Genomic DNA, 72,089 nt, shown 5'->3' with positions numbered 1-72,089 from the left:
GTGAATGTCTGCAGGAGAAATGAAGCCTATTTCATAAAGCCTTATTATATATTTTAATGCACACAAGGTAAACATGAAAATGTCTCTTGGACATTTTTTAGTTTCAGTTTTTTAATTTCATTGTGCTCTTTGGTTACTTATGAAAAGTCTTCAGGAAAACAAAGCAAAACAATTTTGTGGTGCTTATTTTAGCTCCACCAGGGCTCTGTATCAGACTTTGAGTTTCACAGGGGTGTCTAAGTGACTTGGGTGAGTCTGATTAATTGCTGGAAGTGTAACAAGTCCCCAGGAGTCAAGTAACACGGTTTGGGAAACAGCTCCCACCTGCAGCAGCTGCTCATCCACCCCAAAACTGAAGTTTATTGTACTGTTTCCTCGCTTCATATGAGCTCCAGCATCAAATGAGGGCTTCACTTCTATGTTCTAATTGATGTCACAAAGCTGTGTGTGCCTTAACATCACCAGCCATCCCAGACCACATCACCAGCCATCCCAGATCCCATCACCAGCCATCCCAGACCACATCACCAATCTCCCCAGATATATTAACCCGTCATCCCAGACCCCATCATCAATCTCCCCAGATATATTAGCCCCTGCTACTCTGCACTGCCTGACCCCACTGGTGCCATGAAATGTCTGCCTGAGATGGGAGATCTGTTCCCAAAGCCCTGTTAGGGACTTCCACACCAGCTACAAACTGGTCAACAGGGTACAAATATTCTTTCACTGGGATGAGACACTTCTGGGCCAGCTGTTTCACATTGCTCCCTTCACCTCTCTGTAGCTTTTTCCTGAGTTCTGCACAGCATGATTAGAACAAAGGTCAGTGCAGAGAAAAAGTCTGTCTTCAAGGAAACAGTGATGGGTCTGTTGTGGACCTGTGCTCTGTAGCTCATGGATCACTTCTGGGCTACAAAAAGAGAGAATTTCAATTTCTTCCAGGATTGGACAATGACATAAAGAATAAAACCCAACTGTATTTGCTTGGGACAAGCAGCCTTGAGCAGGATCTGTGTCACACTGAGCCAGGGGGTCAGGCTGGCCCTGGTGTGCCCATGGACCAGCACAGATCTTACATCTGAAATGTGCAGTGCACAGAGAAAATCCTAGAGCAGAGATTTATGTCTCAGGGAGCCACATTTTCCTTCACAAAATGCAGAGAAAAATTCTGATTCTCCAGAGAGATGCAGAAACAAAATGCAAATTCCTCTAGCACCAGGACTGGGATATTAGAGCAAGGGAAATGTCTTAGGGTTGCTATTGTCAGGGCCCTAACAGGCTCTAATTGTCCTGCTGAGCTTCTCCTGGGCCTCCAGCCCGTGCCTGGGGGCTGCATTTAAACTCAGACTGTTAATGTCTCCTTCCCTGGGCAGGGCTCTGTATGTGCTAAGCCTGGCCTTGCTCCTTGCTGTGTTTGCCCAGCTTTGACCCTTCCTCCACTCGTGTGGGCTCTCCTGGGATGTCTGCTGGCCCTGCTTGTCTCTCCCTGCTCCTGTGGCTCCCTTCAGCCTCTTGTGCAGGGCAGCCTGTCCTTCCAGCACCCCCAGGCATCTCCTCTGCTGTTTCCTGCTCCTCCTTTTGAGTCCCAGAATGGTTTGGGTTGCAGGCAAATTAAAGATGCTCCTGTTCCAAATCCCCTGCCGTGGCAGGGACACTTCCCACTATCCCAGATTGCTCCAAACCTCATCCAGCCTGGCCTTGGGCACTGCCAGGGGTCCAGGGGCAGCCCCAGCTGCTCTGGGTATGCTGTACCAGTGTTTCCCCGGACAGAAAGCTGTGGAGCTGTTACAGGAGGATGTGCAGAACTGAGAAGGTTCAAATGCCAGGTAGGAAAACATCCCCAGACTGTTTCCTGTCCACACACGGGGCAGGATGCTCCCCTGGGTGAGGATCTCCACAAAGGCAGCAGAGAAAGCAGGCATGAGCTGTAACTACTCTCCGAACTCCAGCCGAGAAAGTGGCATTCCAGCTGAGATCTGACTGGGATGTTAACACATTTCTGGCACTGAGCTGAGCACTGGGTGACACTTCTGTGTCTCGGCACTGGTGAAGGCTGGTGACCTTTTAACAAGTTCCCTATTTAGCATTGCATAGACAGGTCTTAAATGCAAACTGTTACCTTTCCCTTTGAGGTGCAGAGTTACAGTTCCAGAGCTCTGACAAACATCTGCTTCACTTTGCATTTTCAATTCTGGCTCAGATGATGGGAGCTCTTGTAAAAGAAAGAGAAAAACAGCAAGAGTCCCCATTATTTACCAGTGGAGAGGTATAAATCGCAGAGCCAGAGCCCTGCTCCTGTGATTTCACTTTTATGGGTCATTACTGTAACTGGCTTGTGCTGCTCTTCTTTTAGCATACAAATGGCACCACTTTATTTCCTGGGGGTGGGATTGATTCCCCTCCCAAGGGGTCCCCATTGAACCCAGCATTATTTACACTGAGCATGGAAAGAGGTGTTATTTCTTCCGTCATGGAAACCCTTTTTTTTTTAAGGCTTAGCTCTGTTTTCTCTGTTGCTGAGCCCCCTCACAGACTGATAACTATTGTGGCACTGTAAGTTCCAGCAGGAGCTTAAAGGTTTGTGGAGGTAAGGGAGTTAAAGATCACTGTGCATATGTCTGCTTATTTATATCAAAGTGGTACTAAGAGTTTTGTAAGAGTGTTTCAAAGTATGTTGTCAATACAAAGAGCTGTTATAAAAGGAAAGGTATCTTTCAGCCACTGTAAAAAAAATCTGAGCAAATTCAAGTCCTGCAACTTGAACTCTTTGTCTTTGCAAGAGATTGGGAACCTCTGGGTCTGCTTCTGCTGCCAGGGAGAGGCTGTGCCATGGAATTTTGGGGATGGAGCTTCTCTGATCAGCAGGTCCTGGGGTGTTTTCAGATGCAGCTTAGGGTTTTGTGTGTTCTTGCTGGGACTAGACCTGGATGTGCCAGCCCAGATATTCAGGGGGAAGGTGCTGTGACAGCTTTGCGGAGATCTTTCCTTGGGATTTTTAAAATTTTGCTCCTTCAGCTTGGCACAGTGCTGCACACTTGGGGTTCTTGAGTTTATTGGGGGCATGCACTCACCTCCAGCTACCTGAAACCATCCATACATGGCATCATATTCCTAAAGTGATTGGTTACCCAACAGATCTGTGCAGGTGTTCAGCATATGGAGCTCTCCTCCCTGTTTCCAGAAAGAGTAGATTGAGCAGCTCCTAAAGTCCTGTATTGCAAATTTTGTGTATGACTTTTACAAGTCAGATCTAAAGAGCAGAACTTTGTTGGTAGTGCTTTGCACTGTACAGCCCAGCTGAAGATGGCTTAAGGTCTTCCCAGATTGTTTTTTTCTACACTGGCAGATAAGAGAAATAAGAAGATAAGTTACAGGAGGAGTGAGAGGGTGGGAGGGAGGCTGCAGGAGAGGAAAGAGGGATGGCTTGGTCTGCAGCTGCATCAGTTCTGACACAACTTTTATCCTTTTTCACCACTCCACAAGTGGCATGCCAAGTGCTGCAAATACAAATATTCATTTTTCTTCCTGTAATAAAACTGTCACTGAAGAAAACATCAGGCAAAAGCTCTGCTGCTTTCCAGACGGAGAAGCAGCTCCATGGTGTGAGCCTTGTCCTGAGAATAAAGTGCTAATGATGAGGTTTGGAGGTTTGCTGTGTGGGTTTTTTGGTTTGTGGGGTTTGTTTTTGCTCTGGAGGCAGCAATACTCTGCCCATACACAGAGCGAAAGGACAGCAATGTGATGCTGGCTGAAAGTGGGTGAAGCTGCAGAAGCTGCTGCTCCAGCCAGCAGATAGCAAAACAAACTGAGGATGTTGGGGGCATAAAGTTGTCAAATAATTGCCATGTTGGAATGTTGCATAGAAACAATAAAGATCCTCTGTGTTTTTATAGTCAGAGTGGGCATAATATACCAGCCTGGTCTGCGGTCCCATCAGAAAAGAATTGAATCCAAACCCCTGAAGCCACTGAGTACAATAGAGCCAAACATTTAATGTTGTTTACTTGCTGTGGTCTTCTGTGTTTGCTGTCAATGATTCCAACTGATCCTGCTTAAAAGCCTATCCTTGATAAAGGTGTTAAATTAAAACAGTTCTCTATAACTGATGGATTCTTTTGACCTTCTTTGGCAAGGAACTGAGTCTTCCTCCACATCCCTTCCTGGCTCAGAACAGCACTTTATTAATACATTTTATTTCTGAGGTGCAGGTTCACATGGCCATGACAGCACCTTCTTCACCCCCACTTTTCATTTGGATTTCCCCCTGCCTTTGCCAGTGACTCTCTGGGGAAATCTCTCCTCCTTCTGCCTGGTCAGGTCTACAAGAGCAGCAGTTAGAAATAATGTTAATTGCTATACTGCTTAAATCAAAAGCAGCAGTGGAACAGGTCCCATACTGCTCTCACCCTCCTGCACCACAAGCTCCCTGTCCCATGTTTGTCACAGCAAATATTGACTATTTTGATTGTTATTTAACCACATGGCTGTGCTTTGGCATGAGGTGTCTTGCATCCTGCTGGGTACCTGCAAACTGCATGGGCTCAAAGGCATTTTCTGTGGCCTTTTTCTCCATTGCAATTAAAGGGTCAAGGTCAGACAATCACACAACAGAATTGATCTCTGCTTCTTTGCTGTGATCTTTTTCTCCCTCAGCTGGAGATGGCTTTCATGTGACCTGGAACTACTCCAGAGCTCAAAAAAAAAAAAAAAAAAAAGACAACTACAGAAAATCCAACTTACAATCATCAACACACACACAGAGCTTTAAAGGTATTGCACATTATTTTGTTGGACATGGACTTCTACCCCCTGTTGTGAAGGTCAAAAATAAAAGCTGTTTTCTTCTCTCCAAGTGTCACTCCTGCAAAAGTGAACGCTGGCAGCTTATCTGGCCCAGGTAATGTCAGTTTGGGCTTTCTCAGGTGTGCACACCTTGGCTGAGAGCCTGCCTGTGCTTCCCCTGGCAATCAGCAATCCCATTGGGAGCACATCCCTCATTCCTGCTGCAGCTCTGGCTGCCAACATCAGCCCCAGCTCACGCCAGGCTTTGAGCTCTGCACACACCTGCCCTCCAAGGGCTCTTTGGAGACCTCCCTCAGCTGCTTTTATGAGCCCACACATTGATTTGGATTCACAAGCAGCTCAGATGGACTCGTGGCTTTCGGTCCAAAAGCTGGAATTTCTACAACCTGCTGCAAATCTTTTTTGTGTTGGACCAGGTGGAGTTAATGACACCCTAGACAAAACCATCTAGGCTCTTTTTATTCTTCCTTCCCCAAGCTGAAGGATGTTCAAATACTTCATTCCTTTTACTGCTGGAATCCTTCTAATTTCCAGCCTAAACTTACTCTCCCCCAAGGCATCATTTCTCATTTGTTCTTCTGTCATGGTTATATTTTATATCTGCAGCAAGGACAAATTGCAGATTTAAATAGCAGGGATGCTGCAAAGTTTTGCCTAAGTACAGATGGAACAACTTTCTTGCAATAATTACATAGTAGTTACTGTTCTCATCTGATTAGCTGGAAATATACTGATTTTTCTCCTCCTGTACTTCCCATAAAAGTTCCTTTTCATCAACAGTTTATACAAATGTTACTCTGTAGGGGGTTGCTGCAGTTGCTGTAGATTTGAAAAACCATAATATCTTGTTTTTAAATAGGTCTGATCATTTGTGCTACTATTACTCCCTTTATGACATCCTGGAAAGGAAAAAGCACAGAAGGACATGGAGATCCATAAAGCTATAGGAGGGAGCGTGGATTGACATTGATTTCTTACTATTTCCCCCCATTCCATGAATGCCTGGAAATTAATATGAGGGTTTCTAAGTATACAGAATTTGTCTCCAGTTCAGCTGGAGGCAGTCTGGAGCTGGGAAGGGAAGGTGTCACACAAGTTTTCCCAGTTGTCTCTGCCCTGGGCACACCCCAGGTGAGTTATGTCACCTCTGGGGAGCTTGGGCAGAAGCACAGCAGGGCTGCAGTGGACTTTGTGACCCTAGTCCACAAGAGCCTCAATAAAATTGACGCAGTTCATTCCCCCTCCAAATGTTCAATGAGCATCTGTGCTTTATTGCATTAATATATCTTAGCTCTCACTTATTCCTGCCCGTAGCTTGCCTGAAAGGGAGGCAAACCCCTGATTTTAAGGAACGTTGTAAAACCAGAAGACTTACAGAGGCAGATGAGGAAATGTTTAAATGCTCTGAAGCATCTCCATTGATTTCAGTAGCAGTCAGCTTTGTAAAAGTACCCAATTTAAAGATGTAAATAAATAATTTCCACAGTGTGAGTCACTGCTGTTATATGTATTGAAATTCCAACTAGAGTAACTTCTTCTTCTCTCTAACCACTTAAAAGCATTTAAAAGTACCAGAGAGCTATTGTTTGTGCCATCATAGGAAAAAACCTGAAGAAAATGGAGTTTGCTGAACCCACTCCAAGGTTAAATCTTCCCAGCAGCGTGCAATTATTCCAACCTTGTTTCCGAATACTCTTGATTTGAAAATGTCAGGAAATCACTTTTCTCCCCAGTACAAGTCTGTTCCAGGTATCTGCTGTCAAGCAGAGCCCTGTGAAAATGCCATCCCTCCTATCCCACCTTTGACGTCAGCACGTCACTGCTGGATGTGTTTCCTCACTGCCTGATGTTACCTTGAATTTGAGCAGAAAGCCCACAAGAATAAAAGGAGAGAAGTGTTAATGCTCAGCCAAACATATGGAGAGACATGGAAGTGACTCTCCTAAGTACATCTGTTCAGTTTGGTGCTCAGGAAAGGAAAAAAGGATGGTGAAGCAAGGGTTTATGTATTGAAGGGTTTTGTTTTTGGGCTTTCTCATTGTTTCTTTAGCCAAGTCTTCATCTCTGTAGCAGTGAGAAAGGAAGGTGACTCAGCCTTCTACTCTCTCTGGGTAAAATAAGATAAAATAATGTTTTCTCTGTGAAGGCAGCTGTGTTCCAGGAGAGTCTTGCTGGTTTCTAGAAGCTCCTTGCTTTTGCTGGATGAAAATGAGCTCAGTCCCAGGTCTGGTTTGTAAATGGAAAGTCCAGCTTTGACACAGGTGGGGTAGGAAAGTCTGTGCTTGTGAGACTCTCTGCTGCTCCACAGACACCTGGGGAGGTCCAGGGAGTGGTTCAAAGCACAGCCTTGGACAACTGGGAGCTGTGTGAGTAAAGGCTGCCAGTAGAAAATATGTTGGGGGGGTTTTTAATAAAGAATTGCCAGACTGGGGCAAAGGATAGAGCAGTGTAGTTAACACATAAATGCTGCTGAGTGAGCCAGTGTAAAAAAGCTGAGCGTGGCTTGACAAAGGTGAGTGAAAAAATGGACTTGTCCACTCTGCACTGGCCTGTCTCTGGCCAGGTAATGTCAATTAATAGAAAATGGAGAGTCTAACTCTGGAAGCTGTTGTACAGGTTCCTTTCTCATTGAAAGAATGGAGAATAATTTCAGGAAAATTCCTTTGGGAATCTAGAGCTGGTATTTTTGGGTAATTTTGACTTTTCAGCCAGTATCCATGGCAGATTTGTGATACAGAAAAAAAAAAAAAAAGAAAAAAAAAAAAAAAGTGATAACGTGGTGTAGCAGGAAGGGTTTTCTCTGGGAAGTTTATGGATTCAGTTTAGAGGTATTGATCTGCTCAGTAAATGCTGAAATCTCTGAGTTTCTTCCTGCAGTCAGGAGATCTGGTATCTAAAATAGCACTTTTTCCCCTGATATTTGCAGTATATTTTTTGGCTCACAGAACCATTTGCATGTTAAGGAGTTCTTCCCTGAGCCCAGATATTGGCCAGCTTGATTATGTACCAGAGCCACAGTGGACAATTTGCTGGCCCAGCACTCCTCATTAAAAGACTCTTTTGTCCTCTTTTAAACAAACAGCTTAAGCTGAAATTTTCTGTGCTGGGTACCTCTCAGTCTGTCTCTTTTCTGAAGGACTCAGCAAAAGTGTCTGAGCTGTTTCTGTGAATAGGGCTATGGAAAAAGGATTTTAGGAGTGCTAAGGTTGTCTTCTGTTGTTGGACGAAGGATGAGAGGTGGTACACTGGAATGAGGTCTTGAAGTTTCAGAAGGTCTTCCACAGCACACACCTGGTAAGAGGCACTGGGAATGGGGCATGTGGCAAGGGGACACCTCGGGGCAGAGCTCCACAGTGATGGAAGTTTTCATGTGGGGAAAAGGACAATAGGAACAAGGTTTATTTTTAGCACTTCTGTTGGGTTGAATCCAGCAAGCCAGATGATGCTGCTTGTGATAAGCAAATGTGTTTTAACTGGCTTCAGCAAACCCATATGTACAGCTGAGGAGTTACATTCCTCTTAAGTAAATTGTCCTGATGTGAACTTCCAGTCTGAAAAAATGGTTTAACTGCAGGACCTTCTTACTGAGCACATCTGCTCCGCAATTTTGTGCAGCAGCACATCTGCCACTGAATTTAGCACAACCTGCAGAGCTCTGGGAGATAGGAAGAAAGAGGATGGGTCAACTTCTGGCTTGGAGAACAAACTCAGGACAAGTTGTGACTTGAAGCTCCCTAAAAGACCAGCACTTTTGACATTATGCAGCTGGCAGGTTTGGCTGAGCAGCACTTTGTAGGGAGAGAGCTGAGCCAGGATCTGAGCTTAGGGACACTGCTGGAGGAAGAACCTGGAGCTTTGGGGCAAAGGAGCAGTCTGCTTTGATCTGGCCCCATTTCTCAAGTGCTGCTGTTGGCTTTCTGTAAGAAAATTTTTAAAGAAATAAAACCAACACAAAACCAATAAATCTCAATTAAGAAACCTCCTTGTGTTGCTACCACAACTACTACCAGCTTTCAAATTTTGCCTCTTCCTGCCAACTCCTTGCTCATTTGTTGCTTCTAACCTCAGTCCTGCTCTGGGTTGTTAATGTGTTTACTTTCAATATTCTTCATTATTTTGTTTCTTGTGGCAGCAGTTGCTGCTGTGCCAAGGCCAGAGCATTATCAGCACGTAGTGAGATTGTGCCTAGCAGCAGGGCCCTCACTTTGAGCAGGTCACTGACATCCCAAACTCACAACAATGCCCATCCTGGTAGTTTTTATTTGTGTTTTAGTTGTGGTTTTGCTCTTTCTATTCTGTAGATCTTCCAATTCCATGGTTAGTCACTTTGTGCTTCATTCCTACACCTCCCATTTCCATTGTCCCTTCTGGCCAGCTGTTGGTTGGACCACCTTCTCCATCCTTATTGCAGCTTGCCTGCCCCGTTGTCTCTCTCCGTTTCTCTGTGGTGTCACCCCCCTGTGCCAGTGTCCTGTGTCTGCTGTCACACTGCAACGAGAGCCTGTGCTACAGCTTTATGGCCATGCCCTCAACTTCCTTTTGCCATGGTTTCTGGTCCCACAGCCTGGGGCAGCACACACCTGGAGATGAAGTGCTCCAGGTCTGTATACAGTGTTCTGTGTGCTCCAGAAAGTACAGGAATGACCTGCAGGACTTACCCCTGTTTGTTTGGCCAGCTTGTGACCATTCTCCACTGTTCTGAGATGCTGCAGTACATGCTCCCTCACTGGACCACAGCAGATGTAAATGTGAGGCCCTGTTTTGGCTGTCCAGCTCTCTCCAGTGTCCCTGGGCTGCTCCCTACACTCCCCTTACTCTCTAACCTCTTCTACAGCACAGTTGTTGGAATTAGAGGAAGAGGGAGATGGAAGGTGCCGTTAGACACAGAAGGAGCAAGATGAGAGCTGCAGGGGGGTCCTTGGGACAGAGCTGGTGGCACTGGGGCCAGCAGTGGGATCTGTTTGTGCAGAGCTCTCAGCAGGTTTCTTGTGGAGCTGTTCCCTCTGCTGTCCTTTCCCAGCTGTGCACACAACTCCTTGCAAGTGCCCCCGTGTCATTGTTTACTGCTTAGCCAGTGATCAGGAAGTATTTCTCTCCTCCTTGGCTAGAGTCAGCCCTCAGTGACATAATGACCAGCCAGTGTGAAACTGTTAAAATTACCTCATAAATAACTCCTAATGCCCAGAGAACCAGGAGCTGCTGTTGCTCATAGATAAATTATTCACTGCCATTATGGAACATTAAACCATGGCTCACATGGAGGTCTCCATAGGGGTTTCATTAAACACCAGAGGTTTCCTATAGATTTAACCATCAGGGAGCTGCACATCTCTTGCTGGTTGTCAGCCCTCCTGTGTTAGAGGTAATGCACTTCTGCACGGAGTATGGGGATGTTAATGGCCAGGAAAATGTCTCCTAATGGGAGGAAAAAAAAAATGAAATTCTCAGTGCTGTTAACATGAAGTGGCAGAATGCTGTTTGTAGCAAGGGTTTTGATCTTTACACTTTGGGAGTTGTTTTTTTTTTTTTTTTCACATGAAGACATTAAGTGTAAATGGAAATTGTCCTCTTCCAGTCAGGAACCAGCAAAAGGACAACACTCCAGACTTGTCTGCCCTGCCAGCAGTGGATCTTTCCAAATCTCTGCAGTTAGCTTGGCTGGGACAGAGGTGCTGCAGCACGTTGTGCTGGTTAATGGTTGGACTCCATGATCTTGGAGGTGTTTTCCAACCTCAGTGCTTCTATAATGGAAGGGCTGTGTGTTGCCTGTGATGGAGGCACCATAGACCTGTCTGCCTGTGCTACTGCCCCAGCCCCACACTGCCTGGACAGGCACCCTCATCCTCATCCTCATCCTCATCCTCATCCTCATCCCCATCCTCATTGCTGTGTGACCACAGCCATCACTTAAGCCACAGGAGCACCCAAACTCCCCGAGATGACCTGGCTGAGCCCATGCATGGTTTAAATCACCTTTTGCAGACCCTCCATCCATTGTGGGCTCCATGAAACAGTGGGGCTGGGATGGTGGAAAAGGAAACCCAACAGAGAGCATTGCTGGGTGTGATTTCCTATTCACACCTCTAATTAATGCTCCATGGCAAGCATGATCTTTGCACCACAGGGGTGTGGAGCACCCTCAGGCCCCCAGGCCACGGCAGAGTCTTGCAGCTTCCACCAGGAGTGGTTCATGTACATTTGTTCTCCCAAGACTCTCTTGCAGCCAAGGGCAGAAAAGCAGGTGGTGCCTTCCAGAGGTTTTGGAAGGCCTAATGACCACCATGGAAATATTTATAGCTTCCTCTTCCAGGAAACTGTTGGTAAGTAATTACCGCAAGCATTGCACTAATTATTCCTACAGTGTGTTTCCCCATTTTTTTTGTAATCTTGACTATTGCTACTGCAATACAATATATTTTAATATTGAAATATTTAAATCACAATTTATTTCTTAATACATTCAGCTTTGTGTTATGTCCAAGACCTGTCCTTTTTGCCAGTCTGGTGAAATTGTACTTATTCTCAAAGCTGTTTCAGCTGTCATTCACATGTAATTAATGTGACTATACCACTGATGACTCCGCTGACATTAATTAGAGGTGTGAATAGGAAATCACACGCAGCAATGCTGCCTGTTGGGTTTCCTGTTCCACCATCCCAGCCCCACTGTTTCAGCTGGGCAGTGGGTGGACAACTGTGAAGTAGCCATGTCAAAGTGGACTCGCTGTGGCTCAGGGAACGCTGCATCCATGGCAAAACTCTTCTGTGCAGTGGGACTTGCACTGTTTTTTTGACCAAATCAGTGGTCTGATGGCTCTTCAGGGCTTCTCTGCCATGGCTCCAGCCGCTGCTCACCTCAATTGAGCTGAAAGGGCCCACGTGTCAGGGTGGGAGTGCTCAGTGATGCACTCATCCCTGTCTGCTGCCTGGCCTGAGCAGCATCTGGCTGAAAGGTGCCCCAGCTCCCTTCTGGAAAGCAGAAAGGGAGATGAACCAGGAGGAAAAGAAGCAAAAATTTGAACAGGACAAGGATGGGCAGCCTTATAAGTTTTGTGTTTGGAGCACAGCTTGAGTCTCCTTCTGGAATCATCACTTAGTTTCACTGATTATACAGAGAAATGCAGTCTCTGACATTAGGAGACTAAATTAGGTAAGGTGATTACTCCTTTAAACTCAAATCAGGTACTAATCCTTCAGGCACCCTGATCTTTCTGGCTTCTCTTCCATTCCATCCTCAAAGTACAAATTAAAAAGGTGAACTATTACAACTTAAATGTTTTTCAGAACTGTGATTATTTTTCTGACCCCCATTTCTCCCTCAGCAGGATAGAAATGATGCTCACTGAGGCTGCAGCACAGCCAACCCTTTACCATGATTAAAAAAAAAAATAAAATAAAAAGAGATCTGAAGGGAGAAGATACAAAACCACCCCTTTACCAAGTTTAAAAAAAAAAAAAAAAAAGAAAAAAAAAAGAGATCTGAAGGGAGAAGATAGAGGGGTAAATAATTAACTGTGCTACTGAATGATCAAGAATTTTAATCCTTTACCTGCAGCGGGGCTGTGTTTTGCTGATACGGGGAGGAGAACAAGATTCAGTTTAGGCAGTCCCTGAGCCTCCCAAATGCCCTGCCAAGTCCTGCCTGAGTTTTGTCCTCCAGGGTTTGGCCTGGTCAGATCCTTCTAGGATGAAAAAATGACCCTTCTAGGTAAATTTTTTTTCCTGGTGTGACATACTTATGAATGAAACAGAGAATGTGTGGAAATACTGAAAGTCTTCAAAAATATTTTATTCTGGTATCTGCATAACTCCAAGTTTTTGTGGTAAGGTTATTGCTGTGAATATCTGATGAAACAGCATTCAGTGGCCAGGTATTTTAAAGTGGCCCTGATCTTGTTTGGTTGTGATAAAGGGAATAAATAGATAAATGCACATATTCACGTTCACATAAAAGCCAAAATCACATGTGACAGAGATAGAAACAATAAAACCTGAGACTGAAGAATGAAAGGCAACGATAAAGCCTTGTGGTTTAATAGAAAGGGAAATATATGAGAGAATCTTTCATCTCTGCCCATGTTTGCTGCAAAGTAATAAGATACATTGGCTCTGAATGGAGAAGATAAGACACTGGGATAAAAATCCAGTTTTGGTACAACAGCCATGGGAGGTAAATTATTGCCTTGTTTTTATTGCTACAGGCACAGAAATATAGTGGAAAGATGTAGCTACAGGGGAAAATTCAACAAACCCACAGGATGGGCTGCAAATACTTGGGGTTTGCTTTAAAGGGTTGAATGCTTGATACACTTTCCTTTTGTGAAAGTGTCAGAATAACAGTGCTTGAACGCCTTCAGACTGTGGTTATAGCTCCCAGAACTGAAGCTGTTGGGAGGCAAAGTAACAGCACCAGGCAATTTGTGGCAGACCTGAAGTGGTGTAAATTCACAGCCTGAAGAGGGCTCACAGGTGACCACCTCCTCTGCCACCACAGAGCCCAGTGCCCCACACCCCCACTCAGACCAATATTGGGAATTTCAAGGTTTCTTTATCCCCATTTTAAAGCTATCAAAATAGAAATCAACCCAGAGTGGCTTTTTGCAGAGTGCATTGCTGAGTTTCTAAATTTCCATGAGGTTTCTTAAACAAGCAGGCTGATTTTACAGCATGCTGAGCAGCTGCTGAAGCCAAGAACAAGTTCATCTGGAGACACAGCTGGGTCACTACTGTGGAAAGGGCTTGGGATGAAAAGCTCTGTGTGAAGCAGTCTGTTGTGAAGTTGCCTTGACTCCACAGACTCCCAGAGGCTTAAGCAAGTCTAAAGATGCAGGTATTAGGCAGCACAAGTGGGCTTTTTGGAGATCATACACTGCAAAACAGAACTCTGAAAGAAGCCCAGACTTCCTCATAGTTTTTTGTTTTAGATGACCTTTGCTCCCTGGGCATGAGTTTCTATTTGTCTGTTTCTTATTTGGCTTCTGAAGAAGAGGTGGGGACATGCAGATGACGTTCTGCCTCCTGGCCACCCTCTGGGCTGCTTTTTGCTTGCTGTGACTGAGAGGACATCACACAGAAATGCCCAGTCCAGCTCTTGAAGCACCAGGAAGGTTCAGACTTGCAGCTGAACATTTTGGCTTTGATCCTTTTTTTGGTAGCAGGTCAGAACAAACTTGGGTCAAGATTTCCATGCTCACTGCAGCCCAGTTTGGGGGATGTCTGGATCCTGGGGAAATGTCCATCTATGCTGTTAATTCAAGTGGGCAGAAAAAGGGTTTAGGAAGGAATTCTTCCCTGTGAGGGTGCTGAGGCCCTGGCACAGGGTGCCCAGAGCAGCTGGGGCTGTCCCTGGATTCCTGGAAGTGTCCAAGGCCAGGCTGGACAGGGCTTGGAGCGCCCTGGGATAGTGGAGGTGTCCCTGCCATGGCAGGGGTGGCACTGGATGAGCTTTAAGGTCCCTTCCAGCTCAAGCCTTTCCATGATCCTATGATTAATTCACACCCCACGTTGCCAGGTCCCTCACCTGTGCTGCCCACCACACCTAGATGTGCTCAGAGGTACCTGGATGTAGAGTTTTCTGTTTGTCTCCCTGGACAGTGGCTCTTTGCAGCCCAAAGCAGATGTGTTTTGGGATGCATTTTATACTGCATTCCCATAGTGAAATATTATGCTGTATTTCTTTTTATATATTATATCTATCTAAGACCATAATGCTTTATGTAGCAGTGACAGCAGCTTCACAGGTTCTTTATTAAAGGAGGAATCCCAGTGTTACAGGGAAAATACAACATATTTTGTCAAAAATAGAGGGTTTTTCTAAAGAGAAAATCTCTCTAGAGCCTGTTTCTCCCAATTTTCACTAGAGCTCTTAATGATTTGGCCTCTCCATCGGCCTTGAGTGGGATTATCCACTTGCCTGTAAGCAGTCTTAGTTTGGACCAAATTAAAACCATAAAATCAGAATCACAGAATGGTTTGGGTTGGAAGGGGTCTTGAGATCATCTCATTCCAACCCCCTGCCATGGCCAGGGACATCTTCCACTACCCTAGGGTGCTTCAAACCCCATCCAAACTGGCCTTGAAAATCAATAACATGGATTGAAACAATATTTGTGCTGTAGTTTGAGGAAAAGCATTCAAAGGACCTGCTGAGATAAAAACAGTGTTTCTGGGCTTGAATGCAGCACTAATTCCTAGAAATTACCCTCACAGGACCTAGGTATAATTTTGTGATAGGAAAGGTAGGTGGGACTCTGGTAGAAGACATCAGGATGTTTCAGCAGACAAATGCCCATACCACCCATCACCTCAGCAAAGGCCACTGCTAACCCTGGGTCTGGTGGGAGAAGGGACTTGGAGAAAGATGAGGCAGCTGTGACCTGCACAAGGGATGGAAAGGTAAGGGCTGTTAGTTTAGAAGTTGAGTTAATCTTGGACATGATAAAAAGTGGGTCTGCATCACACCGATGTCATGGTGGTAAGGAATTGCCAATGTCCTGTTGAGGAGCAGGACCAGGAAGTCAACAAACAACAACCTATTTCCTCATTTATTCAGTGTCAAAATTTCCAGCATTTAAATTCCAAAGCAGTAAAGCTGGAAGTATTTTTTCCATGTGAAGTGATTGTTTCCATGGCATCAAAATATTTTATTCTAATTTCTGGGTTTTTTTCAAAACCTTTTATTTCAAAAGTTGGTTCTTTTGAAGTTCCAGTTCAAGAAAAAAGCTCTGCCTATCACTCCAATCTTATCAGATTGCTGCTTTTGTAAAACAAAGTTTTGTGGGGTTGACAAACATGTTTGAATTTAACAGCTTCCTTTGGTTTGAGATTTCTTTAGTGAAAATTATTCCCATGGATTCTATTTGAGACCTGCTGTTACATGACTCAAAAAATAAAAAAATCCAGCAAAAAATGTCATGAAGCAGAATGTGTTTTATTCACCCTGAGATAAATTGCAAGTGTAACAATGCCTGTGAGAAACAGGGAACTGGAGAGAAATTTTCAAGCACTTCAGTGTGCCAAGAAAGTCATACACTCATCAGATATTTCTGCCACAGCCCAAGCTTTTATGAAGTTGAGATATTTAAAGAGTTCTCAATAAAATCCACAACCAAAAAAAATCACGTTTTCATTCTGGATATGAGGTGAAGACCAGGTTTCTTGAGAGTTTAACAGAAATTTCTGATCTGGGTCTGCCTTGGGGAGTATATATGAGCCAGCCCAGCTTTCGTGTGATTTTTGCAGTGAAGGCCTCAAAAAGGACTTTTAAATCCCTTAAAGTACTATTTCTTGCTGATATATTTAGAAAGAAAAAAAAATTAATGTAAAAAATGGTCTAGTGAAAGATCCCTGCTCATGGCTAGGGGCTGGAACAAGATGATTGTAAGGTCCCTTCTGACCTTACATTCATTACAATACAAAGCATTCCCTGATTCTATGATTAAGGAGGTAGAACTGGTGCTTGAAATTTTACATCTGGCACTCGGAGTCAGAGCAGGGGGACACAAGTTGTGGAAATTCTGTGTGGTACATCATCAGGGGATACTGCAGATCCTGGTTTTCAGAGGGTAATTATTAAATGTGTGAGAATCTGCCTGCCAGCAAACTTGGATTGGGAGCATCAATGTTATACACATGCTCACACAATCATACATCAGATTCTCCTTCTATCTTGGCAGTACACAAAAAATCCAAAATGTGTGGAAATACACATCTGTATTACGTACACTTAAATATATGCTTTTGGATAGCATGGAAAGCTGATAGTTATGTAAAAAAATTAAATATATGTTAATTTAATAGTTTTTCAAAGAATTTTGTGAATTTAGGAAACATCTTTTTCACATGAGGAAGATTGGATACCATCTTAACCAGGCTGGAGATCCCATAGTCTCCTGTCTCACCTGTAAGCAGAAATAAATAACTGGCTTCTCATTCCTTCCCACTCTCTTTGTCTTCAAAAAAGACTTTTTATTTTTACAAATAACTCTGCCAAAAGTTTCATCAGGGAAGCAGGAAAGTGCAGCTGTTTGGGTTTTTGTTTGCATGGAGAATTGCAGAGGGAAGGAGAAAGGGAGTTGAGGAGGAGGCACCATGAGATGCATCACTGGAAAAAGCTCTGGCTGAGCCTGCAGTGAATTTAATGCCAGCTCTGGATGCAAGGAGCTGGGACTTGCTGCTGTTGGTTTGAGTTCATTGGTTTTCATATCTAAACAGGTTTCTAAGGGAGGTTCACCTGGGCTACAGCTACTCCCAGAGGAATGGGTGAACATCAATGGTAAATTGAGATTATTTTAGCCAAATTCTGGAGTCCTGATATACCTCAGTTTTCACTTTCTCAGCACATTTTATTCAATTTTATTAGGTCATTTAGCAAATAATTTTAATTTTCTGCTTAGATCTGAATTTCTGAAAGTAATGTACTGTTGTACAGTTAATGAGTCTGCTAATAAGCTCCAAGAAAATGTGATTTGCGAATCATTCCAGGACATAACTGTCACTCAGACCCTATGCCAATTAGCATAACCATTAGCAACTATCCCTAAGAGGTCCTTGAAATTTAAATTAGCTTTCCTAAGATCCTTTTTACCAGGGAGGTTGCAGCCTCTGCCTCACTAGGAAAGTGCAGCCTGGTGAAAAGCAATAATTCATTAAAGGCAAAGCAGATCTTTAGAGGCAAATGCCCACCTGGGTTCTGAGCAGCAGCAGTGTCTCTGCAAGACCCTCACGGTGATGTTGAGAGGTGCCATGGCTGAGTGACCACTTGAGCACCAAAGAGAGGATACAGCAGCAAAATGGGCAGATTTTTACTGCAAAAACATGTCAGCTTGAGGGAGTGTTTGGGGAACAATATTTCACTAACAAGCTCTCCACCTCCTTCTGAGTTTACTGACTTGGTGGATTTAGCTTTGTTGGGGAAAACCAAAAAGCTGCATGGAGGCTGTGGAGGTTTTGGGCAGTCTTGCAATGCTCTTGGGTGCTGCAGGGAACAGGGCTCCTCTGATAAAGCAGATTTCATGTGTCCTGAATGCTTCTCTTCACAGGCCCCCCGACCCAAAAGAAAGCACTTCCCTCAAAACTTGGCTTTTATTTTACTCTTTCCCTCTCTCAGCTCATTGTTCTTTGTGCTCCCAGGACCGATTCCATCATGTGGTTTAGGGAGACATAAATCTTCAAGAATTTCTTTGGGACAAGAGCCTCACAGAGATCTTGCCATGCCATTAAAGAGATGTCTTCCCACAGGTGAAGGTTGAGTCAGGATATCCACCAGGCAGACACAGCACTTCAGTTCAAATACAAGAGCTTCAGACTCAGGAGGAGCCTGCTGTGCCTTGGGGCTATAAAACAACAAAAAAGCAGGTTGTATTGGGCAACTTTAAATACCTAGCAGAGGTTTTGGTTTAATCTCTCTCCTTTTAATCCTGCCTTATCTCATTTACAAAAGGAGAAATGCCTGCACTTGCAGCTGATTTCTGCCAGTTACAGTGGGGTGGTCCATCAGGGCCCTCCATAGCCAGAGACAGCTCTTGGGTGATGTCCTTGTCCCTTTCCTCCCTGCAGCCTCCCACAGTGCAGGGAAGAGCTTTTGGTGCAGGATTTGGAGCCCAAAGCTGCACCTTTTCCCCTGTGCCTGAATGCACGTGTAGACCTGTGAATCACTGCTGCATCATGTGAAACTGCTTTGATGGTTTGACAAATGTGGGTTTGAAACCTCATGAACACAGCACAGGAAGGTGCTGGAGGACAGAGCCTGGCAATGAGGTCGAAGGAGTTCCTCCTCCTGAACTCCAAAGCATTAGACTGACTCTATCCCTCTTTTAACTGAGCTAGTGAACATGAAACACAGGATTAAATAAAGCAATAAAGTTGTTAAAGATCTGAAGCTGATGTGAGTCATCCAGGAGAGATTAAAGCAGTCACACAAATGAACAAAGCAGGTAACACGCTAAGGTAAAAGAGGGGATCAAGTTTGTCAGGATCAAGGAGCTTTCTCAGAAAGTGGTGCAATGAATTAATGGCGCAGTAAAAGTGAGCCCTGGGCTGAGCAGACTCCTTGGGCAGCCTGTGAAGGGCTGTTTTCTCCAGAGGGATTCCCCAGCCTCACTCACTCCTCCAGCTGGAGCAGTGTTTGCCCATCACCACCCTCAGCAGCAGCCAGGGGCTGATTTCCCCAAACCCCACCTGCTAATGACTTGCACAGTCACTTGTTTTCCTATTTTCTCTGTTTTAAGGCAACATTGGGGACTTCAAGGACTGAGAGAAGGAGGAATGCAGAGGCAATGTCATGCAAAACCACCTGATTAGGATGATTGTTAATAGTAGCAGCAAGCAGCAGCTGGGACCTGACTGATTGGAGATGACTGTGAGGTCCAGAGGGCCCCAGAGCACTTTCCAAGCTCTGTTTGTGCCTTTCTGATGGAGCCTGACCAGGTTTGCACAGCTGGGTCCTGTGAGCCCATGCCATGTCCAGCCAAGGCTCTGCTGGGCAGGATCCTTTCTGAGCCCTCAGAAGCAGCTGTGTCTCAAAGAATGTGACAGCTGAGGCCTGGCTAAACTCATTAAAAACCAGGGCTCCTTATTTAATATGGAGACACAACAGAAATTTGTGTTTTCACTGGCAAGCCTAGGAAAGGTTGGGTCTCAAGCCACTCCCAGCTCAGGTTTAATACAAAACTGGAGTTTCCTTGGCTGTGCTCACTGTTGATGGATGATCATTTGCCATATTTTTTTCTCCTGATAGGAACATCTGGGGTTGTATAAATCATATTTCCACGCAAGAGACCAGGTACGGATTTTTGGTATTTGCCCTTAATTGCCTCCTCGTTTTTTGTTAGACAAGAAAGGATATTAACAGGATTGCACAATGGCCAATTAGTCTTAAAGGTCTTTAGTTTCATTACTTATCTGGAATAATTTGTAATCTTCCTTTGACAAAGGCAGGAGCCCTTTTTGATAATAACACTAAATCAGGCTGCTGGAGCACATAGTGATTAACATATACAAGGGATGTTATACCAAACAGAAATTCAATTTAACAGATCTCACAGCTAAAACCATATCCCAATTACATTCATATCCTTCTGCTTCTCTGTCTTACCCTCTTATCCCCATCTTCAGAGGTCTCAGCATGAATTTATCATGTTTCCTTATGTTCTTGCTCCTATTCAGCCTACTCAGTACCCACCATTTTTTTTCCCCACAATGTTCTTTGATCTCTTATTTCTTTGCTCATCCCTCATGATGCTGCTGGCTGCAGGGACAGGGCACTGGGAGGGCTGGTGGCTTTTCTCAGAAGAGAAAATGCTTAAGTGGAGACAGGGCACCAACTCCAGCCCTTCCCTGTGCTGTGACTGATCAGATATTGGGCATTTGCCACCTGCCAGCTTCATGCTCTGTTTTAAATTATTAGAAAGGCAAATGGAAAGGGTCTATTGAAAGATACATAATATCATTGCCTTCCCTATAATGAGAATAGGAATATTTCTTTTTGTCTTTGACTACTGGCAGAGATTTGAAAGAGAAAAGCATTAACTGGGACAAAGAAAGCAAGCAGAGGTTGAATACCCTCTAAATAAAGCCAGTTGTGCTCCCTAACAGGAAGTAAGTTCCTCATTAATGAGTTATTAATGTTATTGTTAATTATGTTGTTGTTATTACTTTAAAAAGTAGAGGTTGAAATCAGCTCCTAAGGAGCTGAGCTGCTTAAGTGAACCTGCAGACAAAGCAGATTTTTATTATAATACCTTCCTCTCTGTGCTATCTCTGTTTCTTCCCAGCCTCCTCTAGGTATATCAAGGTAAATCTTTTCTGGTATCTGAGGACAGTGTTTTAAGTGGAGGTTTTTCCTCTGTACACTGTGAAGATTATATCAGTTTTTAGTACAGTTGGACTTTTTTATAACAACCTAAATGTTGTCCTGATCCTACTCAGTGCAAAGACAGCCACAGCAGCATCATGGAGCAAAGGATGAGGCAGCTCAGCAGCCAGAGGAGCAGGAGGGATTTTGGTCTGTGTCCTGATCTCCCTGTCACTCCCATAAATTTGCGATGGACAGAGCAGCGATATCACTTCTGTCTTTCTATTTTCTTTCCTTCTGTGGGATTTAAAAAAAAAAAATTGTTCACAAACCAGGAAGATTTCTTAACATCACTTACAGTCATAGAAATATTGAACATCCTGAGCAGGAACGAACTCACAAAGATCACCCAGCCCAGCCCCAGCCCTGCCCAGCCCCCCCAACAACCCCACCCTGGGCACCCCTGGCAGCGCTGTCCCAGCGCTCCTGGAGCTCTGGCAGCCTCGGGGCCGTGCCCATTCCCTGGGGAGCCTGGGCAGTGCCAGCAGCTCTGGGGAAGAACCTTTCCCTGATCTCCAGCCTGACCCTCCCCTGGTATAGCTCCAGCTCTTCCCTCAGGTCCTGTAGCTGGTCACCAGAGAGCAGAGATCAGTGCCTGCCCCACCTCTCGTGTGAATGACCCTGTTTAGTGTCACCCAGACTGAAACCAGCTGTCACCTCTCAAATGCCTCTGCAGTGCTGGAAGTGTCAAACAAGTTTGTCAAAAAGTGGCCAGCTGCCTGCACACAAAGCATTCACCTGGGTCTGGGTTCTGGTACCTTTTTACATGCTAAGAACTGTCTCTCTCTATAGGCAATACAGGCAATAAAACCTGCCACTTTCACATAATCAAACAGGCAGAAAAATGTGAAGCCAAGGAATCTCTGTTACATAGCAGGTTGTGCTGTTTGTTGGTTATTGTACAGCTGTAAAAACTAAAACCAATTGAAACATGTCTGAGTGCCAGAGAGCTGGCAGAGCTCCTCTAGCTGCAGGGAAATGAGGATTTGATCTGATTCTGTGTGGATTGGGCTGGGCTTTTTGTCAGCATCAGCTGCTCACCTGTAGCAACACAGCAGCATTTCCTCCCTTTGCCAACCTCCCTTAGGCTTCTCCAGTCAAGCTGTGGATTCCTGTGGCAGAGACACCTCTTTAGTGATGGGGCAGATGCCTTTGGGTCCTGCATCTCACAGGCTGCTCAGAACAGCCCAAGATGAGTAGGTGGGATGAGCCCAAGATGAGCAGGCCTGGCTGTCCAGGTGGGAATATCCTTGGACATGTTCTTCCAAGGTTCCTCTCCCCATGCTGTGTGTCCCTGAAATGTCCCCATCTGCAGGAAATTCCATCCCCATGTCTTGTGCAGGTTTCTGCAAAATGGGCTGGTGGGTGAAAATAAAAGAAAGGCTCCATGAAAGTGCTCCCAGAAAGGAGCTGATCAATGAGTTTAACCCTCATGAAACACTAGAAAGCACGAGGCTGCACATATTGACTGCAGGGAAAGCTGTGGTCAGTAGTCACACAGACACTCCACACACAACACACAGAGCTGTAGGAATCAGGTTTCATCAATGCCACACAGCACAAAACTGTTCATTATATACTGTGCCTCACAGGATTTATTGTCACCTGGTCCACGTCCCATGCTGAGGGTTGACCTGGGAGTCATGAATCCACAACTTCCATTTCTTCCTCTTCCACAGTGACAAGGTGGACTGATTTCCATCCAAGTGATTTAAATGAGCCACTGGGGAACCGTGATTTAAATCATTGATGTTTGCTTTTTACATTGGCAGGAGAAGCAGCTTTAATGATGTACGGTCCTACTGCTGCGGCTAAAATCTAAATTCCTGGAATATGCCCTCCAGATAATCTCTAAAGTTCCTGCATTTGCCTCTGGCTGGCGAGCTGTACACAGGGGAGAGAATTCTTGGCTCAGCTGGGCAGTTTGGAGCTGCTGTGCTTGTATTGGCAGCCTGGAATAGGCAGCTCAGAGGGAAGGTGCCAAATGGGGTTGTATTAAGCACCTCTTGGCTGCTGCTGAGCACAGGATTAGGAGAGAGAGTGCTCTGGAGAGTAGGGAAGTGTGGGAAGGTGTTTGGCAGCACTGCTGGAGCAGACAGGTGTGTGTGTCTGGGCAGTGGCTGCCCCGCAGCAGGATGGGGCAGGAATTGGTTGGAATGCTCATATAGGCAGGACAGAGCACTGTGAGCCATCAGCAGCCTAGGAATTTAAGATTTCCAATGTGGATATGAAGGTATTAAAAAAAAATTCAAGTCTGGATGGATAGATGGTGAATTTCTAGCTGCAGTTATACTGTGCACCCTCAGGGGCTCTGAGCAATCTGGGGTTGTGGAAGCTGTCCCTGTCCTTTGCTGGGGGGTTGGAGCAGATGGACTTTAAATGTACCTTCCAACAAAGCCATTCTCCAATTCTATGACTCTGTAATATTAATGAAAACATTTTTGTGCTATTATTTAAAATAATACCTTTTCTGGAAAATCTGGGAACTTTTGGATACATAATTAGTGAACAGATGGTTTCCATTCAAGATGGCCTTTCCTTTTTTCTCCTAGATAAAAGAAGGTTCTATAACTAGACAAAGTGATTTAATATTTTGTTTAACCTTACATAAACCAGTCCTTCATTTTCACATTTTGCAACTAAAAAAGGGGGAATTATATACTTCTTTTCCAGTGGGGAATCACATGGATGGGAAGAGGGACTTCAGGATGTGAAAAGGCAGTGTTTTACTTATGAGTCTTATTCATTAAAAAAGAGTCCATCAAAGCACTGGGTGTAAAAGAAAATGCATGAGAACAATATTTCTAGTCACCTTTTGGTGTGTTTTTAAAGAGGGATCTTTTTCTCTCACCCCCAATTTCTACTCTTGGATTTAACAGATATAACTTTTTGACTTTCTGCATTGCCCTGTCACTACCACAGTGGCTGAAGAAGCTGAAATCACAAAAAACAGTCCTTTAGTTCCTGCAAAACTGACCATGAGCTTGTGCATCTCTGTGAGCATCAGCTCTGGGTGAGCCAGATTAGTTGGTTTGACCTTCTCTTATCTGTAATCACCAGCATGTGACATCCAGATAGAGCACTTTTAGTTTGAGGTGTGTAGTATGTTATAATACATTTATGCAGTGAGCATTGAATCTTGGAATCTAAATAGACTGTTGTTTATAGAGCAAAAAGTATCTATGGTTTGCTATATATATATATATATATGTATGTGTATATATATATATGTATATGATTGTGCTTTCAAAAAGTTCATTTTTTCCTGTTGCTTTTATCCATCCTGGTATGTGTTTGCTGGCAGCTCTTCCTCTTTCATGTTTTCCTTTCTCCATGCACAAAGTGGGGAAAGGGCTTACCATAAGTGTATAACCCAGTGGGATTCCCTAGCTCTAAACCTGCAATTAATCCCAAGCACTGTTATTTCTTTGTTGCAGAAGGCACTTTTCACACCTTGCATGGTGGAAGCAGCACGACACATCTCACCATCCCCTTTCCATTGTGTGCAGCATGCCCTGCCCTTCCAGAGCACGCAGAGATGATTAACACCACCTGACACAGCAGCAGTTCCCTGACAGGGCTTCCTGAGGTATTTTGTGAGTGCCAAAAGCTTCAGAAAACCTCTAAGGCCAGGAGAGCTCCAAGCCTGCCTCACCCGTGTGGGTGGATGGAGGCTGGAGGGTGTGTGGTGCTGTGTGTTTCAAGGCCAAGAACTCAGAGATGATGGTGCCTCAGGTTTTAACTTTTATATTTTTCAGATTCTATTCTGTTTTACTGTGAAAGTCTGGGCTTCATATTAGGGGATGGTAAGCTCTCTTCACAGAGCAGGGAGACAAAACAATTCCTTCTCTAGCTGGCGACCCAAGAACAACCACTCTAGACCTCAGGCCCAAGAGCACAAACAATGGTGGACCAAAGAGAAAACAAGAAGGATGGGACTTCATAAGCTGAAGCTCTAATTAGACAATTAGCTCCAATATGCAAATGGACCAAAACTTATAAAAGTGAGAGACCCTGTGACTGGTCATCCATTTTGTGACCATTTTGGGTTGTGCTGCCCAAGGTGTATCCATTGAGGCCCCTCAGTAAATCCTGACTTTATTCTTTAGCTGTGTCTAGTCTCTGTTCTACGTCAGCCTTCACAAGGTATCAAAGAGGAGAGCTCTGCCCCTCCCCATCTCCTGGCTCCTGTGGCCATAGCCAAGGACAGATGTGACAGCTGTGTGGGTTACAGCACATTCCCCTTGTCACCTGCAGCAGGGGCCTGAGGAGCAGGAGCTCTTTTCCCACCACGGCTGGGGTGATGCAGCCAGTGCTGCAACCATCAGAGCTGATGCTCCTGCACAGGTGTCCTCTCCTCCCCAGCTGCCTGCCCTCCTCCTCCTCTCTCCTTCATACCCACACTCATCTAAGGGAGGAGAAACCAGGCAAATATTAATAATGGCATTATGAGTTCCAAAGCCAGGCAGCTTGACTGGTCTTTTCATCACTGATATGATAAGAGCAGAGAAGATACCATCAGAGGTTGCTTTCATCTTTGCAGATAGTGAATGAGCAAGATACCTATCTTAGGCATGAAAAGGAGACTCTTCTGAAAGTCCTAATCTCTGTGGTTCCTATGTACATTTTGAAGGTTGTTAACACCCCCTGCCCCTCCCCTGCACAGGGCTGTGAGTGTGGGGGTGCTTCAAAGGGCTCTGCTGCTGCCTCCTTGTGTGTCTGAGGCAGCCCAGGCAGGACCAGGGCTCATTTACCCACCTCCCTGTGAGGAGAAAACAGAGCTATTAAAGGACATCTATTTCAACCACTGTGACCAAAGGCAACAGGAACACTTTGGCCTCTGTGGCTCTTTTCACGTGGGAGTCTCAAAGTGCTTTGGCATCACTAATTTGAAGCAGAAACCTCACTAATTAACATTTATGTCTGGGATGGAGGAATGTGTTCTGCAAGTCAGTAATGATATGAGTAGTGCTGATTTACCACCAGATGAGGGAAAATGTGTGGCTGTAGAGTAGGCTGTGAAAATTTGCTTTTAAAAATCTCTTTTGGATTTGGTGGTAATTTGTTTTTAAAATCTCTTTTTGGTTCTCTTTGACAGAGAGGAATCTGCAGCAGAGCTTTACACCATAGGGTTCTTAACCCAGAAGGGAATCTCAAGCATAGTCCTGAAATATTTGTGCCCAATTTCTTTCTCTCCCTAAAGTTACATGGATGTGGAGGAAAGGGCTGGTGTCTAAGTGGAGACTGGAATTTTTCCCCTGTGTAATCTGTAGTGTCATCAGTGTTTGGCTGAACTCAGAGAAGTTTGATGCCAAACCTAAGAACCATGGAAAGATTTGTGTGCTCTGCATAGGAAAACAGGATTTCACAGAAGCCATTGACTCAGAAACATTTCTGGGGAGGAAAGGCAGGGCTGATGCACTGTTCAAGGTGGCCAGTGCCCTCTGGGTAGCACAGAAGCTGTCCTCAGTAGGAGATGGTGATGATGGGTTTCATGGTACTGGCAGCCTGCAGAGCCCTGGGTGCTTCTTCACTGCAGTCTCAGCAGGAGGAGATTGGGAACAAGATACTTCTTCACCTGGAAAAAGCTCTTTTAATTTCAACTCATTTGCCATATCCTTTGTTGTCAGCACCCGAAACACAAACGAGCTAAACAGAGCCAAGGTGCTCTGTGCTGGGAGAGGAGGAGCCTCTGGACCAGGAGGGGATGGTGTTCCAAGGTCTCTGTCTCCTCAGAGCTGTCCCTCGGGAAGCCAGAGCTGAGCCAGGAGTGCAGTTGTGCAGAGGCTGAGCTGGCAGAGCCCTGCCTATGCTGCTCCTCATCCCAATCCTCTGCTTCCATTGCTGGACCCAGCAAAGCCTAACAAGTCCCCAAAATACAGCAGTACAATAATGAATAATGCTGTGCAGCAGAAAAGCACCCGTAATGAGGGACTTAATTTGGAACATATCATTTGTCTGATAATTTGGAGGCACATCTCAAAACAGTGCAAAGAATGGAGTTTGCTGCACCAGCTGAAGTCACCCCAAATGTTCTTTATTTGTTGCAAATCCCTTTTTAAATCTAAGCCTTCAGAACCTGGAACCAATAAATGACATAAAAGAATGAATGTTCACAACACATACTTTGGATTTGTTTCAAACACAATATTAGAAAGCTGAATTAATTGTGTTTGTATCAAACCCAAATATATTTTAGAAAACAATGAAGCCTCTTAAATGGCTAACTGCTGCCCAGAATGTATTTTCCCTGAACCAAACTAGATAACAGCATATCCCTCTTAAATTGGTCAGGAGAACTGGCTGCCAAATGACAATTCTCTGCCCCATATTTATTCACCATCTGTGACTTCCACATCAATTTTCTCATTTTAAAAATCAAAACTTGAGTTTTTTTCTCTCCCTTCTCTCTTTTCCCCTCTCTGCCAGAATTGCAGGGTAAATCCAATGGCTGAAAATGAGGTTATGTTTTAGTTTCTGCTGCAGAAATGGTTTCTGCATGATGGAGTGTGGCTCTTCCTCTGCAGCTCTGTTGTCTTTGGTGTGTGCAGAAGTTTACACCAATTGGTTATAGATGGGCAATAACTGGGAGGAATTCCCTTGAGACTTGTTTTTCCCTAAGGAAATGGTGAAGAATGTGAGAGGGAAAGGGGAGAATCAGAATCAAGTTTGCCCATTTGTGGCAAATTTACTAGCCTAAAAGTCTACATTTCCTTGAGAAATGCTGGTTTATCGAGGAAGCAACCATCTTCTAAGAAGGAGAATTAGAGAAATTAGTCTGGGATTCTAGTGAATCAACATCACTATGTTTTTTCTACTTCTGTTCTTAAAAAACTATCATATTTTATGAGTAAAGGTCATTCATGATGCCGTGTAAAAATCTTAGTACCTCCCTATGCTCCTCATCCTCCTGCCCCAGGCAGGGAGCAGGCAGGATATCTCTGGGGCAAGGATTAAGTCTGAAGAGTGTGGCACTGGCTGAAAAAAGCTCTTTCTGAATATCTCACAACACAAGAAACATGGGCTCAGCACAGGGTGTTAACGGTAGCTGAATTTATGACAAGTTTGCAGCTTCCTGCAGAGTGGGATCAGCCAGTGCCACCCCACACCACTGCTGAGAGATCAAGGAGTCAAACGTGGTGCTGAATTTTTGGGGTTATTCTTGCTCTGATCTCACCTATGTAGCCAACAGAGTACACAAAGCTCAGGGTATGAAGGAGTATAAAAATAATAAAATTTTCAAAAGGAATTCGTCTTGTTCTTCCACCTGCAGTTTTTGCATGCCTCCCTTTGTAGCATCACACACCTGTTACTATAGTAACATTGGGGCATTTTAACCCTGAGCTGGTTCTGGCCACTCTCAGAGAGAAATCAATCCACTACAACAAAGCCAGGGCTCCTGCAGGTGACAGAAGACAGCTGTTATCATGCTTGGCTTAGAGATCTGGAATTGTAAATAACACCCAGGTATTGTAAATAACACCCATTGAAATTCTGAGCAGAATTTATGATCGAGCTGTGGATAAATACCTTCTCACACAATTACACATTACTGGAGGCTGATGTCTTGCAGTTCCAGAGGGTGGATCAGTTAAACACTCTTTACATTGCTTGTCTGAGCTGGAAAGCAGGGTTGCTTAGCACAGGTTTTCCCTGAGTAGCTTGACATGACCCTCAGCTTCATCCAGCCTTTAGCTGGACACAAACTGGTTTTGAGGTGGGCAGATAACTGCCTGTATCCCTCTGCACAGCTTACATGGAATGCAGTCCTGAAACTGAGGCTCAGATTTTATGAACCTTTCTAAACTGCTCCATGAGACTGATGTAAATGTAAGCATTTTTGGACAAACTCCAAGAACTGATGTGTTTTGCTCTGGGTTTGTCTATACTTCTGATAGCTCTAAATCAGAAACTTACCTGAATGGTTTTTGCTACAGACATGACGTGGAAACTCCACAAGAAAAAGCTGCATTGTGCCATTTCTGACACTTTTTGGGAAACATCAGCAGAACCATTTTTTCTTAGATGTATTTGGATACTCCCACTCCTTCCCCTGCTATGGCTATTTTAGCTGTGGATACAAAGAGTTTATCTTTTGGATTAAAAGCTCATTGAGTTGCCCTATTCTTTTCACCCCATCTTACACAGCTATTCTGCAGATGGCAAGAGAAAGATGTCATCTGGAGGCAGCAGCTGGAGCGATGGGAGATGAGGGAGGGTGGGTGTGGGGCGCTGCTTTCCTGCTGAGCAAACGAAAGGTGCAGTGAAGGGAGATGCAGGAAAAAGGAAATGCTCTCCCAGATAATTTACTTGGAGGAATAAAATTACACAAGGAATGACTGACAAATTAGCAGCACTTTGCACCTTGTTTTAATGGGATCTGATCTTAGGGAGGAGAAGTATGTTAAGTTTCAAACTGCCCACTTCACCAGTTGCTGCCTTCTCTAGAATCCAAATCAAGGTAGGCATTTGGTGCTAAATCTTAAGGAAACAAATTGCTTTCCATGCTACACTGCATTCTTAAAACAGCTTTATTTGAAAGTCCAGCTGAGCAAGTTAATTTAAGCAGTGAGCTGGGCCATGACAGTTCAGCGCTTGTTATTGAGGCCAGTTACTTCCATGAGTACAAATCACACTGCCAGGTGAACTTAAGCTAAACCTGACCTTGGGCTCTAACTCAAAGCCATCTGATATCCATGAGAGACTTTCAATTGACTTAATGGCACCTGGAGTAGATCCTGGGTGACATCAGCAATCAGTGGTGGCCTCGCTTGATTTACTGGCCCCAGTGACCCACGTTCACGGGGAAAGAGAAGCAATTTCCCAAAGTCCTCCTTCCCCCTGCTCACCCTGACAAGAGCTGCCCTGTGCCAGATCTAGCTCCATCCTACAGCTGGGTTTATGCCTCTGCCCCAAGGGACCCTCCTGGAGAAAATGTGATGCCTCTGCCAGCTGCATCCTCATTATATATTTATATATATATAGATATAAATGTGTTGGTCGCAGTGCCAGAGCTTGTGAGGCAGAGGGAAGATCTAAAGCCAGCCTTTAAACCACTCCTGAAGCTGGGCTGCTCCTCAGTCTGTCTCTGAAGCCCTCTCCCATGGCCTCGGCCCTCGCAGGCCTGCTGGCAATACCATGTGTCCATTTTATTGAATGTAACTGATCTGAAACTGCCAGTACAACATCCCAATTTAGTAATGAGACTTATTGAAGCTTTATGAGCTGCCTTGGCTTGCAACACAATTAAATTTCAGGAAATAGAAAATATTCCAGTGAGGCTGGTGGGTTTGTAATGCTATTTGAGGCATAATGCATAATAAAATTGTGCCATTTAAGGTTTAATATCATACGCAGCAGCCCTAAATGACCAGTAAAAACATTATGCAAATTTTTAAAGAAGTTATTGCCTCCTGTAAATGACAATTTATCAATGGCTTGTAAAGCAAGGGCTTTTCTTCTGTTTAGGAACCAAAGAAAATACAGAAATTAGCAGGCATAAATGGGTGATAGGAACAGAAGGTCAACAGAAAGATGTGCAGTAGGAATTGTGTCTTCCTGTCAGCCAGGGCAGGAATGTAATGCATTATTAATTCTCTGTACTAACACACCACATTCAGCCTCCACCACCATAATAAAACAAAACTTACACTGGAATAAAAAAAATTAGATTTTTTGTGGGCACAATGCCTGCAATTCACTTTTTTTTTCTTTTACACATCTCATGTTTGTTAAACATTTCTAGACTTCTATTTGTTAAACATAAGGGTAAACCCCACCACATTTTTAATGTCAGAACACCTCTTGCATTAGCAAGACTCTGAATCATGAGGAGGAAACATGCAAGATTCTCAAAGTGCCCAGGATTTCATGGGCTTGCACTGCCCACTGCAGCCTGCCCTAGGAGCCCTGGGAGCAGGGATAAAACCATCCCAGAGCCACACAAGGACTCCCAGCCTTTCCTTTATCTGGGCAGTGTGGGTAGAGCCTGCCTCCGAGAGACAATCCCATCACATGCAAGTGCTTCACATTATAATGGGTTTTGAAAAATGTTTTGACTGTTATGGAGCCCTTTTCACAGTCATGCCATCAATTCAGTGTGAGAAGATATTTTATTTTAAATGTGCTACGAAGACACAGAGGCATTTGCATTGTTAATTTCTCAGATGTCAAACAAATACCATTATTGCAAAATGAATGCAGCCACCCAGCTGAGAAACAGATCCATTCACAGCAACTAAGTGAAACTTAAAAAATGAATGAGTTCTGCTGATTGCAAGTATCATCAGAAATTAATAATGCTCTAGGAATTTTTCACACAAAAGAGAATGAAAGCATTGTGACTGTTTATTTCCACTTGTCTGGCTTCCCCCCTCTCTGAGGTGTAAGGGCTCATCCTTGGCTTCAGCTTTAAAGGTCCTGGACAGCAGCAGTGGTTTTGTTGCCAGTCTGGGGAATTGATCTTTCCAGTGACATATGATGTGACCCTCAAGTCTTGGCAGTTGAGGCACCTTTGTGTGCCCTGCCCAGCTGGACTCCAGAGCAAGGCCTTCGTCTGCTGTCATTTTCTCCTTTATGCCAGACCCTTCCCATTTTCCCAGCTGTGAAAAGCCCGATCCTTCTCCTTCAGAGTGATTCTTCCTTTTCATTTCCCCTCCCACTGCACCCTTCTTTCAGCGGGTGATGCAGACACTGCTGTTTCCTGCCCTCCTCTTCCCATTCCTGGCCTTTCCTTCCCTGTCAGCTCCATGGCCTTGGCGTTCTTTATGTCTTTGTGCTGGTAATAACAACTTCAGCTCTTGGAAAATTAGTGGAGATGAACTTGTTGTGTGACAAATTACACATAAACAGCTCCAAAAAGCCATCTGAAGTATTTGTCTGTGTCTGTATAGTCATCTGTTAGATGAATCACTTGAGTTATAAAAACTGTGGAAGAGAAAAATCTAATGGAAATGATAATATGATTACTGCCCATAATTCTCCCCAATCAAGCATATCAGTTACACACAAGTAGGTTGTCTGGATGTTTGTGGGGTTTTTTATTTTATTATTTAAATCTGATTAAGCAGCTGATTGCAGGTCCTTATGTACCTTTTCACACAATTTATCCTTGAAGTGAGAAGCAACAGCTATGTATTTATTTTTTTCTATTTTATGGTTGTGCAGCAGTCAAGCCTCACAGGGCCGAAGGCTCTGTGCCCTTCTCTGCATCATTTTGTTTCAAATATTGAGAGAACACAAGAGACATATTTGTTTACAGATGCACTTACTGAGGAGGTAATACTGGTCTCCATGTCAACCTGTATTTTACTTATTTATTTGGCCTTTGTTTGAAAACCCTTCCTTTGTGTGTTGAGCAGACACAGCCAAAGAACTATCATCTCTTTTGTACATTAACAGGAATATCAAAGCATGGGGCTGAAATACAGTGATCACCTTGCAGAAAGAGTGACAAGATTCAGGCTCAATGTCTTTTATCAGGAAATCAGAGAACACCCAGCAAATGGTATTTAAAAAACCTTCAGGTATGAAGACAAAAGCTGACTATAATGAGAAGCTACTGCAAGGAGATTGGATATTAATTGTTAAGAAGGTTATAAATCCTGAAGTTGATGGGTTGCACACAAAGGAGAAGTGCATAAGGAGGTATTTACTCTGGGTATTAATTTTTAAGCTGAAAGAATTTATTGCAAAACAACTCAGCTACTCTTACAAACTCCAGTGCTCTGAACAAATTGAGTTCCAGCTTTGGCCTCCTTGCCCCCCAGAAGTGCTGTGCTACCTGGAGCAGGCTCTAGCAAGCCAGAAAAGAAATAACAGGCTTTGTTTGTCTTGGAATCACAGAATCATTTAGGCTGGAAAAGGACTTCGAGAACATCAAGTCCAACCAATTCCCTGTACTGCCAAGGCCAGCACAAAACCATGTCCCCAAATGCCACATCTACATGTTTTTATATCCCTTCAGGGATGAACTGAGAGCAGCCATTACCTTTCTCTGGACAGAGTTTTGGCTTGCTGAGAAGCAGGTTTGATATGTGAGATTAAGTTAAAAAATACATTCCCTAACAACAGAGCTTTGGGGTCCTCAAAGGAAAAGCAAAATATTCTCATTAAATACAGAGTAATTCATATCAGCTCAACTACCAACACTACTCCAGTTGTGTGATTCAGTAAATGTATTTATCCAAGAAAATCAGGTGTAGCTGATTCAATACACTATTTATCCACCTGCTTTTCAGAACAGCTTTTGGAGAAGAAATGGAGCCAAGAGAGCAATGGAGGCAGCCGTGCACATCCCAGCCAGGACATCTGCTCAGTGCTCATCCTCTCTTGATTTCAGTAGGGTCAGGTTGGGAGCTCTTGGGACTACTCCAGGTTTGCTCTTTCAAAACCAACATCTTTTCTTTTGGTTGTTGTGCCATAAAGTTGCTGGTTTCACCCTGCCAAGAGTGCTGGTAATGAGGTGGAGGCTGTTCCAGCACGCACTCATTAAATGTGGAGTGGTGTCTTCCTGACCTGGCCACCAGAACCTGGGTACTGCACACCTTGTTCGTGTGCCATGGCACTAACAGAGCATTTTGGAACTGCTCCATTTGGGAGTGGAATCCAGATTTTAAAGCCAGTCTCCAAAAGGTACCTGCTCATTTAATTCATTTGTGGTAATAGCCTCAAATGAGAGGCATTCATTTCCTCTTAATGTAACTATATTATGAAATTCTATTGTGAATGAGGCACTTGTAGGAAATCTTAATTATTTTTTAAAGCTTTACTTCCTTTCAGACAGGCAGATTTAGAAGATACATTTGGTCTTGTACAAATGAGCCCTTACTGCAGCTCTGAGCAGACTTTCCCAAGGGGTGTTAGACTCAAAAATTCCACAGACTTTCTGGGAAAATAACAACAACTAAAGACAAAACTTCCACTCAGTTTTGTGTATCCCACTGTTTTTTTAGTAGTTGAAAAAATGGATAGAATACATTATATTCACATGATATTCTTTTTTTCTGTTAAAAACCCAGAATTTTTTCCCTCCAACTGTAACAGCTGCAATTCAATGTTTGCTAATGCCCAGCACTACTGAAGTGACAACAGAGTTTGACAGCAACTGGGAACCACAATGGCACTGCTGCTTCATAGAGGGCACTAGAGAAGTCCCCATATCATTTTTGGAGAGAGCAGACCTCAAAGGGTCTGTACCACTGCTGTTGTACAGGCATTATTTTGGTGTGTGAAAGCATCAGACATTTGCTCCCAGCCCAGATCCATTAATGCTTTGCTCAGCAGGCCAGGTTTTTATGTGTAAATTGAATATTTGCATTGCAATTCAAGACAGACATTTCTGCTACTCACTTTTAGCCTGAAACAGGGAGGAAAAGCAGGATCCTGGCTTTGGACTTGTGACCAAAGTGGTGCTGGAGACCCCTCTGAAAGCAGAGTCTTCCTCACTCATGCCCTGGGACATGCATTAGCTGCTTTTTCCAGACACTGGGGGTAAGTGCTACACCTCCCTGACCACTGTTCCCAGTGGAAAGTGGTTTTCCTTCACCTTCTCCAGCTGCCCATCGGGTGCGATTAGCACTGGAGGCACTGTCAGGGCTCCACCAGTCCTGCACAACACCCAGGGCTGGAGCGAGGACAGTCCAGGAGTGTGTCTCCTTTCATCTTTCTGTCTCTTTTTTGTCTTTCTGTCTCTCTTTGCCTTCCTGCCCTTTTGGAGATCCTTGCTGCCAGAGGGTTTGCTGTGTTTGTTTGATAGCTGTAGGGACACCTAGCAAAGGGAAAGGGGAGGGAGAGGGGCTGGGTAGGGGACAGAGCATTTTCAGCTTGGATTTCAGAGGTACAAAGGCATAGACATGTGTTTATAATCCAGAGGATTTATTTATTTATTTATTTTAAAAGTGCTTGCAAGATTAATTGTACCCTGGAAAAATCAATAGTAACTCATCACAGGCAAAATCTTCTGGAACACAAAATCCCACTGAAGGGGACAAAGCAAAATTATGGCAGTCTGCAGCAGGGCTAATGAGCCTGTGATTAAAACTGAGGACTAGCTGTGACACTGCACCTCTCCTAGAAGGCTCCCAAGAAAAATGGCCCGTTGGAGTCCTAGATCCTGAAAATAATTTAGTCACCATTAAAAAGAAATAATTTCGATACCACCAAAAGAAATAATTAGGCAGCTTAGAATTCTAAACACAGTTTGAGAACCAAGGCCCTTAATCTCTCCCTGCCTCAGTTTCTCTGCTCTAAAGCTGTGAAATTTCCTTTCTCCCTGTTGGATTTCTTTGCTTTCTCAGGTTGTGGCCTGGGGAAGGGCAGCTCTGGCTGTCTGAACACACAGTGCTTTGCCCAGGAGACTCCCACTCCTGCCAAGCACCTCAAGCTGCTGCTCTTAAACAGAAATACCTCCTGAAGAAGTTTGGGCTGAAATATGCTGGAGAGGCAAAAAGAAAGCAAAGCAAGAAACAGATTTCCAGGAGGGAATTTGTCAAACGAGTCCCTTAAATCTCATCAGGAAAAGCACACTGTGAAGGATAGCCTTGAACTGTTGGGGGATGAAGTCATTTTACAACATATTTTAAACAGCACTCCTTAGGTGTTCAGAGTGCTGGTAGGTTATAGGAACTGGTGAGATGATCTCTCTTCCAGGAAGTCACCTGAAAAGAAACAACAATTTATTCCCACTGGATACCCTCATAATTTCTGTGAATGCAAAACGAAGCCAGAAACAAGGCTGCAGAGATTTCTGGCACAATACATTGGCAAGGTCTCATTTGGAAGCAATGAAAACTGCATGTGTTGAAAGTTATTCTAATAATATTTATCAGAAGAAAAGGCCTCACAGAGGCAGCTGCCAGGGCTGAATCAGAATGTGACAACATTCCATTGCCTCTGATCTACATCAGATCTCAAAGATTTGGCAAGAAATTTAAACCAGAGCAATTACCTATATGGCTATTTGTTAAGAGTTGTCTCAAACACAGCACTCAGAGAAATTGAACTGTCAGAAGCTAATACAGGAATAATAAGGAGACATTTCATCTCCATTGGACACTAGAGATGAATGGCATGTAAGTCTGAATGGGGAAAAAAGAAATTGAATATGTATTTGGCTTTAGTTTTTGTTAAAGGACTATAACATGAATAATGAATATTTTAAGGAGAGAAGACTGGGCCTTCAATTTCTTTCAATAATGTTAGTGTTGTATATACTGGTTTGAATAAAATACATTTCATAAAACACCTACACAAAGCTCTGCAATACATTATGGATGGCTCCTCTTGAGAAATCTTACAACACTTTCAATTTTGACACAGTGATACAGTAATAATGGAAAATTCAGGCATAATATTCAGGCTGCATCTTTTCTCCCCTCTCTATTATTTTGTGCCACACTGGGTGAGCACAGATATGCTCTCCCTGTGCTTTCCAAGGCTGCTCTTGTGGTGCTGTGGTGCTCCCAGGAGAAGGGATCTGCTGCACTGGAAGGTTGGGCCCTGTGTCTTGTGGGCTGAGCATGGAGGCTGGAGCAGGACTTTCCACCCAAAGGATCACAGAGGAATTGAGTATCTGCCCAGGAAGAGGCTGCCAAGGATGGAGGAGCTGCCACCAAGACAGACTCTGTGCTGGATTAGGATCAAACCATGCAGCCCAAGAGCTGTCCCTGGGAAGTGCTGGAGGATCCTGAGTGCCTGGACAAGGCCTCAAGGAGCTCTCCACCTGTGGGGAAAAGCAGCACAAAGGCAGCAGGAGGAAAACATCAAAGAGCTCAACACAGCGTTTGAAGGAGGTTTCCCGTGGTGTTACTGCTGGTGCAAGATTGTCTGGAGGTGATGTGGGCCAAGAAAACTCCTGCTTGTTTTCTTAAGTTAGCAAAAGGCAGCAGGAAGCTTCCTGGTATCCTTGCCAGGTCTGCCCACTGCTGCCAGCCTCACAGAACCCTCACAGAGACCCAGGCTGCAGGAAGGAGCCAGGGAACTGGTCAGGAATTGATAACCTGGTGTCACACGTGCTCCTGGCCAGCTGGGTGGGTGCTGAGGCTCCCAGTGAGGCTGCAGACAGGTCACCCTTCCCTGTGACCCCTGCACAGCCTGCTGCATCCTGGGAAAGCCAAATAAACTCAGAGGGCAAGTGAGCTGTTCACTGCTTGGCCAAAAGGACTCTCAGAGCCTCTCCTTTCCAGGGATTTTGCCTTGAGCCCTCTCCCTGTGCAGCCTTCTGGATAAATCTTCTGGATTTATTTCCTGTTGGAGCCCTTCCCTGCTGTGGGGGTGGGCTCTTGTGTTAACAGCAGGGCAGATGCTTTTGGCTTCCTGCTATGCATGCACAGCCTAATTTCTAGGCAAATTGTGAGGGGAATTGTGAAATGCTGTGGTAAACAATCAGGCTCTTGAGCTAAAAAGGGACCTCTTATTGATGAACAAATGTTATCAGGCAGTGCTGTCCCCAGCTGGATTCAAAGAGCAGGAGAGCAGTGAGGAACACAAGGAAGGTGCCACAAAGGTGCTAAGGACAGCACTAAACACCCCTCAGGGCCATGGATCACCATGATCCACCAGCACTTGAGGAAGCTTTTAGCTGATGTTCCTGGGGCTGTGATGGCTAAAGGCGCTGGAAAAGGCCAGGGACACACACTCACTCCACACTGTTGGGTTCTGAAATTCCTGAGAGAGAACCTCCAGCTTCTCCCACAAAATTTTAGACATTATTTTTTGTTCTTTTCCAAGTCTCAAGAGGCACATGGGCAATCTGCAAGCATATAGTGGATCATAAGTACTCCAAAGTAAAAAGGCTACAGAGGCTGTCTGGCAGATAAAAATAGCCAAAATAGCCAACAAATCCATCTCTGCTTTGGAAATGCTGCACAGGGAGTGAAATCCCAAATGATCATGGACCCTATGAGCCACAACTCCGAAATCAGGAACAAAACCTACCCATGGATATGCTTCCAAAGGTTAAGCACAACATTCCCCAGAACAATTAGCAATCACAACACTGTGTTCTTTCCAATTACTGCCAGCCATGCCTGAGCCTCCCAGCAGGTAAAATGAGAGGGTTCAGCCTCGTAGTGTATAACACTGATTAGCTGAGAGCTCCCTAAGGGCTGTTGTGCACAGCAGGATGGGCACAGAGCAGAGAGCACGGCACCCTTTGGGTCACACCTGCACACACACACCCTTACAGACACACAGAGCACTAAACACACAGCAGAACTGAAAGAAGAGGAAACCACTCTGCTAAGATGGTGGGGGAAGGACTAGTGAAAGTGGGAAAATTAAGTTGCTTTGAAATGCGTAAATGAAAGGGGGCTGGGGGGTCTCTGGTTTGCCTTTGCCAGGTGCAGAACATCAGATTTTAAAGCCTGAAGGGCTTGTTTGGGATCTACAGGTGTCTGCAAGGGACTCACTCCTCTTTGAATTTCATAGAATCCTAGAATTATGGAGTGGTTGAGCTTGGAAGGGATTTTCAGAGTGATCTTCTTCTTGTCCGTGCCGTGGGGTTTCCCCTGGAAGGGCACCTCACCATTCTGGTGCCATGAACAATATGTGAGACATCCTCACAAGCAGTGTTGGATAATGTCACAGCACAGTAATACCCAACTCTTCAGGAGCAGGAGGATGAGATGGGAGCTGATGTTGGTGGTTTTGTTCAGCCTGACACCTCTGGTGTCCCTGCTCCAAGCCCCTGGACTCCTAACTCAGCCAGGTGAGGAGCAGAAGGCTCCCGGCCAGTGGAAGCAGTGTCAGTGCTCCAGGGCAGAACAGTTTAATAAAATGAAACAGAACTCCTTTAACTCCTCTCCATATGTAGGACAGGACAAGTTTTTCTAAGGAAATGGAACAGTTCAGTATTATTTGTGACAAATTATCTGTGGGGAAAAAATATAATTTCTCAGTCAGCTTTCTTGCTGAATGCCTCTGCCTGGTAGCCAGCTGTCTGCCAGATTTTGCTAACATCACCAAATCTAAAATTATAGTTGTGGGACAGCTTTTCTGCCTGCCTGCAGTTCTTAGGACTTGTCCAACTAGATTTGTACAGTGGCTTATCCTGTCTAATGTCCTGTCTAGATAGTCAAAGCAAAGTGCTTTGGATGGTTGGCTTTGGCCTCTATTTCCTTATTTCTTTCTACCCAGTCCTTCCTCTCTTTCTTCTTCTGTGTCTTTCATTGTCTGAAACCTCTCTCATTTGCCATTTTCTTTTTTCTGTCACAATCTCCACTGCTAAATCATTCTGTCTTTTCCATCTCTCAGACCCCCTGAAATCAATAACCATATTCATTCTGCATTAATATGGGATGATCCGTATGATTCAAATTCAGAGCCCCTTCTCCAACCCCCTTATGTAGGATGAGACCCTGGTAACAGGAAGGGGCAGGGGCCATTTGGAAATGGGGAATGAGTTTCATTTCAGGTCTGCACAAGGACATTCAGAGCCACTGCTGCTTGGCATAATTGTTGGACGTCCCTGCAGAAAAAGCCCAGGGACAGACTGGGCCAGGGGTGATTTCATGGCACTGTGGCTCATTACAATGATAGATGCTTTGCTTGCAATGTGAAAAATGCAATCCTTGAGATATCTTAGCTCTGACTTTCTCCAGGGCAATAATAGACCTGTGGCTGCAAGCGGTTTATTTTGTAAAGAACAGAGACTAAATACACAGTCTTTCAATTTGTTGTTTTCCAGATACTACTGAAGCTTAATGAATAAATAAGTACAAAATTAAAGGCTCATTACCCACCCCAAAAAGTCCCTGCCATTTGTTAAACCTTTCAGAGAAAGCCAGGAATATGGAGAAGTGCCCATTAGGAGGATAAACATATCACAGATCTGAATGTCAAATCAAATTGAGCAAAAATTAATTAACTGGGTGAGCATTAGAAGGGAGAGTCTGGTGTCTGCAGACACTGTTTACCTGTCTGCACTTTCTGAGCTGGCTCAGGCAGCACTGGGGGAATCGATGTGTGCCAGCTGCAAACCTCACAGCTCACTTCCGTGGATGGAACCTGTTCTTCATTTCAGAAATCACTTTTCTTCCATCTTGGAAGAAATTGTCTGTAAATGGGCTTCTCCCTGGTGCCAGATGCTCTGAGATCTGAAACTTCTCTCAAGATGGGGACTTATTAACCCAAAGGTGGCCCTGAAATTGCTGTCCAGATAATTTGAGGGGGTTTTGGACCAGGCCCCCTGTGCCAGCTGGTGTGTGACTACAGCTTGGCTTACAAATGATGCCCTGAAACTGAGCTATCTGTAGCTGAGAGTTAATCCCCTCAAAATCAATAATTCCTTCTCCCTGAAGCTGTTGTTTTGGTGATGGACGGCTGGCAAGCAAGACTCAACTTTTTGAAATCATCCTTTTTTCTCCCCTGAAACAAGACTTTCTATTATTATACCAGCTGATAAAACAACTGTAATCAACTCTTTTCTGCTCCATAAAATAGTTACTGCTAATTGCTAATTATTGGGAATCAGCTTCCTAGCATATCTGGAAGCATTATAGTGCCTGGGTGTTAACAATAATCACTGCTTTCGCAAGAGCCACCATTCACTTGCAGGGGTTACATGTGGCCTAGCCAGGAGTTTTTAACTGACACGAGCCAAAAAAACTCTTGGAGAGGGAGTTTGGTGATTGGTCAGATATTAATACACAAACACATTTTTATTTGTGTTTGCATATGCAGCTCTTCACAGCAAATTAAAATTCAAGCCGCTGCACCCAGCCGCTGCTCGCTGGCCATTTGCATACAAACCCACTTGATTTGGGCAGACAATCACAGTAATTGCACGGGCAAGGGGCTGCTGCCTCGTGCTTGCATCATGCAAAAGGAGTTTCTGGGCATTAGGAAGTGCCAGCAAGCAGGATAATGCAAACTCTCTGGAAAGTTATGTCTGTGAGATGTTTCCAAGCTTCCTTTGATAGGATGTCTCTGCTTCTGGGAAAGGAATTAATAAGGATCAAACAAAAGTGACCCAACTACAGAACAATATAATTTTTCTTACTGGGAAAGCTCACTTTATAATCTTTGCATAACAACTACTGTCAGTGCAGAGGGGAAAATCAGCTACATGGACAATGACCTGTCAGAACTGGTAAAACAGTGAAGTGTTCCATAGGATAACAGAATAGTTTGGGTCAGAAGGGACCTGTAAAGGCCATGTAGTTCCAGTCCCCTGCAATGAGCAGGGACACCCTCAGCTGTCCCAGGCTGCTCAGAGCACCAGTCCCATGACAGCAGGCAGCACAAGCTGGTGTCACCTGGGCATGCAGGTAACAGCAGCAGCAGGGGTGACACAGCAGGTGTGCAGGACCCCAAGGACACAGATCCCACCTTTTCTATCCCAGGCTGTCCTCGGGAATAGTGGGAAATGGGAAAGATTGGGAAAGAACTGACCAGAACATTGACCCAAAATTAATTGGGCTGAGAGCAAACTTCACTGGGAGGTCAAACAAGGACTTTTTTTGGTGCTCCTTCACCTCCCTTTCCTTGGTATTTCCTAAGGTCGCTAAATATCTGGAAGTCCTAGAACTCATTTATAATATCAAGCCTACTTTGGCAGTCCCCAGAAAGACTGGAATTACCAGACTCAGCTGGAATTATCAGATGCTTACCCAGACCAAGAGAAAGCCTCATGTAAAGATTTGTTTCCAGGAGCAGGAGGGCTGTCAGTGAGTCTGCTTTACCCATCTCTGGATCAGGACTGGTTTATGGGTGTTAGAGTGCCTGGAGCTTTTCCAAACCTAATTCAGAGGTGATACCTAGGTTTGTTATTGAGAATAGACAGTTGCCAGCTGGTTTTCCCCTGCTTCACTTCTATAAATAATGCTTAGGTGGCTTTTCAGTTCATTTCCTTCTTAGCCACTCCTATTTCCCCATTCAGCTATTCAACTTTCCCTTTTCTGTCAAACTTTGCTTCCACTCTTCATATAAACCCCATTGAAAGAAAGCCCTTTCCTTTCCACACCTGTACGATGTGGTATATAATGCTGTTTCTTTTTATTTTTCATTATTTTGCAAATATCTTCAGTAAAACATCACCTTAAACAAGTCTCAACAACAGCCTGAAGGTTCTCTGAGCATTGGCTTGGATTTTTTTCTCCCTTTATTACACCTATAAAATAATATGTGGTAATAACCAAGGTGCAAGTAACCCACTTCCAAAATGTACTCTGCTTTATGGCCTAAAAGCCCCATTAATTCTGCTTCATAATTCCCCCAAAGGAGAAACAGAAAATGTTCATTACAAGCAGAACAAAGGAAAATCCATCCCTTTTCATTTGAGGGAATTAATACAAACTACAGAGAAGTCTTAACTCTGGGAAGTGAGTTGTGGAAGATCTCTTCATCAGTGGGGAAGGGCATTTAATCCCACTCAGTCATGAATTACATGGGAAAATAAACTTGTAACTCTTTTGTTCTGATCTGCCCTGAATAACAATGGGTACAAAGAAGCAACATAATAAACTTAAGTTGGACTGAATCTCCCTTTATACGTAAAGGCTTTTTGCAATAATTGGGTTAATTTACCAAAGTAGAAACTGTGGAAAAATAGAGCTCAAGAAGGAAGTTATTAATGTGATGCTTTTTTGTTTCTTCTAGTTTGGCAAACATTTTTGATGTAGAAATAGAAATATATTTTTAAAAAATTATTTCTTTAAAAATTGTTATTTTTCCCTCTTGGACTCCTAAAAATAAATCTGGCACAGATTTTTCAAAGTTTAAAAAGGCTTCAGTAATGGAGAAAAGAAAAACACACCACAGTTTCTAACTTGAAGGGCTCTCAGCTGATCCAAAACCTTTGCAATTTAGGGTCTATTTTCTGATTTTTCACAAAAAAAAAGATTATGGTTATATCATTAACTCTTTCTCTCCCTATCCCTGCCAAAAAAAATCACCTAGAATTTCCAACTATATTCTTCAGTTTGGCCTGAAATAAATTTTATTTCAACAAATTTTTTTGTTTTATTTTTTACTGTGGACACTCTCTTGTCCTGCCTCCAGAGCAGCTCATGTCAAATTCCACAGCTTATGAAGATTTTTCAAAAGTGAAGATGACCTCCACCTCCCTTGAAGAGTGAGCCCAGGATCACTGGGGACCGGGGTCCAATTTCCAGAGACCAATTTCCATCCAGAGATGAAATCCTGTTGTGAATCACCCACATCTTAAATTGGACTGAGCCCAAACTTCAGCTGGAAATTTAATGAATTCTGAGAACTCCCTGCAGCTGTAAACACAAGTCAGCCATCGATCTGTGTTGTCTTCTTTATTTTCTATTTGTTCTGGCCTGAGAGAGCCTGTGTGACTCGTGGGGTTGAGTCCAATCAGCAGAGTTAGTCCCTGAACCTGCTCCTGTGGGCTCCACAGCCTCTGCCAGGGTTTAACTTCCTCGTGACTGACAACTGAGAGAGGTGTCAGCAGACAAAAGCTCCCCTTGGCATGGGATGGCTAAGAGATTTCTGTGGTGTGTAAAACATCTCAAATAAGTGAGGAAATATACCCCAAGCACTTGCCCTGCCCAGGTACACCAGGTGATGGCTCAGGAGGTCTCAGCTGGCAAATCCAACCTGCCCAGTGATCTCTTTGTAGTGCCCCCCATGCCAGCTGTCTCCAGCAAGTTCAAATGAGATAGCCCAAATAAAAAAAAAACAAAAAAAACTTTCTGAAATCATCACTTTCTTTAAAACTTTTAACAAGTTCAGCCTCACAGACTGCTAAAGGGTGATTAATCAAACTCTTGGTAGTGCTACATCTGAGCTTCTGAGTGTTGTACAGATGTAGAGGAATCATTGGCTAGACAGTATTTATAACTGATCCTGAGGCTCATAAATCACCACACAATAAATCCTGAGTTAAGAGCACCACAAAAATGTCCAGGAGCTAAGCAACCAAATAATCATAATAATTAATACTGATCTTGTATAAAAAGCTCTTTTTCACTAATAGATTTCAAAGCATTTGACAAAGTATGTGATTACAGACCTGGTCAGCATAATTTCATCTAAATTGTGTTCCACTGGGAAATGATGCCTCAATAAACCTGAGATGTCTCATTGTGTGTTGCCCCTTCTTTCAGTACGTGAAATGTCCTATAAAACTAGAATGATTTAAAAACACCTTTGTTTTTCATCTGAGCCATAAGCTGTGTTTGAAATGGAATTTCCAGAAATAGTGAGGAGGAGAGGAGAGGGGCAGGGAGGAATTTATAGTTTACAGAAAATCTTGCATGTAGACGAGTATAGTTCCAAACCAAAACATTTCTTAAACATTAACCACAAAAGTATCAGGCAACCATTCCAGCATCTCTCAGTGAAACAGGGGCAGATCAAGAGCAAAGTCCATGTCCTGCCTGTCCTTGACCTCCAAAGCACCTCGAGACATCTGAGTTCACTCTTCCCTCACACTGATGCCCTCACTGCACCTTGGCATCTGTGGGTGCTTGGTGAAGGGGGTGTCCTTTGGCAAATCACTCCCAATTATATTCCACAAAAGCTTAAGAGATATTGGTGCCTGTTAATGAAATCAAAGGCTCCTAAAAGCCCTTTGTGCCCTGGGGTTATGCATTTATAAATTACAGAGGTTTTGCTGCACGTTCCATCTCACCCTGCAGGAGCCAGCCCTGTGCTAAACATTGCTGTGCAGGCCACAGATAGCTGCCCCATGTATTGCCTAAAAGACACTTGTTAATCAGTTAGAGAAACCAGTTGCAAAATACTTTGAGCCCGCTGGATAAAAGTGATTATGGGATTATTAAATGGATTAAGTTCTATCGATAACTGGTTGTCAGCCAGAAGAGTTAAAGTCCTAATCAGTTAGAGAGAAAAAACATGCCAGTCACTTTACATTTGTGTTCACCTTGAACTTATCTGTAACTTCCACTTGTTTCAGTCATGTTTCTATGGCAACCAGAGTAATTGACATTAATTACCATATTTTGTCTGTGGTTATTTTGTGCTAAATTTAATTTTTTAATTGCTTTGAATAATGTGAGACCAGAGCAACTGTTTTTCATTCTGCTTCTGGTAAGGTTTTGAGGACATCAGGATGCATTTCCCTTCTCCCCACCATAACGCTTGTGGGGTCCATGTGCATATAAAGGGGTCCCAGTGCCCAGGGTTGGTTTAACTGGGAGAGGATGAGGTTTCAGGGGGTTTAGGTCACAGCAGCAAAAGGGAGGGAGGCCAAGAGACACAAGGGGTGTAAATTCCAACAACACTGGATATAAGGAAGAGAAATTACCTCCATGGGGGCAGTCAAACACTGAAGCAAGAGAGGTGGTCTCAGTCCCTGGGAATGTTCAAGAACAAACAGGTCAAGTCCTGGACTTCCTGCCCTGCCCTTACTGTTGACCTTGCTTTGAGTAAGAGGTTGAGCTGGACAATTCTGTGCTGACTTCCCACCTTAACTTCCCTATGACCCCGTGTTCCTGTGCTGCTGCCATTATTTATTTCTTTCGTTATTTTTGGGTAATCATAAAAATGGTGAATACACAGCATCTTATAAGGTGTAGCAAGATTTATACTCTGCCTGAGGAGCTTCTCTTCTGTTTTTTCCTTATTCACTACAGGCATTTCAGTGCTATCCCTGTCAAAATTCATGGCTCCATGGTATATGCCCTCACATCTGAGATTTTGACTCCAAATCCCTAAAGGTGTTTAACACACTAACCCCCACTGAAAACAGTGCTCAGCCATGTTAGGAAATGTCATCCTAGAGGGAGCACACAACTCTAAAATATGATTTTTTTTTTAAATAGTTAATATGGGCCATAAAACAAGGTTAGTTGATGACATAGCTGCTGTCAGGCTGGAGGGGGGGGGGGGAATAATGAATTAATTCTTACAGCAAACATTGAATTTTTGCATAAGCATGAAAATGTCAAAGCTCCTCTAACAGCAATGAATGGGGCTGTGTTAAGCTCTCTGGGAAAAGATACTGAAAATCTTGCCAGGGCATTACAGTCCTACAAGTTGCAGGTCCAAAATATAGTTAAAAATCATTGTTTTATAATATCAGCTAATACTTAGAATTGGACTTATTCTAAGGTTGGAAAGAGACTTTTTACTGTTTATAAGTGCATCAGGCAAAAGGAATTATCTTGGACAAGAATAGGATGTGACAGAAATACGTAGAGAAATGTAACAGCTCACCAAAAGCATCAAAAGGCCATAACATTTGCAAAACTAAACAACAAATGCAATAATAATTAATCTGGAAAACATGTGAAGATATTGCCCACTTACTTCTGATGCCCCATCTGTGTTGGTTTTGAGGAAAGGCTGAGAGAACTGGGATTGTTCAGCCTGGAGAAGAGAAGCTTTGGGATGACCTAGTTGTGGCCTTCCAGTGCCTGAAGGCAGCAGAGAAGAAAGATGGAGAGAGACAATTTTAGCTCAGAAAACCAGATTTATGCAACTGGAGCCCCCATGGAGATCATAGGTGACCTTACCAGAAACACTGGATAAGAACAGACCTTGCATGGAGGACAAATAGTCCAGCCTTTCCTTTGCTTAGTGCTTCTGATAAAATGTTCCTGCAATTCTAAACTGGTAGAGATTATAAATCCCGAGTTTTAGAAAGGAAGGCAGCTGGGGAAGGCAGGGTGGAAACTGCTCAGGGTATGAGACAAGCTTCACAAGGGACAGCAAGAGGGCCCAACGTGTTAAAAAAACAAGATTTAAGTGATGCTATTTTGTGCATTCTTGGCAAGTTTTCAGAGTATTTAGATGAGCTATATTCAGATTTGGTACTCATTTAGACTATTTTAAAGAAGCAACAATTTTCCATGGCTGAGCTTGTGCAGTGATTCACGAGAGATCTGCAGCCCAAGGAGGAGAGGTACTGAAAGGTGGTCTTGCATCTCAGGCCTTCCACTGCTATGCTTTCAGAGAGTAATAGATTTGTTTGTAAGTCTTCACCAGCATTTTCAGAGTTGTGTGGTTGCCTGGATAGCTATATGGACCTGGAGATCTTCTTGGAGTGGTGCCCCTGAATTGCAAAAAAACATGGGAGAGAAGGGGAGGAAGGCAGAGAAAAGAAGAGTCTAACTGAGACTGTTTTCAGACAGTGACCTGGAGCTGTTTCCTGACCATCAGCCTTGCTTGCAGCCTCCTCTGCTGTTTTATCCCCCTGCTTGGAGACAGCCTTTCTGATCCTCTCAGTGAAGGGGGCAACAAACCCCTAAATGCCCCCCCAGCAGGGTGTGTTCAGAGGCCCCATCCCTGTGTGTGAGAGCAGGCAGAGATGGGGGGAGCAGGGCTGGCTGATGGCTACCAGGAGGGATGAACATGACAGGGATAATGTACTGCACAGAACCTCTGAACGCCTTCCCTTAACGAACAAATACGGCTATTAAAAAAATACATTTCATAATAACAATTCAGCTCTGCAGTCAGGTTCTGCAGTGGCTGAGTGATGCTTTATTAGCTCAGACATTGCTGCGTAGAGAGCACTTGCAGTCTTTGCCCTTACACTTAATAACTCACTAAGCATGAATGGGTTCAGTAATTCATTCCTTGTCTTGTGTGACTGCTCAGAAACCTCATTGGGTTGGAATTTATGGCTTGCTCTTGCAAGACTTGTGAGCACCTCCTGCAGGTCTGTGACAGCCCCGTGCCCCTGCCAACCTGAGCCCAGAGCTGAGGGAGCCGAGCACCACCGGGGCCAGCAGCTCCTCCTCAGCTGTGTGGGACAGGAGGAGCACATTTGCATCTGGCTTTTGTAAGAATTTGGTGCTGGCTGCTCCCTGACCTTGCACTTTGGTCCTCTGTGACTTCTGGGCAATCATCTTTTTGTGTCACTTATCATACAATTAAGTGTTTTGTGATGCTGGAGAACAAGTACATTTTGACCTTACAAAGACAAGAAAGGAAATCTTAGTCAGCTAAGGGAAATAGAGGATGCACTTGGAGGTAATTATTGAAATTTGCTTCCTGAAGAATTCTTTGATGGACTCCTGGACTCACGGAAAGTAGAACTGCCTGAGCTGGGGTTTGGCAGTTCTTGCTCTGTGTTTTGAAGCTGTGTTGTCCAGCAAAGTGGGGCCAGATTGACCATTTCTGATGGCTGTAAGGCAGAATCATGAAGGGAGGGAAACAAAAACTATAAAAACCCTCTATGGCTTAATGAATGTGTAGTGTAATACAAGCTAATAGCACAACTGAGGGCATGACAGGAGCAATAAACAGGTCCATAAATCAGAGTGTGTCTGAAGTTCTCCCCTCCATGGTGGGACAGCAGTGCTGTACAGAGGAGGATCAACTCCTCAGCACTGTCAGCTAAAATGCAGACTTTTAATGGCAAAACCCTCGATTACTGGCAAATATTGCCCTTGCAAAGCTGCCTGAGACAAGCAAAAGACACAGCAGTAAGCAGCCAACAGGTTCTGCCAGAGTTACTGATACATCCCGTGCTCAGAGTTGTCACTCAGCACTGGGAGACCCCAGCCCTGGCTAAGAACAGATGTGGGCAAATGAGCAGCCTTGAAGGGAAACTCCAGATCCTCCCATATCAACACAAGGCAATTAACATTTCCTGAGGGTTTTTTGTGCTGTCCTCTTTACTGTTTTTAAAGATAGGAACACTGAGTTGAGTGACAGATTCTTCCTTCCTTCTCCAGATCCTGCTGCTCTTTCCTTGCAGTAATCTCCAATATTGGCATTTTCAAAGAGACTGAGGAAGTGAGAGACCCAAAAGGGACATAAACATCCAGTGCCCTTGGGAAAGCCCAGACTAGACTGTCTAAGAACATGAAAGCAGAGCCCCAAACCTGTGAGGCAGAGACATGCTGGGTGGAAACAAAGAGAGATGGAGCAACGTGATTTATTCAAGGTCATTCACAATGTCAGATGCAGAGCTGGGAAACAGCCCTTGTATCACCAACCTCCCTGTTAGGATTTCAAACACTGAGTGATCCTTCCTCTCCCTCAAAACACAGAGAGTCTGTTTCTTCACTCACACAAGCTCGGTGTAAATCAGGAGCAAACACCTCACAAGTCCCCAGAGTTATTTCATGAGCGAGCGGGGAGTTGGGCTGTGCCTAATGCTCAGATTCTCCAGGGATTTCAGCAGGAGTCAGATGCCTAAGTACCTTTGTGAATTAAATCTTGAGTGTCTTCATTCATTAATGAAGAAAAAGCAGGGAAAAGCACAGCTGTAATTAGAGCAAAAGGAATGCCAGGGAGTAGCTGCATGAATAGTCTCTGATATTAAAAAGGATTGGCTCCAAGCTTACTGGTGCTCATTGGCATGAAAGAGAGTTCTGCTCACTGGAGCATGCAGCAGTGCTCTGTAAATATGAGAACCAACATATTCAGTCCTGCAGCCATTTGGAGGGTGAACATTTCAAACTGGAAAGCGTGAGAGGAAAGCCAAGTGTCCATGCTCTGGGAGAGCACATGCAGTGGCAATGTCCACTTCAAGGGTCACCCTCCCATGGCAGGGAACAGACAACTCATCCACCATGTGTGAATGACCCCAGGGTTTTAAATTCTAAATGTTTAGGACTCACATGTGATGCTTAGGACTCACATTCTGCCCACGTGCAATGGAAGAGTCTGCATAAAGCAGAGCAGACAGGAAAGAGGTGAGAAGTTTATGGGTGGGAGGAAAGCACAGTTGTTGAAAATTGCTCATGGTGAGAGTGCAAAGCAAAGTCTGCAGCTCCTCTCATCCATATCTGGAGCGAAAGAACTTTCAAGCCAAAGAACTCCAAGAGACCAGACCTTGTCTGAAGATTTTTTGCACACCCTCTTCCTTGGCCATGGTCCTTGTAACAGGCAACCCTTGGACTTCCTGGGCAATGATTTCCAACATGATGATTGTGTGCAGCAGACCCCCTCACCACCTGAAAGGTGTTGGGGAATCACGTCCTGCCAGCTCACATCTAATCAGCTTTGCCTGTTTGGGAAACCATAATGAAATACATTTTGGGTCAGACCACCTCTGTGGCTGTGGGCATAGTGCTGGTTGACGCCTTCTATTTGCTCTCAGAGCCAGCTTTGTGCACACACACCAGTGCTGACAAGCTGAAGTGCTCTGGCAATTTTGGGGAGATGAAGAGCAAGAAATTAGGCACCCAAGGGGCTTCATCAGGCAAGAGCTTTGCTACGTGTAAAGGATGTGGGAGCAGGATGATTTGACCTGGACTCAGAAAGGATGAATATTTTTATTTGTGTATATTTATTTGTGAGATGGCCTGAGACTGAATGTTAAGATTATTTTGAGTAATGTCTCTGATACCTTAACCCTGGCAATGGAGATTAATTATTTGTAAACTTACTGTGATCTTAGTTGGATAATCTGATTAAGATGTTTGTTAAATTGGTTAAATGACAATCACATGGCACAACTTTATATATAAATCAGATGGCTTCAGTAAAACTTGTTCAGGAGGTTTTTTTCATCTGTCTCAGGAGAGTACCAGCCTTGCTGGAGCTGGTGTGGGTGCAAAAGAGTCACCCCTGCCAGCAGGACCAGGACTTGGGTGTTTGTTGGGCACAGCTGGGATGAGGAACAGCTTTCCTCTGAACCTCTGACAGAGTGGAATAGCCAACTGAACCTTTGAAATCCCAGTCCTTGTTTGCACATGAAGTAGCAATAGCAGTGCACAATGGTAAAAACTGAGTAGGAACAAATTCTCTAAATTTAGTGTAATTACTTAATTTGATCTTTGAAACTAATAATAAGCAATGCTAATTTCGCTTCCTGTTATCTTCTGAATAGAAACTGTGAATTTCTGAGGGAATTGGAATCTGCCTGGTGAGATCTAAATTTAGCTCAAGTAACAAGTGGCAGCCCCCATCTAATCCAACTTTAATCTGACACCTAATCCTTGCATTTGTGCAAAAATTAACACCTTCTGCTGAATTCCCTTCTGCCAATGTGCGTGGGATTGTTTGGGCACTCGAGGCTCCCAGGTACAAGCCTAATTTGTGGATGAAATAGATAATTTTATAAATATTCTGGGCGAGAGCATCTGTTTTATAAACCTGTCACCAGGAAAACTTTTACAGCTTTTTAACCCGTGGTTTGAGAGATTCAAGCAGCGCCTCTATAAACCTCACTCCATTAGCTGGAAATTGTGGGTTTTTGCCATGGTAGACAAAGACAAGTGACCTCACAGACACAGCAGACATCCTGGGCAGGGTACACGGAGCAGAGCAGCTGGATGCACAGAGGGGTGAGAGCCGGTTCTGCTGCCTCCCACCGAGCCCGTGTCCCTGTGGAGGAAGCAGCAGCAGTTTGTCCCACTGTGATGGCCCCTGGCCAGTGTTTGGGGACAGCAGGGGCCGTGTCTGCCCTGCCATCCCCGGGGGCACTGCGAGCTGGCACAGGCTGAGGTGCAGACAGCAAGGGCTCCACTTTTGTCGTTCAGATTTTAGCCCTGTCCACTGCAGAGTAAGTGGCTGATGAGGGTGACAGAGGAGCAGGGATGACTTAGCATCCCTAAGTATTTGCACAGAAACACAAAGCAACCAGCCCTGCTTACAGACAAAAAGGTTAACTCCTCCACTCCCCAAAAATGTTAAAAATATAATAGAGTATAAATACATGCCTTGGAGTAGAGTGGGTTTTTTCCCCTCTTGCCTATGCAGTAGATTATAGTTAATTAAACCTCCGCTCACATAAACAGAACAAGAAACGATGTAAAAGTAATGAGCTGACAACATGGTCTGTGTTATGCTGGGCTACTAAGAGAATTTAATTTGGAGAAGAATTATGCACAGGCTGAAAGACAGTCCATTAAACTGAGCCAACTGTCTGGAAAGAGATAGAACAAAAAATAGAAGTGTTCTGCCTCTTGTGAAACAAATACCAGACTGCACCATCCCCTTACTTTGAGGCTGGCAGGGCTACATAGCCAGGTGATCACAAGTCCCTCCATGGGGTCAAAGACAAATTCTAGACAAACACTGGTAATACTGACTGTGACAAAGCCCATTTTACTTAAGCCTCTGGGGGATGATGTTGATGAGAGCTGAGAAATTAAAGGATCTGTTACCTTCAATTTTGACAAAAATAATTTTGAGTAGAATGAAACTTTTGTCTAAGCAATTTTAAGAAAAAAAATCTACAACTACTGTTCATTTAGGATTTAATAAAGCTTTACATATAACCTCTTCTCCAGCCACTCCTAAGGGGAAGAATTATTTATAAGTTAAAAATATTTAAATTATTTATAAGAGGGGCCACCTCAGTTTAGCTCCAATGTACAATGCTCATTTGTTGACTGTTTATCTTTGCGATTAAAATAAACATTACTTAATGTCAGAAGCAAAAAATAAAAGTACACTACAAACAGGGTTATTTTCTCCTCAGTAGCCTTGAAGACATTCACCTTAAAGAGCTTTTCATCATTTATTCCAGCATTGCCTCTGAACAGGTTCATTGATTTCAGGGCAGGCACTTTAGGTGCACTGAAGTAAGTGAAAAAATTGAGTTATTTTCATTTGTCCCTATTGCTTTGTTCAGCACTTTTGCCTCTCTGTGTTTGTGGAAAACTTCAGCAGGTGCAGGCTGCAGCTTTGTATCAGCACTCAGAAAGGAGGGAAGACTGAAAAGAAAATGTGAGGGAACATTTCAATTTGCCTTGTTTTTGCCAGCTGGCCAGGTGCCGAAGGAAAGCATCAGGGGAGAGCACAGCACTGGGCTGGTGAATGGAGAACTTCTATCTGCTCCCCTGCACATCCCTCGGCCTTTGTTTGCCGCCCCTTTGGGTGGGCAGCAGTGATTACCACTGCAGGAGCATTATCTCCCTGCTTCCAAAGGGATGAAATCTGGCAGAGTCCATTTGGTTTGAATATTGACAATAATCTTTCTTTTCCAAGAACCACAAAGGCCCTTAAAAGAAATACCAAAGCCAAGCAAAACAAAACTGTCGACATTTCAACTGAGATCCTCAGAGAAGTTGGGCTCTCACTCAGCAAAACATCTACAGCACAGGCAGAAAGGGCTGCTGGAAGTGCTGCCCCACCAGCTCACAGATGCTCTTTGCTCCCCCAGCTGCACGTAGCAGGTTTGGGGACACAGCTGCCACAGCACCCTGGGCTGTCACTGCACCCAGCTCTGCCAGCAGCACTGGCTCCAGCCAGCTCTCCCAGTTTCTCAAATAAATAAACCTCAGTGGTGTCTGGGCATTTGGGACTGACCCTTGTAGGACAGCAGGTGCCTGGATGTTGGAGGGGTGTGTAGTAATTACATATCCTCTGAAAAGAGAGAGACATGGTTCTCCCAGGAAAATCCTGGGAAGCTGCGTGGAAGCTGGGAGAAACTTAGAGGAAAGAATTCAAACAATTATTATCTCTCTTTCTGTAACCACTGTTTATAGATACGGTTCTCCAAAGTGTACTATTCATAGCTCACCAATAGTGTGAGAGAAGATTCCTAAAGGCCAATAGTTCTTAAGTATGTCCACCATTGTTTTATAAGAACTGTAGATTTCTGATAATAAAGTGTCTTTTCATGTCTTCTGATGCTGGAGTTTCTGTATCACCTTTAGCTGTCCCCGATACCCCTCTGGTGACAGGGGTGTGCCCTTCACCACAGGGGCTCTGGGGAAGGATGTGGGGCTGCAGCAAAGGAGGCTGAGTGTGGCTGTGTGAGGGACCAAGGGACACGTGGCAGATCTCCAAGGGTTTTTCTCTCCTTCTGGGCATACTCTGCCAGCCTCAGAGAAGTTGGGTGCTTGTCCAGTGAGCTACACTCCTCTGCCCACCACATCCAGGGCCAAGGAAACAAAGCTGAGAGATGTGAATGACTTTTCTTGTGGGATTGGACCTTATTTCAGCCTCTTGAGTTTGCAAATAAGCTAATTCCAGTGAGATGGAGACCAGCTGTGTGAAAGGAATTTGTTAAGCCACATCCATGAACATGTTCACACACTTGCAGACTTTCTGGAAACTGAGCTGGGATTGGTCAGCTCTTGGATATAACCTGGCAAATCTACTCTACTCTACTCTACTCTGCTCTACTCTACTCTACATTAAAGGTGCTATAGGAAGAAGCTGACTTAGCTCCCCAGCCCTGAAAGCACTCCCTCAAAGCCAGATGTCTTTTGCCCATTTCTTTAGACACTCCTTAGCCCCTTTTCCCATCCATCTCAGAAGTCTTCCTGTCCACATCATTCCTGTGTTTTGTCTCCATTCAGGGTGCATGGCCAAGACTTGGCTCCTTCCAACACCCCTTTTTTACAGTCCTACCTTAAAATAAGCTCAGGGTTTCTTTACATCTGGGTGTGCTGAACTACAAAGTGATGGTGTTGCAATGGACCTGCAGCCCTTGAGCTGCTGGGTCCACAGTGTTGCATATCTCTACCTAAGGGAGACTGAAAACAAAAAAAAAAAATTCTTTTCTGTAGTTATTTTAACAAAATCCATGCTCAGAGAGATCCTGCAAAAATGACATGTCCCATGCTGCTGCTGCTAACTGGAAACCAGTTGGAAATTCTTGCCAACAAACACTGATTTGCAGCTGACCTCTGAGCATGATCTGAACCCTTCTGGGAGTTTTGTTCCCACTCTGTGTGTCTGGGCTCCCACGATTGCTGCTCAGGTGCTGGCACTCTCTCCAGCTGTTGGACATCCATTAGATCCTGAGCTTGCCTGGCATTGTCTTGTTGTTATTAGTGGGGGATTAGAAGTTTAAGGCCTCAGAGCTTAATGGCCTCCACAGGTGGAGAGCGTGGCACTGGCTGTGAAAATGACAAAAATCAATAGCTAATCCAGTGCAGTCAGTCAACCTTTTCAAAGCCTCATCCCTATTGATTTCCAGGAGCTGCTCTTCCTGTCCCTTGACGTAATCAGTCTGTTTGCTCAGCAGACAGACTCGCTCTCTTCCATTCTCCCCCTCACTTTTTTAGGCTTTTTACACTTAGAAATGGATTACTTAGATCCCCCCAGCTTTTCATCTCTTAGCTGTTGTCAGAGGAATGATTAAAGGGGAGGCAGACTGGGCAACCATCTCTGACAAATCAAGGGAGAGTTGACCCACAGTGTGATGGATGTTTCAGGGAAGGAGCAGGCAGGCTTTAACGTGGGAGAAATGGAAAACATCTGGTCAGGTTAGATAGTTACAATTCAGGTGGTGAACACAGGAAAAAAAAGATCACTCCCATCTCCTTTCCCCATCACTTTGAAGATGCATCAGAGTCACCATACTGACAGGATGTGGCTCTGTATGAAATTAGGGATTGAGTTGCAATACCTTGGAGGAACATTTCCTCTTGCAGAGGGGATAACAGGCTTTTTCCTTCACCCACACTGCTCTGGCTGTTTGAAACACAAATTTCTGGGGCATCCAGACACCTTTTAAAAAACCACCAATATAAGGAGAGCTGCTGCTAGAACCCAGTGCAGTGGTGCTGGGCTGGGTCACCCCTGGGCAGAATGCTGCAGCCTGCTCTGGATGTGTGACTTGCCCAGTGCTGTGCATCCATACCTCAACATCACCCATCCCCAAAACACAAAGCCACCAAGAAAGCAGAAAGGCAGACAGGAAACTTTGGCCACAGGCTCAGAGCAGGCTGTGCAAGGGATAGTCCAGTCTTTCCAGATTGACTCATGGCCATCCGCTGCTCTTAAATAAGACTCAGTTCATGGCAAACTGAGTGTGTTTGAGATAAAAACACCAGTTAACAGGTGTGCTTTGTGATACTTTAAACCATCTCTAAGAGCTGAACTGACCTAAAAGGTAATAAGAAAATAAACATATTTTGTATTGGCAAGTTAAAAAAAAAAAACTCCACAACTGTGATGGCCGTGCAGATGCTGAGCCATGTGGGCATCTGCACAGGATGGATTAGCAGTGTGAGAGTGCTCTAAAGACACTGAAAAATGCTGCAAAATACATGGGGGAGCCTTTCCCTGCCCATGGCCCTGCTGTCTGTGCCCACTGCCCTGGCAGAGAGGGACAGTGCAGTCACACAGGGCTGCAGCAGCCACACCTCAGAGCAAGACCCCAGGTGGGAAGCAATCCCTTGCCCCAAACTTGCAGACCAAGCACAGAAGGGAGACCAGAAAGGCAAAGCAGGTTACCTGGGACTTCCCAGCAGCTTCCCCAGCCCTGGAGTCAGAGCAGAGCAGGCTGATGATTGAGCTGGGTGGGTGCTGTCCTTTCAGCCTTGTTCACTGCTCCGAGCTGACCTGGCACTGTTAGCATAGGGAGATAAGGAAGCATAATTTGCTGTAATGTTTTTCTCCCCAGGCTGTTTTGTCGTGCCTCAAACACAGCAGATTAATTTTGCCTGTCAAATCCAGTTACATTTTATTCCATCTCCTGTAGCTGGGATCAGAGGGCAGACATTTATCAGGCGAGCAATTGAATTACCAAATTGCATTCCTAAACCGACTGAACAAAAAAGCCCCTTTGTGACTCTTTTCTTGAGGGGGAAACCCAAACACCCAGTATTTTTCCTTGGGAGTTGTACTGAAACATCTGCTGTCATTAGACCCACCAGAACGACTCCAGGAAACAGCAGCTATGGAGGAACAAGATCTGCTCAGCAGAGGCCCATTTCTGAACAAAACTCTTAATGTTGTTTCCTCTGACAGAAATTCTGCCATCTACAAAAACAAATCCTTTCCTGAGCTACAGCTTTCAGCAGCAAAATCACCTCTGAGCCTGTTGGTTCCTTTTGCCCCAGGCTAGCACCCTGTCCAGCACAACAGGCTGTGGGGTTTGTGCAGTTTTATTTCCAAATTATCACCGTGCTGCACCACAGCCAGGCCCAGGCTCCTGATCCCTGGGGATGTCACTCCTCCTGGTGAGTGTTTCAGGCTGGAGGCTGCATGCTCCCTGCTCTCACTGGTGCTCTCAAGGTTGCTCTGTCCCTTTTGCTGATGTGACACGGAACTGTATTTTCTGGTGACAAAGAGACAATTCTTTCCATACAAAGGATGCTGTGTTTGCCAAGAAAAGCAGAAGGATGGCTGCAAGGCACAGTGAGGTGCAGCTGACTCTATTCTGCTCCTGAAGGCTGGTAGCTCCCTCAGGTGCTGGCCATGGTCTCACTTGTCCATGGAGTCCTGCATTGCCTGAGGAACCCAAGGGTTTCCAACTCTCCATCTGCCAGCCTGCCCCATCTGACAGCCTTCCTGCCCACTTTCTGTCATCTGCAAGGGTTACTATGCCACTCTGATCTTCAGCCTAGCTTTGCAAGACCATGATTTACCAGCAAGGAGGGCAAGGCAGAAGAATTTCCTCACTTTGTTCTTGTAGGTGTCTACTCACTGGTTTGACTTCGCTTTTCAACAGCCCTTTTGATCTCCCTGCCACTCAAATAACTGAGAGGGAAGGGTGATGTGAACAGCACCATGGGAAATAAAACTGCTTCCTTTACCTGTGAGGCAAACAGAGGTGCCTTCTCCTTGGGACACATCTGCTCCAACATGGGCACTGCTCCTCCTCCCGCCTCACCCACCCAGCACAGGATTCTGTTTCAAAGGCTCTCAAAGCCCCTCTGGCATCCCCTGTGTCCAACAGAGGGTCTGGCTGCCACCAGAGCCTGCTTGGGAGCCCTCCTGAGCTCCTCCAAGGACCAGGCAAAGAGAGCAGGTCATCAGCAAAGGCAGCAGAGATTGATAAGTGAAGCAGGCAATGTGATCTCTGCAGCATTCCTAAAGGTGCCATTTTTCAGCTCAGATGCCAAAGCAAAGTCTTCACTGCTTGTAATAAATAAAAATCCTGGTTTTAATATTTTGCAAGGGGAAAGTTCTTATCCCAAGGGCAATGACTACATTTTCCTGTGAGTGGAGGTGTTAACCTTGTTGTACTGACTACATTTTAACCTAAGTTATTGTTGAAAAGAATGAATTTTCTGTGTGATGATGACCTTTTCCAGGAAAGCTCAAGGCTTTGTAGATGCAGCACAATGCTTAAACTCTATAGTAAGGAACAACAGTCTTGACTAAACCACACTAAAAATAACTTCACAGCTTAACAGGACAAAATACTCTTGCTGGAATGCTGAAAATTAGATTCCCCAATCTATATTTAGGCACTACATAGAAATGCACCTGATTAATGAATGATGCATTTCAGACCCCATATCAGCCACTCAGTTTTGCAAATTCAGTGTTAATTTTCCAGTGGCCATAACTAACAGTGATGGGATTAACCTGCTGCCACATAAACAGTAAACAGGTAATTACTTTCTCATGCATTCATTAAACATTTAACCAGCATTTATACATGTAAGTGACATATAACAAGGTAGCTTTAACAGGTTCATTTGGGATTCAGATTGCAAAGATGTTAATTGACATTTAATAGGTTTGTAATTGATCTCTGTCATCTTACATTGTGGAAAAATGCTAAAACATAATTCAGCATAATGGCAAATAGTACAATGTAATGCAATATTCAACATATCACCAAGATACACTATTATTGCAGCTACATAAAACTAAACTAAGCTACACAAGAAGTAATTTACTAGTTTAAAACTATATTAATCTTCAATATTTTGCTTCACACCACCCACGGAATTTTAGGAGGCAGTAGTTTCACATGGTAATTAAGAAAACGTCCTTATATGTAGTAATGGGGGGCTATACAGTTATATCCTGTGCATACATACCCAGCCCATTGCTGCTTTTAATAATTAGGTAAGGATCAGCATATTTGCAGAAGCCCAGACACTGACTTTCACGAGTGGTGGTGTGCCCAAAATGGTTCTGTTTATTATTATAATGGCCTGGTGCTTAAACATTTATAGCTCTTTCCAGTGACCCAGAATTACACCAGCCTATAAACCAAAACCCTGCATCTTGCTTGTGTGGCTGTTTCTGAACAAATATATATAGATTTTGTCCAGGTAAAACATTTCTGGTACCTTGGAGCAGGACACTGAGATTTATCATGGGTCAGCTTCTATAGCAAGGATCCATCATTTGTTGTTTTATGACAATCGAGCACAACTCAGGCCATGAGGGGCACAGAGACCCAGGGGAGATGGACAGCCTGTTCCAGTCTACTATAAAAATAGGGAAGAAGGAAGAATTAAGAGAGCTTGGCTGCATTAGTTATTCCAAAGAGCTCTGCTTGCATAAAAGGGTGCTGGCACTGCCCAGGCTCCCCAGGGAATGGGCACGGCCCTGAGGCTGCCAGAGCTCCAGGAGTGCTGGGACAGCGCTGCCAGGGGTGCCCAGGGTGGGGTTGTTGGGGGGTCTGGGCAGGGCTGGGGCTGGAATGGATGATCCTTGTGCCCTCCCAGGATTTCTGTGACTCTGTGACATGGTGAGCTAAGCAGGCAGGATGGCCATTCCTGATCCAGGTGCAGTGTTTGCATTGGCAGCCTTTCCCGCAATGATTCAAAGTTTTAGAAATTACTAATAGCAAGCTTGTAACCTCTGTTTTTTTCTGTTTTCTATAACTAATACCAATATTTATTGGTATTACTTATAACTATTGTTAATATTACATAAATATTACATAAATATGTTAATATTACATCTTTTTGTAAATGTTGTCTTAACCCCTTCAAACACTTACTGTTAACGTATTATTTGTATAACGTAAATTCACTGATTTTTGTGATAAGCATTATTCATGAAGTATTATTATAATATTTACCACTGACTTTCATACGTTTTACCATCTCTTTGTGTGATCACCTACACCTTGGAGCCAAGGGCTGGATGTGAGAAGGAGTCACCTGTAAGGGAGCGAAGAACTGCCTTGTGCAGAGCACTGGTTCTGCAGGAAGGGCTCGAAATAATTTGGCTGCCTTAGCATCCTCTGGAGCTTTCTCATCCATGGAGACAGGGCTTGATTTATCCAGAGGGGTGTGGGCTGGATGGCTGCTCTGGGGCTGTAACTCGTGTCAGCCTCACTGGTTATTCCAACTCATAGCATCAGGTGCACCCAACTGTCAGGGGCATCTCTGTCCACATCAAACCATCTTCAGAGGCTTCTTATAACTTCACTCCCTGTATTGAGCTGCAGGCTGATTATAAACTTTTTTTCCCAGTATCAGTAATCTGTTTCTGATAACTTTGATTTTTTGACTTTTGGATTTTCCCTCACTGACTTTGGGTCCTGAAAAATGAGTAGCTAGTGCTGATCACGTAGAGTTTTAATCTGAAAAGCCAGAGGACAAGGGCGCCACTCAGAATATTCTTTCTCAGGGACTTATAAGGGATACTGTCAAGCTGAATCTGCACCCACTGAACTTGATTCCTTTAGCACATGTTCTGAAATTCCCATTATCTGCCGAAGGAAATACTAGCAGAAAAGATTGTTAACGGTCAGCAGAAGGCAGGGAGACTGATTTGTCTGAGTCCTTGGTTTCCATCAGCCCCATGTGGGTGCTTTGCTGATTAGTTGGTAGAGAAAGAACCTCATGTACCTGAGCTCAGGCTTGGTACAAATATGTTTGAGATTTCAACACTTCCACATGCCTAAGCCTGGTTTTGGAGCCTCTGAAGCAAATATATTCAGTCTGTCACACACATGCAACCTACCTGAGCAAGTAATTCTGCAAAACAAACACAGAAGTGCTTACCCACCGGTGGCCATTTGTTTACTTTCAAGAGCTGCTGAACATGTGAAAATATTGACAAGGCTGGCAAGTCCCAGGAGTGGCTTGGGAATGCTGGAAGACTTGAAACTTAATTATCATTTGTGCTTGTTTGTTCTGGAGTTGCTTAATTTTTATGAGTTATGAAACTCGTGTGTTTAGATCTAGGCATAGAGAAGAGCTTTTATGCAAACAAATTATTGTTGTTAACTGTTCCCATAATACCACTGTAAATGAACAGTTACCCAGGGCAGTACAAACACACAGACATCCAGCCAGAATACCTGTTCTCTCAGCAATGTTCTTTGTGGAAACTTCTGAAGATCAGCAAACACAGACTGTTTTCAGCTCCAGAATGGTCCCACACCTTGTCTTGGATTGCAGGCTGGGCAAACTGCAACTCTAGAAAAAGGCAGGAGAAGGTACCAATCCCCTCATTGTCCTTCTCCTGTTCTAGTTCACACCATTTCCATGCCAGAATTGGAATCCAGATGGTCTCTGCTCATCTCAGGCCTATATTGATTATTCAAGAGAAAAAGGAGGAATAAAATCCAAACTAGTATTGTGGATATAAGGAGCCAACTAGAGCATCCCTGTGTTCCAGGGATGAACAAGAACCAGACAAAGAGGAAGAGATGGTGGCCCTGATAGTTTAAGGTGTAAACTGAGCCTGTGTAGCGCTCTCCCTTTATTTAAGTTTTCCAGGTAGGGACTGAATGAACTAACAAGAAGGAGCTAATTAAGCTGTGGGTTTAAGAGCTGGAGCACAGAAATGGGCTCTGATGCTGCCTGCCAGCTCCCTGAAGGCAGGGGGAGGCCAGGGAGGAAAAGGCCAGGAAGAGCTTTCTGTTCTGGCACCTTCTGGGAGCAATCACTGGCTGTTTTCAGTGTTGGAGGTGGGCTCCTGACAGAGGGAAATAGCCTCTTTCCTTGGTAAGGAGAGCACCTAGCTCCAGTGCTGGTGGTGCAGATGATGGGCTTCCAGGAGAAGTCAAGGCCAGCAACAGCTTTCTGTCCTGTGGGAGCAATTTCTGGACATTTTCAGTTTTGATGGTGGGGACACCAAAGTCATTCAGGCTCCTGTGAGCTCCCAAGGCTTGGGAGCAGGAGCTTTTGTGCTATAAATGTGTGAGCTCATGACCAAAATGTGCACGGACTGTGCACAGCATCCCTGAGGTTATGTATTTAATTCACTTTGGCAAGGTCTTGCTCATGGGTCACGAGAAGTCCTACATGTTGGTGGGTGTTTGTTAGATACAATGAAGTGATCCCTTAAGCTACAAATTTACGAAAATGGAGCCCAATCCTTCAGCCCACCTGACAGTGAAGTTCTTCCTGCAGGATTTAGAGTTCTGCATGACTGTGTTTTATAGATATTTATACCAACTTATAGAGGGAAGCACCTTTACTAACACGCACACAGTCAGAGTGGAGCAGTGTCCTGGCAGTGATGTGCTTTTGAGGTGTAAATAATGCCAGCAACATCTCTCCCACTGACCAGGCTGTGTTGGGCATGCAATGCACACTACACTGACCATCTTCTGTCTGCCCTGGGGGCAGAATGGTTTTGCAGGTCAGAGGAAATGCTTATCCTGCTGCAAAACTGTGCAATGGTATTTGTGCTAATGCACTGTGTACCTGCAAGAGCTTACTCTGAACCAGACTATTTTGTTGACTTAACTGAGATGAAAGCTGCAGAGCCTGGGCAAGCCAGTAACAGGCTCATGGCTGAGACAAAGAATTACACAGCTCTACAGGCTCCAGGAATAAAGTCAGACAGTCATTTACTCCCACTGATGGAGACTGGTTCGTTCTCATGGGCAAACAATTTGTTCATTATATTTATTCCTTGTGCTGATCTGTGAGATTTTGGTTTCTGCTGTGACATTTCACAGCAATGTTTACTACTCCACGGGCTGTGTGGGCTTGAGTTTCTGCCAGTCAGGTGGGTGCTGCAGAGGAGAGACTCATTGTAACAGGAGTGATCTGCACTGGAGGTGGGGAACAGAAACATGCACGGCTGTTCTTGTCACCAGAACAACAGAAAGAATCACTCCTGCCATGTTCCTGGTAAACAAATCGGAAAGGTCATTGCAGGCAGAGGTAAAAATTTGAGCTTTTAGATTAAAATTTTCTGCTTTTGATTCATCTTCTGTGTTCAAGCCGTTCCTCAAGATTTCTGCACAGAACATATTGACTATCAAAAGGATAAAAAGCAGAAACAAAATATTATCTGCTGGTCAGATTACAGATTACAGGAGTGGCATTTCCTTACACATTGCCCTGTATTGTCCTCTGGTGCCCCACATCCTTCTTAAGCAGCCATCCAAGGATGTCACTGCACAAGACCACTTTCCTTGGGAGAAGACCCAGATCTCAGTGAGCTGAGCCCATTTCCAGGGAGTTGTGCAGCAAATCAAGCAGCAGGAGCCCCAGGAGTGATCTGCTGCTCACTGCTTTGGTGCTTCTGCAGGTGCCTGCTTGTGAATCTTTACTTCTTGCTGTTTGAGGCCAACCTCCCAGTAATTCATCTTGCCTCCCTGAAGCCCAAACCCGAGGATTTAGCAGAGCTCTGCCCAAAGAAGGATCATTCAGCAGCACACAACTGTAGCAGCAGGGGATCATTAAATACTTGGCTTAAATGAAAACTTATGAAAGTTGCTTTGAATACCAAATTTCTCCTTGCTGCCTCACTAAGTGCCTGTGGTGTTACTTCCTGGTGCAGAACAGGTTCACTCCTCTGATTTTTGCTACCTCTGTATTTCAACTGTGACCCAAATGACTGTAGATGGATGTGACACAGCAAGTAATATTTTTATTCTGACATGATTTGAAATGTAGACAAGTAGTCTGGCAGAATTTAAATATTCACTGTGGCTTTGTCCTTAATAAACACCGCTGTGAAATGCTCCAGTGCTGCCTTCTAAAGGACACACCACAAGTTTTACAAGGTGCACAGGCTAAATGTAAATAATTATCAGTTCTCAGATTCTCATCCAGGCAGGAGAGATGCCAAGAGCTTGTGTGTTTATCCTCAGATCTATTGGGAAATTTCCCAGGAGCACGAGCTCCCAGACATTTAGTCAAAACATCTAGTGGTAACTGTCTCCAGAACATTCAGCAGCTCTTTGATTGACATATTTCTCATCAACAAGTTGGCTTTGTTTACATAGCTCTGAGAAGTACATAGGCAATGATGGAAAAAAATACAACCAGACTTTTCTGTTCTTAGACTTTCTTCTTCTGGCAAGATGGGTTTTATTTCAGGAGCTGTTACCAGCCCAGCTTTGCTATCATTAACCAGTTGGGCTGTGCTGAAATGGCCATGCAGTGCAGCTTGCAAATACTCCTTGAGGAGCTTTCCAGCAGCTCAGGTCTGAAGCACCATCAGCAGAAGGCAAAGAAAGTTGGTTTGTTTTGGTTTTTTTCCCTTCAGCACACCTCTGCTTTCTGGGCTGAGCAGATTTTTGTTACTTCTGCCAATCACATTTGTAGGAAGTAGATCCTGTGTCTCTGCAAAACACAGGTACAAATCCTGAAATCACAGAATGGCTTGGAAGGAACCCTAAAGATCATCTCATTCCAACCCCCTGCCATGGGCAGGGACACCTTCCCTTGGACCAGGTTCCTCCAGGCCTCCTGATGCACCTTCACAGCTGTCAGATCTCATTTTAATTTGCTTAATTACCTAGAATTGTTTCTTATCTAACTGACCAACTCTAACAAATCCTCTTCTTCCTCTGCAGCCTTGACACTTCTAAAATACCGAGGGGATTGCCCAGGTTCTGCTTCTGACATGGTGCTGAGACAATTCATCACCACCTGCATCTCCAGGAATCCTCCAGTTTATCCACCTCATTATTACCTGTAATACTGACTTACCTCCTGGGGTTGCTGCAGAACTTAATCTTTTTATGGACACATGGAATTATTGTAATGGATCACCTCACAGGCCCTCATCTATCTGTGTTTTCTTGTAACACCTCTCATTATGAGACCTAAATATGCACACACAAAGCTGCAAGAGGGGAGAATTTGGTGCTTCTTTTCCTACCATGTTAATTCATGCAGTGGGACCCACACCAGCCTACAGGGAATAGAAGGAGGAGGTGAGGTAACTTAGTCACTGACCTGCCTCTGCTCCTCAGTCTGTGAGCACACTGTGACATTTTTTTGCCCCACACCATAGGGGTTTGCAGCTGCTGCCACTCTCCCAGGTGAGGAGCCTTGGATTGGAGCTGGTGGCTGGTATCCCAGAGGAAGGCAGCACTTCTTGTTCAACCCACACTCCTGAGAGCTGCACTCAATCTAGCAATGAGAGCACCAGAAACTTCCTCACCAATTATTCCAATTGTCCTTGGCCACCTCTGGGAGCACCTCACCTGCAGCCTGAGCAACTGCTCAAGCCAAGGTGCCTGTCCCTCAGAATAAATCAATAACACCTCTGAGTTAATAACTGTGAAACACTAGAGCAAAGTCTGCCATATTATCCAGCAATTAGAAAGATTTCTGTTTTTAAATCCACAGCTACTGAGAGTTCTCAAAAAAAGATAAAATAATAGCGGTTTTGGAACAAAAAGAAGGACAAGCTGTTTCAGTCATCATTTTATTACTGGCTCACAAGGGAAATCAGTGAATCTACCAGTGGTTCTTGCAATTCTGTTGCCAGCTTCCCAGAAAGGAAATGTCATGTATAGCAACTTGTTTTTCTATTGCAGCAATTAAAGTACATAGGAGGCCACAACAAAATCAATACAAAACTGGTAAATCCGTAATGAATGACAGCAAAATACTGATCCTCTTGCCTAAAGAAGCATCTGTCTAAATGCCAACAAAGGGTTAGGCAGTAGAAGGCTTTTATGGGCTATTTTTGTAGGGTTTGCCATTTTTTATCCCTTTCTTTATGTAAGCATCACAAATGGCCTCCTGCTTCCTGTGTTTGAGTTCCCTCTGAGGAGAGCATGCGCAAGTGCAAATTTTCAAGGCTTGAGATATCCCTGAGGAGAGTGCAGTTTGTGCTCCATGAGACGTGTGCTGCTGGTAAAACCCCTCAGAGGCTCCCCTGGAGCCCAGGGGGCAGAATTCTGAGAGCCATGGGGCTGCCTGTGCAAGGGAGAATTCGTCCTTCTTCTGCAGGCTTTGGGATCCCACCATCCACAGTCCCTGCCAGGCTGACACCCATTCCCAACCATTCATCCGGATGAGATGATTGGCAAGGGGGCCCTGATCAGTGGTCCAGAGGTGAATATCAACTACTGACCTCACAGCAAGAATATGACAATTTTTTTAATACAATAATGCATTTTCAGCCTGGTTTTTTTTCACTGTTTCAACACATGACTTTTCTGTGTCTTGCCATTATGTTGATGGTTTAGAAGGGCTGACTGCTGCAGCCTTCTGCATGGGGGCTGTCTCCATGGTGTCCTGTCCTTTCTGAGCCAGACTTGGTCCTATTTTTACCCTCTGCAGTTACTTTCAAATCACTTTTTTGCTTCTTTTCAAAAAACACAGGCTGAGTCTCTTTTCTACTTCTTGTTTCTCAGAGGAATCATCACAATTAATTGTGCACATGTAATTTTTCCCTTCCCCATGGCATCTTTAGGTAATTTACTGAGGTAGAGGCCAGCCAGTGCCTCTGACAGCTTCCTCACTGCCCAGCAAGGCAACACGCAGGGAGAGGTGCAAAAAGCATCATCTCAGTACCCAGGTCACATAGAGTGCTCATAAATAATTGCAGATCAGCCCTATAACCTTCACAGATGTAACCTCATCTGTTGCTGGGGTGCTTATTTTTCTTTTTCTTTTTTTTTTTTCTTTTTAATTTCCACCTTCCATTCCAGCAAAACTGTGTTCAAATGCTTTTCTAAGCAGAACCAGATAATGCTTTTGATTGTAACCAGGATGTTTGGTTATTCATTATATTGCTTTTGTGTCTGCTGGGGGGTTTTTCTTATAATTTTTATCAAGCAAGTTGTTTTCTAGCGCTGGAATGGCTTGCTCTGCTGTGCTAAACACTCATTGTGTCTGTCACATGCTTATCCTATTTCAGCAGGGAGAAATCAATAGGAATTGATTTGAGAATGTCCAATCTTATCAAGTATTGAGCAGGGTGCTGGGACAAAGGCTGAGCTGGTGCTGTAACATCTAACAAGGCACCGAGTATGACAACCTTGTTTAGAAGGATGGTTGGACTCCAAGGTGTTAAGTGCTTTTGTTCCTCCCCGTGCCCTCGGCTTTCAGATGGAGCCAATTTCCACAGCAGCTCCCTCCCAGCTAAAAGCAGCGCAAGCACACTTTCAAGTCCTAGCAGAAGATTACGTTCTGGAGAGAGAAAGTGTTGCATTTAGAAACAGAAACGCTGCCAGCAAATGCTATTTCAGCAATTACCTATGTTTAGTAATTATGCTAATGTTGATTCTCAAAAGGCTGTTATTTGCTCAGCATGTTCTTCATGCTTTATCTCTCTACCTGCCTAACCCTTTATTTTCACTCTAGCTATTACTGGTTGTTTGTCAAGTTAAGTGATGTTTGCAGTGCCAAGTGTTGTCAAGGTACTGTTGCTTTAGCTGAATTCCTATTTTTCCAATACTAGCTGCTGTGATTTTCTGCACATCACTATTACAAGGCTTTGGGGATTGGATTTCACTGCTTACAAGGAACCTTGGGTGCTGCAGGTGTTATTGGGCTGTGGGATGAATGAGCAGCCCCTGGGGCCTGTAAAAACATGTTTGATGAAGTGTGATGGGCATCAATTTGTAAGTGTTGAACTGACACAGGTGGGGAACCTGCCTGTGCTCCTGTCCTGCTGCAGCTCCAGCCAGCGTGCTGGCAAATGAAAACAGCCCAGCACACTGCTGTGGACAAGGCCCTGACAGAAACATACCTGGAGCACCCTGCTGGGTTAGGTTTAAGGAGATTCCTATGGGAATGCCAGCATGTAACTGATGGACAGCCTGCACAGGGCTGTAGGAGTATGTAGGGGTGTGTATGTCCTGTATGTGCAGAGCAAGAGGAAAGTGTTCAGTTACTTGGAGCAAAGCAAAATTGCCCCAAAGCCTGCACAATTCCAACTGGGTGAGGCCAATGTATCATTTGGGCCAGCACCAGCCATGCCCTCAGGAATGTGCACAATGGTCTCAGCATTGCTCCCCAGGAACATCCCGTGACAGGAGAGAAACAGGGGGTGTTGTGCATGGAACAGGGAAAGAGAAACTGATCTGGGGCAGGAAAAGGGAAAAGTCCTACTCCAGAAAGGGATTCTGCATGCACAAGGCTGGGACTTGGCTCTTCAGAAAGAGACAGCTTTGGAGGCAGGTCTGAGTCTGTGCCTGGCAGTGTGACACTGCATGTCTGAGCCTGGAGACATTGGGAATTTATCAGGGCTCAGTGGTCCCAAACACGCTGCTTCCAGCTCCTAGCCAGCCTTCCAGCATGGTCCAGGTCCCAGCCAGGCCTCCACAGCCCAGCCCAGGGTCACTTCTGTCCCCTCTCCTCCCTCTCCAAGCACTCATGGCAGATACCTACTGGCTAAAATTTTTTGCAAAAATCCCCAAATTTGAGCCAGGGTAACAAACCTGTTTCTAGACCATTTCCAAGGAAGATTCACGATTTAACATGCTAGAGCTATTTCAACAAGCATCCTGCAAACAGCAGCCTACGCTGCAGGAGGAGGGAGCTGGAGATGAGCCTGCCAGCCCCGGTGTCAGACAGTGATACTGGGAATATTTAATTTACCAGTGCCAGCACAGCTTGGAGAGCTTGATTCCTCATTGCAGCTCCTCCCTAACATGCAACAGCCCCAAACATACGGTGCAGCATTACACATTGATGAATTCATTTGCTCTGCATTTGCTGTCAAGTGACATTTGCACCTTCCTTTAACTTTTTGGGCTCCATTGATTTTATTTTTCCTTACAATTCTTCACCCTGTTCCTGCGGTTCAGGGAACACATCACAAGCCCTCCCGTGGTTAATTTAGCATCCATTAGCTTTTTGTCAACTTATTTGTAAATTAACTGTTGGGATTTATTTAGGAGGAAGAAATTCCATGAGATCCTGTGCGGGCTGTGCAGAACAAACCCTCCAGCCCTGCTCCCACGCAGGGATGTGCGGTCCAGGAACAGCAGCGTTAGCAAAGAGCTGTTTAATGGCCAAGGTGAGCCAGGTACCAATCGGGCTGACTCGGCACACGTGTTTATTAGCTGACAGGGGGGAGCTGTGAGCTGCAGAAATCGGCAATTAAGCGCTAATTGTGTCTTCTTTAAGGGGGCATTTTGAACAGCTCACCCTTTTGTTAGGCTGATCTTCTCACACACATCACGTCTCCCCATGGATAAACAGCCCTTTATCTCACTTGACTCCTCTGTTTTCCTTTCCCTGTGAAATGCTGGATCTGATTTAAGTTCCGACTCAAAATTCAATAGATCTTCCTTGTTACCTCTTTCCTTTCGGAAAGTCTTCATCAACGAAACCCTTGAAGATGATTTAAATGACCAATAGGTAGTAGTGCTCTTTAACTGTGCAATCAGAGATGATTTACTGAATGCATTTCGGGATGATTGTAGCCTGTTAAGGGATTGCTCAGGAAAAACAGGGGAAGTGGCTGAGGTGTTCTGCCTCCCCTCAAAGGGCAAAGCACAGCGGCAGGAGCACGGGCTGCATATGTCACTATTATTATGGAACATAGAGCATCCATTAAAAGGCAGAAAAGCCAATATGTCACGTATTTGGAAACCTTCCACTCGCTGCAGAACCATCACAGAGCACAGGCCACAGAGATAGATCATGCTGACCTCTTTCCTAGACTGCAAACTGAACCTCATGTGCTGTTTGCACACTCATTATTTTCACCAAAGGCAGCTGCAGGTGCCGTTATCCTCCTTGCACCTTCCCTGGAAGCTCAGTTTAAGTGCTGAAACGTGCATCTATCTCACATTAAACACGAGTTCTCCCTCCAACTTAAGTTATTCTTTTTTCTCAGGACCAGCTGTCACACTTTGCACATATAGGATGCATTCAGGATAACAAAAAGGAACAACAAAACATAAAGACCAGTGGCAGATCTCACTGGTGTGCTGCAGATTTACCCCACCTGCCTTTGCTCAGTACAGTTGTGCCAGTGTAAACAAACTGTGTAAGTTTAAATTTACCTTCTTCCCAGCCTGTGAGAGCCCCTCAGAGCAGGATCTCACATCTCAGACCAGGAGATTGCTCTGTTCATTTCCTCTTTGCTGTTGACTTCGTGTATCTCAATCAGCCCCAGAACATTATACACTTGAACCTTCCTTCAGCTTAATCAGTTTCAAATATTTATTTGTCTTTCTAACCTAAAAGTCTTTCTCTGCCTACTGATCAGCTGAACTCAAGCCAAGATCAGGCTCTCAGCTCACAAATGACCTCGTGTAAACAAAAATAAAAGAGAATTTCAGTGGTCTGCATGAAGATTTGAGATTACTATAATGACACAGAATTTACAGGAGCTTGAAACCTAGGGAAGGTCTGTTTCAGAGAAGAAATATGGTAATTTGTGGCCAGAGGGAGTAAGGGAGGATTTAGCCAAAATGGAAATTACCTTTCGGTGCTCCTTTACTATAACCCCTATAACTCTAATTATAGTAATACACTGGGTTGTTTTACTCTTGTCCTATAACTCCAGCCCTTAAACACGACTTAATCCATACAGCACCTCTTAATGAATTCATTACTCTCCTGATGCTGAATTATTAAGGAGATTTTGCTCTTGATTAAAGGGAAATGTTGAACAAATATATATTTAGGAAGCAAAGGAAGATATCATGGATATAAACAATTCCAACCCTACTGGGGATCCTGTGTGGCAACACCCAAGTCAAGAAGAAGGTTTGGTTAGAAACTGATTTGGGGGTTCTGGGTGTGAGGCAAAACTGCTGGACTGATCTGGAAGTCCTCAGGGTACCCTCAAACACAGAGCTCACACACAGCGTATTAAATTCTCTGGGACTTTTAATACTTTTCTGAGCTTGAGACAGTGAGGTGATAAAGCAATTTGTAGAACTTTGGGTTTTTTTTCCCGTGGTGCTATTTTTATTTACTTTTTGTTGGGTTTGTGAAGCCAGTTCTGGTCCTGCAGGAGCACTGGCCTGTGTGCATGGGCATTGAATTTGACTCTGAGGTGAAGTTCATTTTTTTCAATGAAAACTGAGAGTTTCTACATAAATCTGATTTTTTTATCAAAGCTCTTTCTAAAATAACAAAATTCTCTTCTGGAGAATGACCCACACAACCCACCTTGGTCTCCAAGAATTAGAAGATAGCTTAGGGACTTTGACTCTGGTTTTTCTTTTCCTTTAGTATGACTTGTGGGTTTTCTTATTTATACACAGAATCCACATTAGACCCTTCCATAAGTGTACTTTCTCATTTATTTTCTGTTTCCCCAGCAAAAGGATTTCTGCAGCTCAAAAGTTACATCTCTGAGCATTCACACCTCATCCCCTGGGAGGTATTCTCACACTCTCCTTCCCACCAGCACTGTTAGATTTCCAAAGCAGTTCAAAACAGTAAAAACCCCTCATCTGGTCTGCAGTTTCAATGTTTTCTTTCAGATCCTTCCCAGCCTCAGCAGTCAGCCAGGACAGCTCCACCTCACCCTCACACTCTGCTTTGCTTTCAGCCATCTCAGGCTTTGTTTTATTTTTATTCTTATTTTTTAAAAGCCTCTTTGTCTGCTGCTGGATGGCTGCAGAACAGATGCTACAGGATTATATTTCATTTTCTGTCTTTACTCTCAGGCAAAATTCAATGTTCAGGGGCATGGTCAAAATTATTTCTTGATGGCCTTTGGATATTTGTTAAATACACACAGCTCTGGTGTATGATGTCTTTTCAGTGATGTTATATTGCTTTCAGTAATAGCTACAATTTAGCAATTGCACGTATACCAAGGCAAAAACACACTACAAAAGCCTAAAGCTAACCTGTAAATCCATGAATTCAAGGGCTAAAGAAGGCAGAGAATTTATGGTGATATTAAGCTACTTGGTAGCTGGAAGTTCCAGCACACAGGTCCTAATTTTGAAAGTATTCAGCCTGTGGAAGTTCACAATCCAATGGAGATTATTTTTTTAACTGAAAATATTTTTTTTTCTTGTTGAAGCCTATTAAATTCCATGTGTTAAACTCATGCTTAAGCATTTTCAGGATAAGGATGCTTAGAATATAACTAAAAACTCATTTGAAATGGCCAAAGTGCCCAGCTTTGGAACACAGGTACAAAACCCAGAAAGGTGAAGTCATTACAACACTCAAAGCATTCCCTCTCTTCTTTGAGTAAAATCAATATCCTTTAAAAGCTGTGAAATCTGATGTAAAATCTTGCAGTGAACTTCTGAATTTCCCATTCTGGAGTGGGTGTTCAGACACCCCAGTGATTAATGCTTTCATGACTGCCCAGCCAGATGGAAGCCTGATAGAAGACAGAAACATAATGGCCATGTAAATAAAAATGTCTTTACTAAAGGCTCAGCCAAGGCACTGAAATCTCTGGGCCTGAAGGAAAACAGCAAAGCTGGGGGTGATGCAGTAATTGTCATATGGATGTTCCCAGAGAGGGAGCTCAGTGCAGGCACTGAACAGGCAGAAAGAGGTGGGAGGCTTTGTTGTGCAGCTAATATATTGTTGTTTCATATTAATTGAAAATGGGACTTTTTATATGGAGCTGCTGGAAAAGCACCTGTGAAACAAATAAGCTGATCACTTGGGCAGAGCTAATGAGGCACCAGAGAAGATACTCCTTAATATTACTTAAATGAAATTTGTCAGTTTACTGTAATTGTCCTTTAACTTTTGTAAGTCCAGAGTCTGCTTCCCCAAATTTCCTGACATTTTCATGTAATTTTTATTATTTTGGGGTCTGCTTCAGTCTCTGGCCTGAGCTCAGT

Source organism: Onychostruthus taczanowskii, unplaced genomic scaffold, assembly GCF_017590055.1.
Source record: "Onychostruthus taczanowskii isolate IOZ18803 unplaced genomic scaffold, ASM1759005v1 scaffold60, whole genome shotgun sequence".
Lineage (NCBI taxonomy): Eukaryota > Metazoa > Chordata > Aves > Passeriformes > Passeridae > Onychostruthus > Onychostruthus taczanowskii.
This window is presented reverse-complemented; position numbering follows the sequence as displayed.